Below are 72,089 nucleotides of genomic sequence, written 5' to 3'. Positions count from 1 at the left end.
AGCCCCTAGTAACCTCTATTCTATTTTTTATCTCTATGAATCTGCCTATGCTAGGTATCTCATATAAGTGAAATCACAATATTTGTCCTTTTGTGACTGGCTTATCTCCCTTAGCATAATATCTTCAAAGTTCATTCATGTTGTAGCATATTTGAATTTCATTCCTTTTTTAAGGCTGACTAATATTCATCGTATGTATATGCCACAACCTGTTTATCCATTCATCTGTCTACGGACATTTAGATTGTTTCCACCTTTCGGCTGCTGTGAGTAATGCTGCTGTAAACATTGACGTACAAATATCTGTCTGAGCTTCTGCTTTCAATTGTTTTGGGCAGCTATTTATTGATTTATCAGCTTTTTACATTATCTTGTGATTTCCAGACATGGTAAATCAGACAGATGATGACTTAATTACAACAAACTCTCTACCTTTCTGTATATACACTCCCCAGACCCACCCCCATGTAGTTTTCACTAAATAAAATACCAGTGTTTTCCCTATTGTAACTTACAAATGTTGTCAACTGTCAGACTAGAGCCAGAGTGCTCTAGTCTGTTGTCACTTTTCTGGAATACTTGTCATATTTTTCTGGAGTTAACAATGGCAGCAACTTGACGTTTGCCAGATTTTCTATGTATCATCCTGACGTTTTCCTTAATGCTCTGCTTACTTGTTGAGCAAGCACAGGAATTGTTTGTTGTTTTGTTTTAGTCTTTTCTATTTTTCCTCTTTTCCTGGAAGCCCAGTGCCCTCCTGCTCCAGCCTGGAGTGGGTGTTCCCTTGGACCACCGTATCCTGTAGCTTCCCTTTTCCACCATCCTGAGACTTCTCTTCTTTCTCGTGTTGTTTCCTGCATCCCATCCTTGTTGTTCAAAACACATCCTTCGCCAGCTTCCTGAGAAAAGGTACATGGGAGGTAACAATGTTGAGTTCTTGCACATGATAAAAATATATTTTTCTACCCTCCTTATTTTGGTAGATAGTTTGGCTGGGAATAGAAATCTGAATGGAAAATCACTTTGATGCGGTATCCTTTAAGGCACCTTTATTGGTTTTAACTTTCAGTGTTGCTGCTGAGAAACCTTATGCTACTTGGATTCTTTTTTCCTATTTTATTTTGAAAAATTTCAAACCTCCTATAAAAAAACTAAAGAACAGAACAATGAACACCTGACTACTCCACACCTAGCTTCGTTATTGTTAACATTTTGCCACATTGGCTTCCTCTGATTTCTTCTCTCTCTCCCTCTCCCTGTCTGTCTGTCTATCTATCTATCTATCTATCTATCTATCTATCTATCTATCTATCTATCTATCCATCCATCTACCAAGCTATATTTCTATCCATCTATCTATGCATACATAGATATATCTGTATGGGTGTAATTTCTTTGTTGAATATTTGAAAGGTGCAGATATCATAATGCTTCCATCCTAAATACTTCAGCATGGCTCTTCTAAGAACAAGGACATTAGCCTATATTTGTGCAACACTGTTATCACAGCAAGATATTTAACACTGATAAAATGAAATGCAATATAGAGTATTTGAATTTCTCCAAAGGTCTCAAATCATCCTTTGTAGCTGCCTCTCTTCTTTTTTTTTTAAATAAATTTTATTTTTAGAATAGTTTTATTTATTTTTTATTTATTTATTTTTATGAGGAATATTAGCCCTGGGCTAACATCCATGCCCATCTTCCTCCACCTTATCTGGGACGCCACCACAGCATGGGTTGACAAGCGGTGCATCTGTGCGCGCTCAGGATCCGAACCCTGGCCGCCAGCAGCCGAGTGCGCGGACTCAACTGCTACACCACTGGGCCTGCCCGCCTTCTTTTTTGATCCGGATTGAATTGATGCTCCCAGATTGCATTTGTTCATTGTAATGGACACTGTCAGTGCCCTGCATGTGTCTGGAGACCACTCAGTGTGCACTGGCCAGCTTGCAACTGCCGAGAGCTGCATCGCTGTGCCTGAGGGTTTTTCTCCAGAACTGCAGATTGTTAGACTTTCACTGAACTGCCCGTTTTGAGTCCTGTGCTCCCTCAGCTCCGTGTCCCATTTCCTCACCTGTGGAGATTCTCAGCTTCGTTTTGTCCAGAGGTCAGCCTCTGCCCTCCTCCTGTTGCTGTCAGAGTGGAGATGGGGGAGTAGTTGCTTGGCTACATAGGGTGGGAAAGAGGTGAAGGTTTAACCCCTCTGTCTACAATTTTCAAACAATCCTCCATCTTCAGCCCCTGCCCTACCCCATGCCCGCCTTCCACAGTATTTGTGTCTCCCAGTCTTGGGGTCTGTGTGTCACCTGGCTAACTTCCTATTGGCACCTGAGATGTAGCTGCTGCTCTTTGTTGCAACAGCTGCTGTTTCTCCACCTGCTTTTAACATTCCAAAAATTTGCTGATATCTTTCTTTCGTTATTGTCTCCCCTTTAGTTCTCTTTGTTCTTGTGGGTCTACACCTCTGAGAAATTCCTTTATTGGAGGGTTTCCAGAAAGACAGAAAATAGAAGCATGTGGTAAATTTGCCACGTTGATCCAGAAATTTCTCTGTAGCATATTTTTAATAGAAAAAAACATCGTTCATTCAAGATTATCAAGCACCTGTCATGTACCAGGCCTTGGGATGTGGTGGTGAGAGCAAAACCAGGGAAAAGACCTGTGTTTATGGAGCTAGTCTAGAGGGGGACACGAACACATGATGCGTTACAAAACGTGATAGGTGTTTTGAAGGAAGGTTCAGGTTTCTACACTTAAGTGGGAGGCCTGACTTTGTCTAGAGGAAATCTGGATTCTCACAGGAAGTGGTGTTTAAGATCTGAAGGAGGAATAGGAGTCAGATAGATAAAGGGGCAGGGGGAGGTGTGGGGCAGAGCACTGTACGAAGTAGAGAGTGTGGTTTGTGGAGGGAGTGCAGGGGGGGAGGGGGGAGATGGTTTGAGATGCAGCCAGAGACAAAGGCAGTGGCCAGAGCAGTCAGGAGATTGTGGGCCACATTAAAGACTTTGTGTTTATGCTCAATATAATGGAGGCCACTGAAGGGATTATAAGAGTTGACGTTGTCTGATTCATGTTTTCAAAGACCACGGGGTGCAGAATGGCTTGGGAGGAGAGAGCAGGGTGGATACAGGGATTCTAGAAGGAGTCAGTCATCCAGTTGAGAAATAGTGGTCATTTAAACCAGGGTGTTGGAAATAGAATTGGAGAGAGGTGGATGGATTTAAGAGATATGACAGGACTTGGGGATGGCTTGGATTTGGGGAGTGGAGGAGAAAAAGATACCAGGATGACACCTATTTCTTTGGTGTGTGGACCTGGTGGATGGTGATGCCATTCACAGGGACAGGAAACTCTGGAAAGTAACTAGATTTAAGAACTATCAGAAACAACAGAAGAGCGATCAAATAGCTTGTTATAGAGGCAAAATTAGAGCAGCCATGGCTTCAACCAACAGGAAATCAGAAAGCCAAATAGACTAAGAGTCTATTTGGGTCATGACTCTAGAAAATAGGGTCAGGGTCCAGATCATGGAACCAATGATCAACAAAAGCTTCTTCTAATAAAATTCTAATCCCAGTCTTGAGAGGACAGGATTGAAGAAGGGGGCTCAGGAGAGGGAAAATTCAAGGATGTTGGGTAAGCTGCTCCTTTTAAAACTTAAAATCTTCATTTCCAAGGGAAGCTAACCATCTCTGGAGGACCTCATCATCTCAGAGGACCTCAAGGAGGAGACAGATCAACTTCCAACTCCGGTTGGAGATCCAGGTGGGCTGTATATGACACTAACTGTCTGAAATGGGAGGCAGACCAGGCAGAGCCAAGCGGCCTCTAAACAAAACGGGGTGATGGGCTTCAGTTAGATCTGGTGAGGGGCTGTGCTCTGAGTGGGGCCTCTAGCTGCCTCTCTGGTTAAACTCTGCCAGGTCCTCAGCCCCAACTTCAGCCTCATCCTCTACAATTCTATTCGTCAGGGTTCAGGTGGGAAGTAGAGCTTGCCCTAGATGGTTTAATGAAGACGCTTCAATGAAGGCACCAATCGTAGAGGTATGCGCAGGTTAAGGGTCCATAGGGGATGGCAAGGCTTTGTCACCACCCCGGGACTGAAGGGATGAGGGAGGGAATGATGTTCCTGAAGCCCAGTGAAAACTGGAACCAGGGAGGATGTGGAGTGAAGCAGAGATGACTGGAGGAAGAGTGCCAGAGCAGGAAGGAAGCGGGCAAGAGATATCCCGGGTTTCCTCTCCTTTTTCTGCTCCCATCTCCTATCGCTCAAACCTGCCAGGAAGCCAGAGAGCAAAGGAGGCCAGGTGGTGCTGTTGGCAGGGTCAGCCTGGGTAGGTCTGAGAAGGATGGAGAATGGAGCAGGGAAGGGGGGCAAATGGAGAAGCCCACACACATCCCTTCCAGAACGGCCCACATTGTCGCCTGTGCTCTGCTAGTGACCACAGCCTGTGCCACTGCTGGTGGGAGACGCTTTCCCGAGTGGAGCCTGACCCCGGGATGTGCCCAGACCCCACTGTGCACCCCAGATCTGGCAGGGAGGCTCTCATATACCCACACTCAGAACGAGCATGGAAACTTCTCCCAAGGCCAAATGGAAATGGCTTTTGGATTACCCACCATTTGGCCAGATTATCTGCACCATTGCCTCCGTCCATTACTGAGGAGCGCAAGGAGGGGTCTGCTCTGTCCTCGGTGTTCCAGGATGACCTTGTGGGGAGCTGATTACAGACTGTGTGTGGAAAAAGAAGATGTTTGACTGTCATTCTTTTTCTCTCTCTGGTTCAATGAAGCTTGCACTTTGGCCTGTGGCTGGAACCCATATTGAAGAGCCTGTCATTGCTGGAGATTTTTATGGAAGACCTGAATTCAGACTGAAGCAAGGCTTTCCATTAGCAAAGCTGTACAGAATCCATATTTGCCTTTGAGCCTTCCAGTCTCCCCATTTAGTGCTTGGGGGTCCCCTCCTGCACAGCACTTCTCCTCACCCTCATCCCATCCACTTGCCACCTGGCTGCACCCTCCCTGCCAAGTCATAAGAAGGACAGATGCCAACACAGCTGCAGGGACCTCATGTCTGAGCAGAAAAGAGCATGAGAAGAGCAGAGAATGAGAATGAGAGGCAGGATCCAAGGTCAGGCCTGGGAGAGTCCTGGAGAATCCATCTTGGGAATTAGGACCTCTTCCTGGGGGCTCTCCAGTTGGCATGGAGAGCATCTGCCTCTGCCACAGCCTCCTTTACATCCCAAAGCCCTGACTCTATGGAAAGACTTCCAGAGCCTCAGAGTGGGTCCCTGGCTCTGGTCCTGCCAGTCTCTGATTTCCTAGGTCCCCTCCTCCTTCTGCCCTCAGCCACCACAGAGTTCCCATGGGCATATTGACAAAATGTGTGCAATTTAGGGAACCAATAGTATGTTGTAAAAAGAGCTAATTTTTATTTACACCTAACTATGTATCAGGCACTTTCCTGTGCATTTTGCCTATATCAGTAGCTTCAATCCTTACAACAGCCCAAAGATGTAGGTACTATTGTTATTATCTCCATTTTACAAATGAGAAAACTGATGCACAAAGAGGCTAGCAACTTGCCCAAGACCATACAACTAGTAAGTGGCAGTGCTGGGGTGCGAAGCCAGCTGGTCACCACCCAAACTGTGTTCTGACCCACGGGGCAGTACTGCCTCTGCCACCATCCCTGGCTGGGTTTTCCCAGAATTTTTGCCACTTTTTATACATTTCTAGGTGTTGGTAGTTTTTGCTGCTGTCCAGAGAAATGTTGAGTTATTATCATCCAGGTGGATTTGCTTTCAAGTATGACTTAGAGAACAGACAACAGATAATTCTGGAACTTTTTAAAATTCTGTTTTACTCCACTGAATTGAATTAGAACAGTGGTTGGCAATTTTTTCAGACCAAAGCGTCCAACTACACTAAAATCCAGAAAACATGGTCAGCAAAGATGCAGGATGAAATGCCTATTTTTTTAACAGAAAAATATATAGCTTTATATTAATGATATTGATATTATGATTAACAAGGGAATAAATTAAATATGGAACTTATCATCTTTAGTCAATAAAATTGAATGGTGGCCTTCTGCTATTTGCCCTTTTAAAGTTTTCATGATAACTTCTTTCCCCTGCCTGTCATACCCCAAAGGGAGGGACTGAGCCCTGTGGGTAACAAATGAGCATGTCTTTTAACGAGAAGGAAGCCACACTTAGGGCAAGAGGGGTCGCTTGACCATTGGAGTGTGCATCTGGGGCTGTCTGTGCCAGCTGGAGGGAAAGCTGAAATTATAGGGTGAGCAGTGGAGCTGTCGTGGAGACCCTGGGATTTGCCAAAAGAAGTCGTTTCCAGGGAGGGGCAGATAGTGTTTTGGGGAGAGTTCAAACCCAGAGTGGGCTGGTGGGCTGGGGTTGGAGTCAGCTACATGGAGGGACCATGGGGACCAGCGAGCTAGAATTCCTTTTTCCCTCCCCTGCCCCTGTTGGGGTGCAGACTCCTATGGAGGTATCATTCCTGGGCAGAGTCCATACCAAGAGGCTCCGACTTGCAGAAGATAAGGGTGCTGGAGGACTGAGACATGCTCGGCAGTGGTGGACATCAGGGGATCGGCCAGGAACGTGGATGAGGAGGAGGCCTGTGGAATGGATCCCAGTCTGGGCAGTAGGCTCCTGGGCTTTGAAGGCATTAGCCAGGCCTCAGGTAGAGATCTCTGACCTTAGAGGGAGCAGATTCTGTTCTTTCTTTCCCTTCACTTTCCAGTGGCCCCATTTCTCCCTTTCCCACAGGCCCTCCCCTCGCCCTCAGCCTGCGAGGCCAAGCTTTCTCTCTTTCCCAGTTTCTTGTTTCCTTTCAATGTCAAGAAGGAAACTCATTGGCTCACGCACTAAGTTCAGGGGTATTGCTGGCTTCAGGTGCAGGTTCAGCCTGTGTGACCAGGACCCAAGATCCCTCAGACCCTCCAGGCACGTCTTCCCTATGAGTTGGCCTCAGTCTTGAGGTACCGAGGTGGAAAGGTGGCAGCAGAGATGCCAGCCCACATGCTTTTGGATTCAAATCTGTCAGGAAAGACTGAGATTCTTTCTCAGCTCTAAAACTGAATTTACTTTGCTCTAATTGGCCTGATTGTGTCCTTTGCCCATTCCAGAACAAAACATTATTGCCGGGGGAATGTGATGCTCTGATTGGCTAGTGCTGGAGCAAAGGACAGAATCAACTTCACCTAAATTACATGGAATGACAGTGGGGATGAGACAGAGATAGGGGTTATTGCTGGAAGGAGGGGGATGATGGATGCTAGAGAGGTGAGCCCCAAATATCCTCTACACCCTCAGTTTCTCCAGCACCTCCTTCTCTCCTAGCAGCCCCTTTAAATTAAGATCTGGTCTCTTGGAATGAAGCCTGACCCTGATCACTCGTCCAGTGCCCCTGGGACCTGCTTTAACCCCTTTGAGGTAGGATCTGTCAAGTGGTCTAGTTACTGTAAAAATTAACACTGGACATTAAAGAAGTCGTGCCGAAAGCCTTTCAATAATGCAGAGGATGTATATTCCAAATTGACAAGATCTACCTCTTTTGGGTCTGATTCCTGAGGATGGAAGCTTTGAAACCTTCATGATTGTGTTCAGAGGAACCCATGAAGACTTTTAGGCAGGTCCTAACCTTCCTGCTTAAAGATCTCGGCAGGAATACCACTGGAATTTGGAACTTCGTTATTCCTCGTTGTTTGACATTAGGGTCTCGAGGTCTGGGTTAAGGCCAAGTGTCATGGTTCAGCAGACTTTAAGCTTGATAGGATTTCACTTTCCATAATGCAAGGCTTATTAAAGTGGATTCCAAAGGAGCTGATGGGGGAACTTCTCTGCCTGGCATGAGGGTGGAATGACAATCCTTCCAAGGAGATGTATACACAGTCCTCAGTCAGGCTGTGAGTCCTTCAGAGTAGGGACCACCGATTATGCACCATAGTATCTTCAGCACCTAATGCGGGGTGGAAGATTGCCTGTAAAATCCTTTTTCTGGAACACATGCAAATTCGTGATTGATCATAGCCAGTCTAGCCTTCTCTGCTTTTAGCAGACCATCACTGATTTTGTCTGTTTCATAGCTTAATTTACATGCCCTTCTCCTTGTCTGGGTCTTGAATTGTTATAAGACATTGATCGTACATTACTTGCTTTGCTATTATGCTTCCTTTTAAAAAATCTTCTGTTTCTGACCACAATAGCAATACACGCTCATTACGGAAATTTGAAAAATTCCAATGAAGAAAAAAACTCAAATAATTCTAAAATTTTTGGGTAACTTTCCATTTTTCCATGAATATGTATATATATTTTTACAAAAGAGGATCATTCTGTATATGTATTTACCTTTATTTTTTAGTGAACAATATAATGTACACATTTTTCTCCCATTCTTCTATGTTATTCATGACTGCATTGGGTTCAGTTGCACTTTCAATGATGTTTCATTTTTTTTTTTCTCTAACAAAATGTAATGAGCATACTTAGGGGTAAATCTTTGTGCAAATGCATGAGTATTTTCTTGGGGTAAATTCTCAGAAGTAGAACTGCTGGATAATAAAATATGGATATTTTTAAGGCTGTTTGGGAACTATTGCTATCAAATTACTCTTTGCTGCCAATAGTAATTTCTTAATTCTCAGTCCTGATGCCAGACCTGGCAGCACTGTCTATCAGTGTCTAAAGTGCTCCTGGCTGCCCAGTGGGGCAGATGTTGCCAAGAGCTGACCTTTGTAGATGAGACTTCCTACTATAGTGGCCCTTTGCTCCTGGTCTTTAAGGATTTAGTGTTTCCCATTGCTTCTTGTTCACGTCTCTTTTAAAGTTGATGGTGAATGCAATCTCCAGTCTGAGATCATGGTTATTCAGGAAGGTAGTGCTGTGCTGTCTGTTGCTCGATTACTTAGCTTTCATTCTTGTGAATTTCCCAATGAACCGCCCGAAGGCATTCTTGTAGGTAAGGGCTTCCCTACTGGAGAGCAAGACCTGCTCTCTGGAGGCCAACTGTAGGGAGGGCTCTGCCATATGGAACTATTCTGACCGCAGGGGTGATTTTGCCTAGGTGGTGCCCCAGTTTCCAGGGATGGCCATGGGGATTTTCCTGGGAAGTGAGCTGAGGTGTTTCAGCAACGCAGCTTTTTAAAACTGTGGGCTGGCATTCTTGGTGGCCTTTTCAGAAGCCAGCAACAATTGGCCAGAGTAGGAGATGCTCGCTGGAACGTCCCTGGGCTGTCCATGCACAAGTCACAGCTGCTCTGGCCAATGGGAAATGAGAGCTAATTTGCTCCAAGGGCCCTAATTGGCTGATGGTGCAATTCTGTGCCTACTATTTCAAGGCTGTGCTTCTAGCCCCAGTTTGGCAGGCTTGCTCCAGACATCTGGCAACAATGATCAGAATGCCTGTTTCTTCAAGGAGGCTCACAATCGATTCATCTATGGACTCACAAGGAAGGGCTCATTTAGTAGAGCCAACATGTTTCAAAGAAAAGTATATTTTCATTAACTAGTCTCAAAGCCGTAATTATATGTTCAGAGAACACAGGAAAAATTTATTTCTAAATATTGGCAGTGAAAGGTTGAAGGCGGTGTGTGCATATGTGTGTGTGTGTGCATGTGTGTGTGTGTCCAACGTGTTGCATGTGTTTTAAATAAACCTAGCGTCTTCCCCTCTAAAAGGAAGCAGGAAATACAATTGTAGACTTTGAAATTTAATTTTTAGCAACAGGATGTGTTTCTAAATACTGCTAATATATCAAAAGGAAAATGTGTAGTTAAAGGCTTTAAAATTGCTATCAAAGCAATTGTGAAGCAAATGAGGTGCCTTTTTTTTTTTTTGAAAGGATGGTGGTGTCTGAACACTGAAAACCAAATTTCAACCAAGGATCAAAAGCAACAGTGGTGTCTATGCATGAGATGCAGCTCAACTTCGATGCTCCCTGATCTGATTCACAGTTTATAATCACAGTTATCACAGAACCATTAAAAGCCTATTAACTTGAATTCCCACAATTCCTTGAGGGCGAGGGCAAAGAGAGAGCAAAATAACTTTGAATGTAAATGCAACACAACGTTGGAAAGGAGAGAATCTCTTTTAATTATGCCAGTGAAGGAAGATGTCTTATGGATGCATCTACCCTAGCAGATGGCTGATGAAAGAATACAACAGGAAGTCTTAGGACGCTGGGGACGTTATAAAAATGATTTTCTCTGCAAAGAGACTGGGAAAGTGTCCGCCCGTTTCAGACCTCCTTCTGGGAGGAGGCAGAGTAGATGACTTGTTAAAATGTGTTAACTGCTCGGTAGGTTGGCTGGACAAACCCTGCTCAGTGTCCAATTGAATCCGCCTGAGAAAGATTCTCAGCCCCATTCGGTGGAAGCAAAAACCTGACAAATATTCAAGCCATTGTCATGAGAGAAATTTGATTTCATGTTTTTTCACCCTTCAGTGCCTTTGCTGACATTTCCCCTAACGATGCTGTTATGTGCCGGACAGTAAGACAGTGCAGTCAATACGCTGTCCTGAGACTTCAGATGAAATGGAGAGTTCTTCGCTCACCACAGAACAATTGGGGGCATCATACAGCAGTGGGCTGTGTGCGTACCAATGACGGAGTCTGTTCCCAAATCTCTCAGCCCACCGCGGTGAGGTACACACCTTTGCATTGGGATGCTGCCCCTAAACGGTCCACACTCACATGCCCCAGGCGAGCTGGACTCAGTCCTCCCCTCGCCTTTGTAAAGGGATATTGGAATCACCTGATGAGGGGAAGTGCTTTCTCTCTGTCCTCTCCTGCACTGATTCTGAAAGAACTAATTCCAATCGATCCACCCTCACCTAAAATAAGGTCTTCCTGCACGAGTTACCTGCATTCACTGCCCAGTTTGCTCTCGTTCCCGCGATGGATAAAGTCAATGGCTTGGTCCAGAGGGAGTGGGTTATTGACGAAGTGCTTAACTAGGCTCACAGCCCTGATGTGGTCATTCTCCTACAGTCAAAACGACTGGACCGTGGCACGGAAGAACCGTGAATCTGGTTTATCTCATTTGCCTGAGCCACAGTTGAATCAATGGGGCAGCAATCTAAATTAAACATTAAGACAAGCACACTGCAGCACGTTTATGTAACTGTGCAGAGAAGCAGCATGTGTCTCAGGTCCTCCAGGGAAAACACTATCCACTTCTCCACTTCCACATCAGGCACACTGAAGATTGGTGTGGTACAGTCTAGAAAGATTTTGAGCGCCTGAGGAAAAACCTTTTAGGTAAATACGATGCAAACTCTTTCAGCCTACTACTTTGGCTTCCAAATCTTTGAAAGTCTAGAGGACAGTGATCATTGTCCGAGGATTAGACCGCAGTGCTTATCTGCAGGTGCAAGATCAAATGTGCCCACGGGGACCCTGAATCCACTGTCCTTTCCTAGGAGGACTGAGGAAGTACTGAACACCGACATGGCCAAGGTGGATCTCACATGCCTCCTGATTCTCTACGGCTGCACTTCTCTCACTTTGATGTGCACATGAATCACCCAGGAGTCTTGTTCAAGTGCAGGTTCTGATTCAGTAGGTCTGGGAAGCCCTGAGACTCTGCATTAATAATAAACTGCCAAGTGATGCCCGGGCTGCTGGTCCAAGGACCACATTTGCAACAGTGAGGCCCTGGTGGGAGAGTTCTCTACCTTACTGTCGACTCAAACATTAGAGGGAGGTAGGGAAAAGAAGACAGCTGATGTTTTGGTGACAAGATAAGTTGGAAGCAAGAGGGGGGAGCAGAAGACCACAAGGAATGATCCAGTTGTCCCTTAAGTGAAGGGATATATCTAGACTGGCTTCAATGCCACATCTGTCTGGTTCCTCCATCAGGGCATCATTGACTGAGCTAATGAGTAGGCGACTGGTGCAGAAGGCAACATTGCAAGACTCGATGCTGTGTATATTTTCTACTTGCCTTTTCAAGGCACGCTCTGTGGGCGGAAATGCCCTGGAATGTGAAGAAGGATCAAGAGCGAGAAAGGACAAATTGATGGTCATCCACGCGATTAACTGAGTTGATGAACCTTGGATCCCTGTAGAGCTGGAGAAAGTGGGGCCTAAAGCCAGAACTCAGCCCAAGTCTGTCTTTTATGACTTTGTCTTCTTATTATCTTTGTAACAAGGCTCTTTTATTAGCTCACAATTTCCTGCCAAGTTGATGAAATCTCCATTATGTTTTATGGTACAAAATAAGAGGATAAAGGAGATTTTAAAAGGCCTACACATCTCTTCTTCGTTCAGGGAAACTGCCTCCTCTGCTTCTCTCCCCGTGTGGGGTAGAGATGAACTTTCCGTCAAGTTCCAAGACCTGTTCATTTTCTCTTCAGCTGAAAAATATATATTTATTTTGCTGTTTTGCTTTACGATTCTGAAGCTGGCTTTTCCCATCTGAGTGCTCTCCATTTGGAACCACACTTGCAATTACCGCTGTCTTTTATTCTATGTTTTTGGAGGACTACCCCGTTCAAACTTTGAGAGGACAAAGCAGCTGCCTTTCCAAGGGGCGAAAACAGTGGCATCAAGTCTCCAAGTAAACCTCAACCAACATGGAAACACAGAAGTGGAAACAGGAACAAAATCTCGACAAGCAGAGAGACGGGCATCAAACTAAATATTTCTGCCTGTCTTTTTCAGAATTTGGGGAAAGAATAAACTTGACATGCCTGCTGCATTTTAGGATGCATCTTATTTCTAAGTGGCTTTTCTTAAAAAAACCAAAGCTCTCACCTGGCTTTTTTGTGTTGTTTCCTCCTGCTGACATTGGCCAGCTGGTCAAGGTCACAGAGGGCAAGGTGTCTGTCCACTGCTCTCCGATTGCCTTGAGGCCCTGAGTGGCCAGCCTTCCACTCCTCCCTCCAACCAGTGCCGTCCTCTAGGCATAAAAGTCATCTTGGTCTCCTTCTAGTTTTCTGAGTGAGCCAAGCTCCTCCCAACATCAGCGCCTCCAACAGCATGTCCATCTGCCTGGAATGCTCTCCCCTCTTCTTTGGCTCCTGCTGTCATTCTTCACTTCATGCTTTCATCACCTTCCTGGTCACCTTTCAGATTCCTTCAGGTCCCTCTGTCATATGCTCTGAGGCACGCTCTCACAATTATGACCTGTCTCTCTCACAATTATGACCAATTATTTGTGTGGTACTGTCTGTCTCCCCACAAGAGAGTCAGCTTCATGAGAACAGCACGATATTTACTGCGTCCTTCACTGTGTCCAGTATAATTTGCTAGATTGCAGCCCTCCTTTGAGTGACCAATTCTCCAAATTATCAATTAACCAAAAGCTTCTCTAGAAACGATTTGAAAAGTTCATAGCAACTCATGTGTCAGCAAGGTTATCAAAAATTCAGTCATTTCAATGACAATGTCTCCCATAATTTGAATTTGGGGTGTCGTGCGTGTTGACAGTGTCAAGTGTTTTTATAAATGTTACTGTGAGTTTCTACCTTTCAACTGAATAAACTTGCAAGTTGTCAAGTTATCCTCTTTGTCTTTCAATTAGTCTTGCTTTTCTTGGTCCAGGAATTGTTTTCTTGAGTGGAAGGGAGAGAGAGGCAGTTAATTTTCCAGAGAGTTTGCAACAGAGGGTAAAACAAAAAAATGTGCCTCACTTTACAGATGCCCGAGTACTTTTCAAGATGGCATGCAAAGGTGTTGTGCATCCATTACAATTGCCATTAGTACCAGATGAATCGTTAACGATAAAAAAGTGCAATTCAGTCACCTCGATTCGGTTGCTGTTTGCAGAAAGAATCCAGATAGTTTACCTTGCAGGGTGAAATGAAAATGTGTTTTATAGTTCAGATGCCTGGGAATTTCTCAGCTGCTCCACATTTTACATGCAGATGGATCGGCTTTCCCCACATGCAAGTTAAGTTGTCCAGGATTTGTGGACATGAATGTGGAGGTGAAACTTTCATTTGCTGGAATGACAAACTGAAGCATCCCTGTGTGCGCAGGGTCTGAGTGTTTGTGGGGGCATCACAGATGGGTGTGGGCATGGGCAGACACACGGTGAAAACATTCCTGCATAGTACCCAAAATTCCACCACCTTCCCTCCTGCAAAAGACAGCAAATCACTAATTAAACAAGGAATGGCATATGGCACTGAAAATGCATGGAAGAGATAGACACATCTACCTTTCATGAAATCCTTAACACTTTGAATGTATAAGATCTAAAAGTCAAAGTGCACGACAACTGTCATGTCAAAACGTGTATTGGGTGAAACAATTTACTATAAACATTGTAGATAGTTCACTGAAAGTAATTTTTAGTTAATCAGTAATTTGGGGGACTGGTCATTGGATGTATTGGCAAAGTCATGATTTACTGTTTATAAAGACTGATTTTGGTGATTGCCTTAGCGCTTTTTGAAAACAGTGCTGACAAATGCTGTCATGCGTCGCTTAATGGCTGGGACACATTCTGAGAAATGCATCATTAGGTGATTTCCTCGTTGTGAGAACATCATAGAGTGTACTGACACAAACCTAGATGGTATAGCCTACTACACACCTGGGCTATATGGTACTAATCCTCTGGGACTGCTCTTATATACGTGGTCCACCATTGACCAAAACGTCGTTATGTGGCGATTGACTGTAGTGGATATTCAGTAAATATTTGTTGAACGAGTGAATAAACATTGCCATGTGCTCATTATTGCCTTCACAGACACTCCCTACCAGGCTGTTTGGACACCGCGTTCCGAGCGGCCCAGCACGTTGAAAGGCACAGGCGGGCTGGCACCTGACCCTCGGGTGCTCTCAGCCCAGTGATTTGAGTGCCCCGGGTGCTATAGGACTCGTTTTCAGAATGGTGGGTCGCAAAGTTCAGCCCAGAAATCCAAACCTCTGAAAATAATAACATCAACAGTGAACAGCCCTACCCCAATCTGTGGCTGGGAAATCCTAGCTGAAGAAAAATTGAATTTCATTTTTCCTGGCTGAGTTTTCTTTATTCGGTTTTAATTTTCTTGGACAAATTTGTTAGAATTTTAAACAATCATTCAAATGGGGAAAACTGGAACACATCTTAACCAGTGATCACATACCTCGTTTAACAGAGCACAAGACGAAGTACAGAGGAGATGCAAAATATATTTAAAAATGAGATTTCAGTTCTACAGGATTTTCTGCTCCATTGTTGGATACAAAGTGAGTGCACATGAAATACCGTGTTGAAAATGGCACTGTTTTTAGGGTTTTAAACTCCAAGTCTTTGGCTCCCCCCTCATTGCTTCACTCTCAGTTTCCGGATGTGGGAGAAGCCGCCTTCCGCACTAGTCCATCCCTTCATTTGTGTAGTGCTGCCTGGCTCCGCTTCTCCTGGCGAGGGCCGCCGGGGGAGGACGTGATGTCGATCATCTGACCCCTAGCTACCAGAGGTCACCCTAGAGAGGGATTGTGGCTAAGAGGTAGGCATTTAGACAAGCCCCGTTTTAAGCAAATTAAAGAAAGGGAATTAAAAGCAATCCTCCTAAAGTCACCACCCAATAATCTAGCAGGGTCAGGGAAGTGTAGCAGAAGGAACCCTGTTTGATGCTGGCATTGAACTTGGCCTCAAGATGTCTGGGTTCTAGTTTGGGCTCTGCCACATACTAGCTGTGTGACTGAGGGCAAGTCCCTTCACTTCTCAGAGATTCAGTTTCCTCATCTGTAAATGGAGATAATTACCAAGATCTGCCTCAGTTTCAGTCTGTGTCCCAGCAGGAACCTGATGATCCACTTCAAGACAGAGGAGAGTTTAATGAAGGGTCTCCTCTCAGAGATGTGGGCAGGGTTACGGGACCTGACAAGGGACCAGCAAGAGTGGGAAGCCTTGCCCACCCCTAGGACAAAGGCGCAGGGCAAGGGAGCTGTTAACAGTAAGAGCTGTGGCTGTGGGAAAGGGGCCCTGACCTGAGCGGGGATGTAGGTGGAGGAACACAGCTCCTTCCAAAGTGTAGGCTAGGAGGGAGGGAGCCAGGGGATCAGTCCTTCCACCCAGTGGGCTACAGGGGCCGATGTGTACATTTCTTCCTAACTCCACGTTCACTGATGTTAGTTGCTTAAAAACCATGGTAACAGTATTTACACCATGGAAATGGACAAACACCACTACAAATCAGACTGTTTGTTCCCTAGAGAGCTGGTTGTTACTCATTTACTAGCACACCACTGCCTTGACCTAGCTCCTTTTGTCCTTCCAATTCCCACTGGTTCTTTCTATTAGATGAACCCAACCAGCGCCAAAGGGTGAGGGAACAGGTGATGCAGTCTTGGTATGCCGGGGTCCAAGGCACAGAACAGGGTGGGGATGGTGGAGAAAGAATCAGAGTTGGGGGGGCCGGCCCGGTGGCACAAGCAGTTAAGTGTGTGCGCTCTGCTGCAGCAGCCCTGGGTTCACCGGTTGGGATCCCGGGGGCGCTCTGATGCACCGCTTGTTAAGCCATGCTGTGGCAGCGTCCCATATAAAGTAGAGGAGGATGGGCATGGATGTTAGCCCAGGGCCAGTCTTCCTCGGCAAAGAAGAGGAGGATTGGCATTGGATGTTAGCTCAGGGCTGGTCCTCCTCACACACACAAAAAAGAATCAAAGTGGGGAGTAGACACAAAAGGAAAATAACCAGCACAGCTCTTAGGGTTGTTGTGAAAGTCGTATAAAACGATGAATATAAAATTACTTACTAAACAGTGAAATGATTTCCATATGTGTCCTTCCTGACTTTTACAAAAGTACTTTACGGTTTACAAAGTACTTTTACGGGGTCTACCTCCTTTGCCACCACAATGCTGAGAAGTAGTCAGCACATCTTCTGCTTATCCTTGCCAGAATCAGGAAAATCCAAAGTAAAGATAAGAGAGCATTTTACACCCGTCAGTGTGGCAGAGCCTTTTGGTTTTCCTTGATGTTTGTTCTGTCTCTTTTATGGTGATAGAACCTTCAGCTGGACAATGACCCCACCAGGACAAAGCCTATTTTGCAGCCTCCCTTACATCGAGGGGTGACCATGAGACCAAGTTCTGGCTCACAAGATGAAGTGTTGTTTAGCAGCTGCAAGGACCCTTCCTTAGAAGGAAGCAGCTGAGCCAATGGTGTCCTGAACCAAGGGGCTGGGGTTGGTCCAACATCATGCACCGGGACATGCCCTTTCTCCTCTCCTTCCCTTCCTCCACCCTGCTGCTGCCTGGAACACAGTCGCCCCTGGGCTGGCGGAGTGATGAGAGGTGGGAGGGAGCGTCATCTTGAGGGGTGGTCAGCAGGTAGCAGAAACCCAGGCAGGATTCACTTTTCTCACACAGCTGGGCTGCCTGTTTAGAGCTCCTCAACCCCAAAAGAGGCTGCCCACCATCTTTTCCTCCTCTGCCCTTACCGTGTGACTTTTGGCCTCATGGTTGCAAGAGGACTGCTCCACCTCAGGCATTACGTCTAGGAGCCCACCTCTCTGGGCCATCAATGCTGGTGGGAGGAGAGGTGCCATATCACTAACACGGTGACTCTTGTTACAACACCCAGGTCGATGATTAGGGGATGAAGAGGTTGGGGACACAATTTCCTGGTAAAAGAGAGAGTGGGACAGATTCTTCTGTAGATGTTTACTCTTATTCTCACATGGAATAGACAAGAGAATTGTCAAGACACAGCATTTAAAAGAACGAGAAAGAAAGAAAGAGAAGCAGGAATCACACTACTGAGTAGAAGTTAGGCAAGACTTGAGTGTCCAGGCTGGAGAGAAAGGCCAGCTTTCTCCACAGCCTGGGCGAGACCAGGTGGCCCCTGGGAAGGCTCGAGAGCTCTGGAGCTGTCCCACGACCCGGTGCCCCGTCCATTGGCTACACGACCTTTGTTTCCTCATTTGTAAATGCTGAAGGGTGTCGTGGAGAAGAAATAAAATAAAAACATGTGTAAGGGTTAGTTTAGCACAGCACCTGGCATTCAAAAATTATTCACGAATGTTGCTCCCTTGTGGCCTCGACGGTATGCAGGTAGGTGAGTGCTCCATGAGTGAGTCCCTCTGGTTGGATCTGAGCTGGGAGACAGAGGCAGCCGTGGAAGGAACAGGGAAGGAGGCTTGGGTCCTGGGCGAGGCAATGCCACTGATGAGGACAAGGTCATCCTCAGCCCAGATTTAATTTACTTCTCTGAAAACTAAGAGGTTGGGACAGATGGTTACCATGGGGACATCTAACTCAAATATCATCAGTTCGAGGATTTAGAGGGTACAAAAAGTCTGCCATTATCTCTAGACAGTCTCGTCCTCACCTGTCTGACCTGTTTGTGGGGCTTCCTCAGCTGGGACCTGGTGGCTCTCTGCCTCACGCACTGGGGAGCCACAGCTGCAAGGCAGCAGCGTAGGAGCCCTCAGGGGGCTGAAAGACCCGCACCCCTACCCATTGTGATGGGGGCTCTGATTCCATGACAACCATGGGCACTCCCAGAGCCCCCTCCTGGTTGAGGCTGAGAATTAAAGATCAGGAAGAAGGAGGAGGAGTGGCTTCCTGGATGCGTAGAGCTTAGGAGGCAATGGAGAGGTAAAGGAGCCAGCCTCAGCCACCTTCAGCTTCCTGCAGTAAATGGCCAAAGGGAGACGCTTCAATCCGCCTTTAGACAAGGATGGAAGATGGGTAAGTAAGATGGTGCCCTCTCTTACCTTTCTCAGGCCACAGGGGTGTGGTCGGGGGCACAGAGTGAGTTCAGATCCTGCTGCCACTACATACTGTAGCATGACTTTTGACAAATCACTTGGTCTGTGAAATGGGACTCTCGTGGCATTCTTGGGATGATTAAGTGAAATGACGTGTGTGTGACACTGGCACCTTGTGAGCATCCACCAGGCAGTATTGCTGTGTGCTCTACTTTTTCTTTTTTCTGTAGCATCTGTCTGCTAACATCCTGTATAACTTGGGATATTATGTGTGTGGTTTGTCTCCCCCTACTAGATTACAAACTCCACGGGGGCTGGGATCCTTGTCTTTTTTGTTAACTGCTTGTATCCCGAGTGCATAGGAGAGGATCTGGCACACAGGAGGTGCTCAATAAAAATTTGTTGAAGGAATTCATATTACACTAGAAACCTCTAAACACATTCCTGTTGGCTCACAATCTGATCCCCTTAGTCTCACCACACTGTGAAATAGAAGAGACAGGGAATGCGTCATTTAGCCATCTTGATCATTAGACAACTTTCCCCTTTCGGCTTCACACTCTTCCTCATACCCCTCTCTCATGGTATCGCTTACAAAGCCTTGTGGGATTACCACTACCCTGGCATCTTTAAGAAACATTTGCTTCCCACCTAAGTGTGAGGTCCCAGTCCTGCCACAGCCAGGCACCACTATTGTTTGTTCTCTAACGTGTATATTTCATGTGTTGACAGGTCTTTTCGATTTCTGCTTTCTACAGTTCATTCCAAAAGGAATGTAAGGGGGATCGCAGCAGTAGCCTGTTGCCTGCACCCTCCCTGACACTCACAATGAGAGACAGAGTCAGAGAAAGCCGTAGCGCTAACCTCTTTTAGGGCACTAATACATAGAAAGTTAAAAATTTTTTGTTTGTTTAAAGGAAAAATGGAAAACACCTTGGGTCTGAAGGTTTTAAAAAACTGACTGTACCCACCTGGGCATAACTCTGTCTAAGTAGCTTAGTCTTTCTAAATCTCAGTTTCTTTATCTGTTAAATGGGAGCATAATGTGGCCAGGTTAGAGGGTATTATGGGGACTCATGAAATAATTCATACAAAAGTGCTGAGTATAATGCATGGGAATATAGTAACCACTCAATATTTGCTAACTATCATATATACATAATAGGCTTTTTTCGTACACCCTGCTTTTTTCCACAAAGACTTGAAGTAATGTGTGGAAAATATTCACAATAAAATAGTAAAGTATAAATAAAATAAAAATTCAGAACCAGTTTAAATATACTTTAGAATAAGAGGCTCAGACTGGGAACATATATAACATAGATGTACAGGCCATACGGTCTATATAGTAGCTATTTGGGCATCAAATTTGGCTCTGAGTTCCCTGGCAGCCAAAGTAAAATGGGAAATAGTGTGAACTACATAATGTTGATCGGCCATGAAGAGAAAAACATAAGTTTCTCAGACTAAGTAGCTTCACCTCTTCTATCACCTACAATATCAGTTAGAATTGTGTTTGACTGAATACTATAAAAATCTGACTACAGTGTCTTAACCAGACAGAGGTCTATGTTTCTCAAGGAACAATAAATCCAAAAGTAGGGAGTTCAAGGCTGGCACCAATGCTCTAGGGAGTCATCGGAGGCCCAGGTTCTTTTCAGCCTTGTGTTCTGACATCCTTAACGCAGGGCTGTTCAACGCACGCAGGAAAATGAGGGGAAGGTCGAAGGACAAAAAGACACAAGGCCCCTGTCAGCTAAGTCTCCCCCTTATTATGGAGAAACAATAGCTTTCCCAGGAGCCCCGCCCCACCTACTTCTGCCTTCATCTCATCGGGTCACATGTCAATTTAGTTGCAAGGGAGTTTGGGCAGGTATTTTTTAACCAGCCACATTGTCACCCCAAACAAAGTCAGGGTTCTGTTATGAGGGAGGAAGTGAGAATGAACATTGCATCTCTCATTGCAACCCCAGGGATGTGCCCGGGGCCCGGGTTTGGCTGGAGGGACACCAACTCCGAAAGTCTGATGTGAATCTTTGGTGTGCCAGCACCTAAGAGCACAAAAAGAATAGTGCTGATCATGAAGTTTCACAAAGTAACTTGTTGGCGAGTAGGGAAAATGAAAGAAATGGTTGGCTCCGAGTCAGCAGCGGCCCATTTGGGAGGACAGTAATGGCCACATTAGAGGTGACAGTCATTTCGCAGTTGACCTTGCTGGTTGTAATCTGGCTGTTGCCGGGTAGGAAAGGCTTTTTCCACACACTTTCACCTTGCCGTTTAATATTTCAGTCATTGAGTGATTGAATGCAGCAAAAATATCCCCGCCAACGAGTTAAAAAGCTATATTTCACGATTACAATGTCTAACAGAAGGGTTTATTTCACAGCTATCTTATTTTACCCGTTAAATATATATTTTGAAAGAGTGAAATTAAAATGCTAGAGCCATTTTTTTACAGTGATTTAGTCCATAGACTAGCAGAATACAAATGAAGTCAAGTCAGTTGTCACTTAGCTGGTGAGAGGGATCATCTGTGATGTTAGGACAGCTCCCCACCCCAGCCTGATTTTCCATAGCTTCCTGGGCAGGAGTGTTGATGCCGTCAGATGGGAAGAAGAGAGAAGGGAAAGGTTGTGAGTCTGGAGGCTCTTTGTATTAGCTATATTTACTTTAAAAAATAATTGTTTAAAAAGGGTCTAAAAATATACAGGATGAATTAGAAATATATAGGTTGACTTTGAAAAATGTCTTGGGTATATTGTTAAGTGGGAAAGCAAGGTACAAAACAGTATGTCTCCTCTGGTCCAATTTTGTGAAGCAGTGTAAGTTCCCTCTGCAGGTACAGAGGTTTGTGTGTCTGATCATATGAACACTCAGTTGTTAATGTTGTTACCTGGGGCGGCAGTGGGGGTGACAAGAAGGGGAAGGAGAAAATAACCCAAAGTTACTGTTAAATAAAAAGGTATTTATAATTTTTAGAAATCACATTTATAATATGATCCTATGTATGCAAAATTATCCACCTATATTGGTGTACATTGGCATAGGAGTGTATGAAAAAGATGGTCACCGAACAGTTAAGGGGAAGGGGCGATAGGATTTCAGGGGAATTTTACTTCCTTCCTATGTTTTTCTTTACTGTTTGAATTTTTTAAAACCACAAATATGTATTACAACTCTAGTCAGAAGCAAAATACAATTATTTTTTGCTGTGGTCAAAAAGACAATGTAATAGAAGCACTTAGTTAAGAAACACTTAAAGGGGGCCTGGCCCAGTAGCTCCACTTTGGTGGCCCGGGGTTCACAGGTTCGGATCCTTGGCAGGGACCAAGGCACTGCTTGTCAAGCCATGCTGTGGCAGCATCTCATATAAAGTAGAGGGAGATGGTCATGGCTGTTAGCCCAGGGCCAATCTTCCTCACACACACACACACAAAAAACCACTTAGAGAGTGGACAATGATCATGAAAAGAGTCTTCCTCCTTCTCTGCTCCCCTTCTCCCGGGAAGAACGTTCAGTTCCCACCCATCCTGCTGAGGGCCTATGCACTGGTGAGTGTTGGTTTGTGTGGCTGCTTTACTGCCTTTGATCCCCGTTCCCACTCTCCTCACCCCACAGGCAGCCATTCGAACGTGTTTAATGGGAGTTCTTCTATTTCCATGTGTTCTTGTAAATTATGTATTGTGGCTTTGTGTGCATGGATTATTTATTTACATAAATGGTGTTGGGTTATAGATCTCATTCTGTTTCTTTTTTCCACTCAGCGCCGTGTTTAAAGATCTCTCCACTGCTATGTCATCTAGCCCATTGCTTCTTACTCCTGCCATGAACGCCCCACCAAGTTTACAACATACATGATATAATCTCCCCACTTTTTGACGTAACCAGTAACATACTAAATACACTCTCATGCAGACATTAAACATAAGCCTGGATATACAGTTATGTCGTGACTTGAGACGGAATGAGAGAGAATAGAAGTGTCGGCCAATATCATCATAATCCTAAAGAGGAAGGAGGACTGAGGCGATGGCAATGGGCTTGGGGACAAGGGAGGGGACAGCTGTGAGCAAAAAGAGAACCTGCTAACTTATTGAGCACTCTCTGAGTGCATGCGTTTTCTGTTTAATTACATCTACCCTATCAAGTAGGTATTATTATTCCCATTTTACAGATAAAGAAACTGGGGCTTGGAAAAGTTAAGTCTCTTGCATAAGGCTCACCTTGTAGGAGACAGAGCTGGGATTGGACTCAGGTTCTTTGAATCTACAGTTGGTGACCCAACCTTCGAATTATGCTTGCTCTCTTTGTGGGAATTTTCACCAAGAGTTGGGGTTTTATCTTTTGTTTGTATTTTAGTTTCTATTCACATTTCTCTCCTAGTGATCCTATTTCAAAGCCCACTTCGTTGGGGTGACTTTTAAGCGGTGCTATTTAAATAAAATTGGGGTGAGTTACAGTGGCCATCAAGTGCTACTCTCATCTCCCTTCAGGAATGGACTCCTTTCCCCAGCTGCTGAGAATGTGGCCTTCAGTGGTCCACCCCTATGGATTTCTTGGCCAAAGGAAGCTGCCTCCCCAAGGTTACCCCCTCTTCGTGGGGCAGCCCACACCCAGTGACTGATCAATGATGGTGCACAAAGGCCCAGTCCCCTTGCCCCAACTGAGGACAACTCTGAGAGGCCATCCCAGTCCAGAGCTCCCTGGGGGGTCAATTGAGGCCTTCGTTGGGACCACCTCCTTCTGCCCACTCCTGTTTCCTTCCTTCACTTTCAAAGGGAAATACCAAGCCCCTATCCCTCATCTCCCCTTCCACCCTCTACCATCCTACATTCTCAGTGGAGAGTCAACTGGGACCCTTCTCTCCTCACCTTCCCCGCCCATGTCTTAGGGTTCACTTCAGACCCTCGGGAGGTTGTCTCACCCCTGTGAACGTGGGCTAGATCCTTGGCTCCAAGTATGAGGGGCACCCTGACCAGGAGGAAGATCTCCAATAACACATTTCTGTCTTCTCGGAGTACGTCAACTCACTCTCACAGGGCCACACCCTCCTTACCAGGCTGCAGAAAACTTTCCAGGCCGCAGTGCAGCAGGGGTGGCCCCTGTAACTTGAGACGACCGGCAGTGATGGCTTTGGGCCATTACAATATTTTTTGTCTTGGAAAGAATACTTGAAAATTACAAAAATTATGCCATTTCCATCTCATGCCAGAAGCACCCAAATTGCGTTTTAATCACTTTACAGAGGAAGCCCTGATACTTGGCGTGGAGACTCAGATGTGTCTGGTTTTAATCAAGGCGTGTGCTGTTTTCCAGTTCCCTCACATCGGACTGACGCAAAAGACACCAGAATCCATCACAAGTGCTATGTTAAAAAAGCCCCAAGGTCCACGTTTGTCTTGGCAAGTGGACGGGAAGCTACCGCCAATCTACAAAGTCCGGGAGAAGGTGAGTCCAGAGTGCTGGCCATGGCCACATGCTCCCGTGGCTCTCCAAGGGGGCTGTACCACGGGCGTTTTTGGCCAGACAATTCTTCCTTGGAAGGAACTGCTCATTTACCATCCCTGGATCCTTAAATGCTGGCAGTATCCCCACCTCACACCCTGGTCACTGTGACATCCCAAATACTCTCTAAAAGGAACTACCTCCTGGTCCAGACAATCAAGTTAGATGTCTATGGATGAGCAGCAACACCTTTGGTTACAGCTCACGGTTCATTAACACCCACGTTCTGCCTCCCCAGGCAATTCATGAGCAACTTCAGGGGCGTGAAGTGGCCTGAAAGAGAGGCAGGTGTTGACTTCACTTGGCTGACTCACTCTGCCACCCTGGGCCAGGGCTCTGGTCTTCTAGGATCCTTATTGGTCAGATGAAGAAGTTGGCCTAGATGGCCTCCAAAGTCCTTTGCTGCTGTCAATTCCATGAACTTATAAACTTTTCCTTCTTTCTTTCCAAAGAAGACGTTTTGAAAGGGAATTTTTGTGATTTTCAACAAGTTGGCAATAGGTTGTGTTTGAAAGCCTTGAGTTGATGAGCATACCTGTGGCCTCACTGTCTGTGCTGTTTGCTCCTCTCTGGTGACGAGTTTAATTCTTACTTGGAGGTCACTTTGCCTCTTTCGTCTTCCTTCCATGCCACTGTATGTGGGTTCTGAAAGCATACTGGGTTCTGATGTGTGTCTTTTCATCTTTCCCCTCGATCTTTTCCAGCAAGCAGTAAATAACAACTTCCCCTTCTCTGTACACGACAATCGGCACAGCTTTCAGAACTCTGGGTACTACCTCGACTCCGTGAGTATTTCTCTCCAAATTGCTAACAAAACGGGGAGCAACATCAGGGCTCTTGATTCTCTGAGGCGCGTTAAAGATTGAAGACTTTGCTCAAAATTGGAACAAGGCCAAAATTAAAGCCTCGTAACAGGTTAAAAAAATGTACGCAGCTCTCAAGGTTCCAGGCCGCTTTCCCAGTCTGCTCCAGCCTTCCAACTCTGATTTTGTGCTCTCTGTACTTCTCCCAGCGCATTCCCTGTAAACGGTCTCATTTGTGAGCCTCCTTGTGAAGATCTGCCATAGCAGGGAGGGATTGCCCATGTGTGTCTCTGGATGGCACAGCCGGGGCCCACAAGGAGGAGTCAAGGGAGCGGGAGCTTACATAACATAAAGAAGGACTTCCTGCTACCTGCAGTAGTCTTCCCTCTAGAGGTGGTGAGCTCCCCATCATTGGGGAAAATAAAGTCTGATAGCACTTGTTAGTGGTGGTTAACACAGCACTGTGCAGTGGAAATATATCTTGAGCCATATATGTGATTTTAAATTTTCTAGTAACCACATGAAGTAAAAAGAAACAAGTGAGATTAATTTTAATAATATATTTTATATAACCCAATAATTCCCTAAGTTATCAATTCAACATGTAATCAGTATAAAAATTATTAACGAGATATTTTACATTCCCCAAACTAAGTCTTTAAAATTCAGTTTATATTTTACACTATGGTACCTCTCAATTGGGGAGATCCGCATTTCAAGGCACGTGCGGCTGGGGGCTATCAAACTGGACAGGGCAGGGCTAACATATCTTAGGTAAAAAGTTGTATCAGGTGATCTCTGAGAATCCTTATTGAACGTGAAAGTCCGTGATGGGTGATGGTGATGATGATGATGTTAATAATACCCACCATTTATTGAGCATTTGCCATATGCTAGCATATTAGCTCATTTAATCCTCACAACAATTAATTACAATTGTTGAAATTACAACAATTAAACCTACTGGTTAATTACTCTTATTATCCTCAGTTTAAGAGACAAGGAACCGGAGAACCAGTGAAGTTAAACAGCTTGCCCGAAGTTACTCTTTCCTCTAGGCTATAATATCTCTGCTAAATTGAAGTGGTTTAACCTAAAAAATCTGGTTTGCCCCTGGCAAAGTGTTAAATAAAGAAGCAGAATATCCACTCCGACTGCCTCTCTGACAGAAATGTTTAATATGGTTTTCTAAATTACCTAAATAATATAGGTCCTTTAAAAATTTCAAATAATACAGAATTATATAAAATGAAAAAAAATAAAATTGGCACTCTTATTTTCCCTTCTTACAATCTCACTTTGATGATTCACTAATAATGGTTTGGTAGGTAAAATTTGAGAATTTTTGCAATTCACATGCAAACATACACACATAATTGTACATCCTGTCAATGATATAAACAGGATTGTACCACATATATTTTACCAGAGCTATGCCGGTCTCATAGAAAGTTTCTCTATGGAAGCTTTCCAACTTTCTCTATATTCTGGAATAGTTTACATAACATGTGGATTTTCAGTTTAATGAAGTTAGATAGAATTTGCCCATAAGATTATTTGGGTTTGATATCTTTTTTAGAGTCTTTTTTTACTACCTTTTCAATTTCCCCCTTGATTATTAATCTATCCAAACTTTCTATCTCTTCTTGAGTAGATTTTGCTGATAATGTGTTTGCCTAAAATTTATCTAGTTCATTTCAAATTTATTGGTATAGTATCTCTTAAAATACTCTTATTTGCTGTTCTTTTTAATCTTTTTCAGTTGCATGTTTAGTTCAAATACTTGCAACTGTTTTTGTTAATAAATTCATTCAAACTACAAATATGCCTCAGATTATTGCTTTTGGCTATGTCCCAACGGTTTTTCTAACTAGGGTCTCATTATTTGCTTCCAAATAGTTTATGATTTAATTTTTAATTTTTCTTTTAACTAAAAATAATTTAGAACAATGTTTTGAATTTTCTATATAGTTAGAATTTTTTAAGATCATCCTTTTGTTGCTAATATCTAGTTTTATGGGTTATAGTAAATTTTATAGAATATGTTCTGTGATTTCTACTTTTTGTATTATAAGGATTATCTTTGTTACCTTGTACATGATTAATTTTAACAAGTGTTTCATGGGTGTTTAAAAAGAATATATATTCCCCATCCGTTGGTTTCCAAGTTCTTTATACTTATTAATTCAGGACTGTTAATTATGTTATTCAAATTCTTCATACCTTTTTCTTAATTTTTGTCTTGATTTGTCATTTTTTCCTTCTAAGATTATTCTTGAGTTTCTAAATTTTTTTGCCTTACATAGTTTAATACCATATCTTTCTGCATAAAAATTCATGAATATTTTATTTCTTGGTGGCTTTTGTTATTTATCAATATTAAGTATCCCTCCTTATATGCTTTGATGCTCCTAGCCATGAATTCTACATTGTGATATTAGTTTTGCCACTATTGCTTTCTTTTTGCTAACATTTGTTCCTTATGTCATGGTCCATTCCTTTTTGTTTATACTTTTTAGTCATTTTCTTTTGGGTTTATTTTTTTTTTTACTGTAAATAGAATAGAACATGGTGTTTAAAAAAATCCAAGGGTCATTGTTTCTTTTCTTTTTTTTTGTGAGGAAGACCAGCCCTGAGATAACATCCAATGCCAATCCTCCTCTTTTTGCTGAGGAAGATTGGCCCTGGGCTAACATCAGTGCCCATCTTCCTCTACTTTATATATGGGACACTGCCACAGCATGCCTTGACAAGCAGTACGTCGGTGTGCGCCTGGGATCCGAACCTTCGATCCCCGGGCCACCGAAGTAGAGCAAGTGAACTTAATCTCTGTGCCACCGGGCCGGCCCCAAGTCATTGTTTCTTTATATGAGAATTTAACCCATTCATGTTATTATGATAAATTATGTTTTGGGTTTATTTCTGCTATCTTATTTTATCTTTCCTATTTATTATGTTTCCCTGTTGTTTGTTTTTTTTCTCCCTCTATTATCTTTGCCAGATTGAATTTATTTGCTCATTCTGACTTCTATTGATCTCCTGCTAGTGGTTACCCTTAAGTATGAACGTTTAAGAACTATGTTAACATGATATTACTCCATGTGTGTAAAAATTAATATCTATAGCTTTTCCCCAAGAATAAGGCTGGTCCTTCAGGGTGCTCCAGCTCCCCCACTTCCTTTTCCAGGGGGTCTGGTGGCAGTGGTCAGGCTGTGCTCTCCCAGCTCATGGAGGCACCGTTCTCACTGGATAAGGTTCAGTGGTGCCTCCTGAAGTTCAAAGCAGTGGCCCTGACTTCCCTAGTCAGGTTGAAATCTTGGAATTGCAGTTCCAGATTGGTTCTTTCTCTCTCTCTCAACCTTCTTTCCTCTCCCCCTCAACCTTCTTTCCTCTCCCCTTCCTTCCTTTCTTTCTTTTTGTGGATTCTTAAAGTTTCAATATATTTCATAGTCACGTGATCAGCAAGCATTGAGACTGAGTTACAAGCTTTACTTGTTACTTCCCTTGTAGCTCTTTCCCCTATTTGTTTTGTCCATTCATTATATTTGTTTTTTGGTTTTTTCCTGACGTATCTGAAAGTAATGTGGGCAGAGTGAGCAGCATCTTCCATTTGTCCCTCCAGAGCTGCTCTCCTCTTTTTCTCTCTGCTCTGGCCCTGGGGGCTGATCTGTGTGGACTGTATTCCTCTCTGAGCCCCTGGCACCTGGACTCACTGCACCATCCTTGGGGTTTTCCCACATGTGTGTAAGTAGCCCCTTTATTAAACTTTCCTCAGATTATCCTAATTTGAGTGTGCCATCTGCTGCCACTCAGATTGATACTGACCCTTATGAAAAGACTACTCACTTTACTATACATACATTACTACATAATCCTAATGTCTATTTCCTTCTAGTCTTTTGTCTAAGCATAGTGTTTTCTTTTGTAGTTTTTGCCTAGTTATGATCAAATCAAAAGCACAATTTCGAATACATAGTAATTCTCGGGTCCACATGTAAGGTGCTGAGAATAAACGAGGAAGCCTGTGGGCAGAGACCCAAAGCTGCTGCTTCCTTCATGGGAAGCTCTGAGATGAGAAAGAGTCCAGCCTCTTCAGACTTCTCGGAGTAAGAACCGTCTATCCCACTGAGTGCCGGGGACGCAGTCCAGGATGGATATGCTGAGGAGCCACCTGGGTGCAGAGAACCTGCCCAGGGTCCCTGGGAGTCTAGGCTGGTTAATAGGCTGTTTCAGCTCTGTTCTCTCTGGTTCTGCCCTCGGTGTCTCTAGAAGTCCAGTCGCCTTGGTGAGAGTGGAAGGCTTCAAGAACAATAACAAACACTACCATGATGATGTTTTGAGTGTTGATTTACATCCTTGAACAGGTTAGAAAAGACACCTCTTGTAACAATTGTCATGCTGTGCATTTAAACATACGATGTCATGTAGCTGGTTTTGCTAAAGACTTCAGGACTGTGTAAACTTGAATATATTTCTCTAATCTTGTAATTCTTCTGCAGGGCCTGGGACGTAGGAAGATCTCCCCAGAAAAAAGGCAACACGTTTCAAGAAATTTCAATCTTTGGGCATGTGACTATGTTCCGTCTTGTCTTGATGGCTTTTCAAATAACCAAATATCATATGTCTACCAGGAAGCTGCGGTGGTCCCAATTTTCAGACGCTTTCCAAGACATTATAATGAGATATGGAGCACTTTTAAATTTATTCCTGAGCGAAGCTATACAGAGTTTTTGAAAAAGAATCCAAAAGTAAGGTTCGCTATTGACAAAAAGACCGGTTCTCCACTGGAGCCCTAATCCTTCCAGAAGATTCTTGATGAGTTTTGTAATATTGGTATTTCTTTGGACATTCTAAAAGTATGTGTTTCTGACTCAGCACTACCATTTACCATAAGATTTGTTTAGCGTTAGAGATTAGAAGACTGTATACGCTTTAATGCTGAAGTGAAGTTTTCTTGCAATACTAACAGAGATTAAAATCTTTATATTGAGAAACCAGAAAGGAAACAGATTATGTTACCACTCTCCACTTTAAAAATATTTTTATGATTTTTAATAAGATTGAAAAACATTCAAGTCCTTATGAAACAAAGATATGTGGAGATATACACATTTTAAATTAATGTATTTTAAATGAAAACGTGTTTAAATGAATTTTAAAATTGCCACATTAGCTTCTGGGGAGAGGTAAAATTACATAATTAATATATGGTTACATTTTCATTTTGAAATTTCAAACAATACAGAGGAAGTAGGAGTCCCTCCTGATTTCACCACATCTCCAATCCTTGCCCTGTCCTCAGAAGTAAGTCCACCGTTTGTTTTTATTCTGTGCATTTACAATCATATAAATGCGCATAACTTAATAAACATTTTAAACATAAACTGTGGGGGCCGGCCCTGTGGCTTGGTGGTCAAGTGCGCGCGCTGCGATGCTGGTGGCCCGGGTTCGGATCCCGGGTGCGCATCGAGGCACCACTTCTCCGTTCATCCTGAGGCCGAGTCCCGCATACAGCAACTAGAAGGATGTGCAGCTACGGCATACAACTATCCACTGGGGCTTTGGGGGGAAAAAATAAAATAAATAAAATCTTTAAAAACAAAAAAGAAAAAAAAACCATAAACTGTGTTACACAGTACAGGATGTTCTATAACTTTCTTTTGATATTTCACAATGTATCTTGGAGTTCTTGCAGTGTCAGTATGAATAGACTGATTTGCTTTTTGAACTGGTACACTGTATTCCCTAATATGGATGTACTATGTTTTTAAAAATTATCTTTTTTTAATGAGCATTAGAATTATTTCTAATTTTTGGCTGTTAGACCTGGTGCTACTTGTACATGCTAGATCAACCTCTTAGGGTCCATGTTTACATGCGCTCTGGAGTAATCTCTGAAAAATTACCTTGCTAGTGTTAGATTGGATGTTATGCACAAAGTTTGAATAAATACTGCCAAATCACCTTTGAAAAAGATCGGACCAATTAAACTCGTACCAACAGTATCCATGAGTTTCTGTCCCCCAACCCCCAAATTATCTTTTAGATATTTAATGATATTTAGAGACAAAAAAATGGTATCCTGCTATTTTCTTATTGAGCATTTCTCTGATTACTAGTGAAGCTGAGCATCTTTTCCCACTCAGTGGCCATTTACATTTCCTGTCTATATAAATTGAGCAGTGTCACCATCATTCTATACCAAAATTTTCATGTTTATATTTGGGTATTTTTCCTATACATGAATTTTAGAATAAACTTGTCAAGTAAATCTATTGGCAATTTGATAGGAATTTCACTGAATTTAGATATTAATTTATGGGAGAATTGACATCTTTATACCATGGTGTATCTCCCCATTTATTCAAATCTTATTTTATGTTTTTCAGTAAAGTTTTATGTTTTCTTCACATAGATTTGAAATGTTTCTATGTTTATTCTTGCATATTTTGAAATTTTGTGGCTATTTTCAACTTTTTTTTTTTAACTTATACTCTTAGGTTGGTTTTGCCTGATGCATATAAAAGCTATTGATTTCTTTGTGTGAATCTTGTATGTGACCACCTGGCTAAACTTCTAATAAATAAATGAATAAGTATTTTAATAAAATAAAAATAAACTTCTAATAATTTTTCAGTGGATTCTCTTGGATTTTCTATGTAGGTGATTATATCATTTGGGAAAGTGATGATTTTATATCATTTCTAACATTTATACCTTCCCCTCATCTTATTGCATCCATTTGAATATTAGTACAGATAGTGCATATCCTTATTTATTTATTTATTTTTTTTGCGGGGAAAGATTCACTCTGAGCTAACATCTGTTGCCAATCTTTCTCTTTTTCTTTTTCCTCCCCAAAGCTCCAGTATATAGTTGTATATTCTAGTTGTAAGTCCTTCTAGTTCTTCTGCGTGAGTGCCACTACAGCGTGGCTACTAACAGTAAACCCGGGCTGCCTATGTGCAGCAAGCCAAACTTTAACCACTAGGCCATCAGGGCTGGCTCTGATTTCTGAATTTAATAGGGCTGCTTTCAATGTGTCACTCTGAAGTCTGACTTTCATTGTAGATTTCAGATAAATAAATTTTATCTAGTTAAGAATGTTCTCTTATATTCTTAGTTTCCTATTTTTCCTGTAAAATATATTTTTAAGTATATGCACGTGGGAAAAATTTCAAAGAAAATAAAAATAAGCAGTGAAAAATGATTTTCCTCACCTCCCTGACTTCCAGTCCCCATTTGCTCTCCCAGAGCCAGCCTTACTGATGATCTTTCATGTGCATCGTTTTCCAGGTAGTCCGTGCACAGACTCCTTCTCTCTCTCGCCGTCACTCACGCACCCTTAACAAACGTGTGGTAGACACCACTCCACTGTTGCTTTCTGCCACTCCACTACCAGCTACACTTATGAATATGTCTTCGAAGTTTCAAAGTTAATCCGCATCACTACTTATAAATCCACTTACTAAAAACAAAAAACCATGGCTGGCTGGTATTTCATTACATGGATGTGTCATAGTCCCTGTAATCTTTTGATGGCCATTTAGGCAGTTTTCGGTCTTTACCTACTATAAACAATCTGGAATAAACATCTTGATAGAGAAAATATTTGCATTCACCTACGAGTATTTCTATGTAATAAACTCATAAAAATAAACTTGTTCAACAAAAGAGTATGTGGATTTCAAATTTTAATTCATACTGTCAAATTTTCTAAAAAAAGCTTCGCTCCAGCTTACAATTTCACTAAGAAGATATGAGACGTGAGAGCTCCTATTTTCCCACACCCTTGCATTATCAAACTTTATTACATTGGCCAATTTGTTAGCTAAAAAATGGTATTGCATTTTAATTTGCCTCTCTCTCATCGTGCGTGTGTGTCGCTATTGAAACGCCATTTGTGTTGCTTTTGCTATGAACTGTTTATCTGTGTCTTGCACTAAGTTTTCTATTGGTTTGTTTGTCTTATTCTTTAATCATTTTTATAATTTCTTGATATACTAAGATATTAAACCTTTTGTATCAAATGTGTTGTGTTTTATCTAGTTTGTTGGTTTTTGTTCCTCTTTGTGACCATATATATATATTTTAATTAATAGACTATTTCTTAGAGCAGTTTTAGATTTTCAGAAAAATTGAGTGGAAAGCACTCAATTCCCTTATCCTCACTCTCTCTCATCCCCACCCCCCACAGTTTCCCCTGTTATTAACATCTTGCATTATATTTTAATGTGGTAAAATGTATGAATCTCTTATTTAATGACTTCTGGATTTCATGCCTTGCTTAGGACCTCTTTTGTTTGAAATTATTAAATAATTCTAAGAGTTTTTTGCTGTAGTTCTTGTTAATGTATGGGGTGACATTATAGCAAATAATATTTTGGCATTTATTGAGATGATCATATAAATTTTCTATACTAATCTGCTAATGTAATATAGTATACGAATGGATTTTCTAATGTTGAGCCATTCTAGCATTCTGAGGACAAAGTCTAGTTGGTTATGATGTATTATTCTTTTGATAAATTCAGGATTCAATATGCAAGTATTTTATTTAGGATTTTACAATCTATGTTTACTATGCCCTGACACTGCTTCTGTAAATTGCAAATATCTATAGAATTTGCCCTGAAATCTCCCGGACCTGGTGCTGTTTTCAGGTGCAGGTCTTTGAACATCTTTTCAATGTATTTTATGAAGGTTGGTCTGTATGGAGCTTTTCTTTCTTTCTTCCCTTTTTCCTCTAATTTTGGTCGTTTTTATTTTTAGAGGAAGTTATCTGTTTTATGTGGATTTTTGTTGCTGCTGTTTGCTTTTTTTTTTTTTTTTTTAAAGATTTATTTATTTATTTTCCCCCCAAAGCCCCAGTAGATAGTTGTATGTCCTAGTTGCACAGCCTTCTAGTTGCCGTATGTGGGACGCAGCCTCAGCGTGGCCGGAGAAGTGGTGCGTCGGTGTGCGCCCGGGATCCGAACCCGGGCCGCCAGCATCAGAGAGCACGCACTTAACCGCTAAGCCACAGGGCCGGCCCTGCTGTTTGCTTTTGATCTCACTAATTTATACTTTCATGTTTACTAATTCTATTCTTGGGCTTATTTTGATTTTCTTTTTCTAGTTTTTCAAGGTGAAAGCGTAACTCAATTGTTGGCAGCCTTTCCTGTTTTCTTGTGAGGCTATTTCTTTCAAATGCCACTTGGTAGATACATCATGCTTCTCTTCTTCTTGTTCGTTTTGAAGTAGCTTGTAATTGTTTTCTTTTTCAATCTAAGAATGGTTAAGAAGGGTATTTTCTAATTTATTCTTTTGTTGTTATTTTTCACTCTCCATATTATATTAATTGATTAAATAATTTCTGCGTTTTGGTCGGTGATTAAAGACCTGTATGATTTCTGCTTATTGAACATTTAAAAATTTTTTTTGGCTTAACACACGGTCAGTTTTTGTGACTGTTCTACATGTATTTGAAAGGGACATGCAAACTCCCTTTTTAAAAACTTTTTTATTTTGAAATAATTATAAATTCATAGAAAGTTGTTAAAAAAAAATTAGTACAGAAGAGGTTCTTCATCCCCTTCCCCCACTTTTCCCTGGTGGTGACATCTGCCATAACTAGAGTACCACAGTCTATTAGTTTTCCATTGCTGTGCAGCAAATTACCATAAACTTAGTGACTTGAAACAACACCCATTTATTAGCTCACGGCTCTGTAGGTCAGAAGCCTGGGCACACATGGCTGGGTTCTCTGCTCAGGGTCTCAGGCTAAAATCAGGAGTCCACCATACTGCACCCTCCTCTGAGGCTTGGGTTCTCTTTCAAGTCCACGTGGTTGTGGCAGAATTCAGTTTCTTGAGCTTGTAGGACCGAGATACCTGCTCCCTGGTTGGCTATCAGCTGGGGCCGTTCTTGGCTCCTAGAAGTTGCTGCTTTCCTTGCTACATGGCCCCCTCCAGCTCCAAAGCCGGCAATGGAGTTTGAATCCCTCTCACATTTTGTGATTTCTCTCGCAAGGAGAGTCTAGTGCCTTTTTAAGGGATCACATGATTCGATCTGACCCACCCAGGATAATCTCCAATTCTTTTTGTTTGTTTGCTAATTGACAACATGCATTTGTTTCTCACTGTTCTGGAGCCTGGGAAGTCCTGAAATATGGTGGGGCAGATTTGGTGTTTGATGAGGGCTTGTGCTCTCTGGAACCTCACCTGGCAGAAGGGTGATCTCCATATCTTAAGGCCAATTGATTTGTGACTTTAATTACATCTGGAAAATCCCTTTTTCCATATAACATGACATAATAATGGGAGTGATACTGCATCATATTCACAGGATCTACCCACACTCAAGGGCAGGGGATTACACAAGAGGGAGGGTTGATGGGTCGGCTTAGAATTCTACCCACCGCAAATATCACAACAGGAAATTGACACTGGTACAATCCACAGACCTTATTCAGATTTTGCCAGTTTTACATGCACTTGTGTGTGTGTGTGTGTGTGTGTGTGTGTATTTCTAGGTGTGTAGCCTCTTTTGCTGGCTACAAAATTATATATACATTATATCTAGCTTGTTAATTGGCTAATCAAGTCTAACATTTACATGATATATACACTTGGGAATTGGGTGGGGATTCACTTTCAGAATCCTTGTTTTTAATTTTTAATTTTATGATTTTGGGTTTTTTCTTAACAATAGAATATTTTCTTCAATTATTTCTTTGATTATTTTCTTTCCACCATTTTCTCCTTTTCTTCTAGAATGCTAAGAAGATGGATATTTAAATATCTGGATCTATCTTCCTTGACTCTCAAGTATTCCTTTCTATTTTCTACCTGCTGGTCCATTTTCACTGGTTTCTGGGAGAATCCCTAAACTTCCTTTTCCAGTCTACTAATTGGCTCCTCAATGATCCATTCTGCTATTTCGCCAATTTACTGAAGTTTTCCTATAACCAAACAACATTTTAATTTCCAAGGTTTCTATTTGGCTCTCATTTACAGTCACAATATTTAATTCTGTCTGATGATAATTTCACTTCTTATATCTTGTTATTTTTCTCCATTCACTTTGTTTCCTCAGGAATTGCTGTATCTGCTTGCCTTTCTAGCATGGTGCAAACAATTGGTTTCATGTTCATGTTGGATTTTGAGCATCCATGTTTGCTCATCTGTGAGCAACGTGCATGTTCTTCTCACACTGTCGGCCTGAGGGTGAATGAGAGGCAGGATGTCCTGCCCCAGGGCGTGGCCACTAGCTCTGCTTCTGGGAGAGGGTTCCAGTTTATCTATTGCCACCTTCCAGGGGCGCTGCTCTGAACCCATCCCAGGTAACTACTCTCAATTCCCCTGCTTTGGCACAGACACAGATCCAGTTCACTGCTTGGCCCAGAGAATGTGATGGGGACACTAGCAGAAAGCCTCTATAGACAACAAGTGCCTGGGCCCTGCCTCTTCCCAAATCCACCGCCTCTACACTAGCACCCCTGGAGCAGTTACCACATTTGCAGCAGCCCCAACGTGTACACTTTGATCCTGATTCCATATCTTAGAAAATCAGGATCACTGGCAATAATGAAAAGCAACCTAAAAGTGAATACAGTGGGGAAAAAAAACAATCCAATGTGATTAAATTCCAGCCAAACATGGTTGCCTCCTCCAGACTTCTTGTCTGATGCCCTCGGATTGTTGAAAAGGGAGATTAGTAAGCATGAGAGGTGTTAGGCATACCATCACCAAACCCAAGCCTTCCTCCTCAACCTAAACAGAAGGTTTAAGATAGAAATGTAGAAGAAAAAGAAGCAACTTTCTGAATCTGTAAGCCATTGTTATCTAATGCTGCATCTGTCAGCCACCTAAAAATGTCTCCCACACCTCAGGAAACCCAGACTAAGGGTTGGGAACAGACATCCTCAAAGTTCTCTTCCGACGCTGAAAGACTAGGTCTCTGCACATGCCAGTCTGTCCCTCCTCCTTGCAGGGTGCTCCCTGCCCTCAGTGACGTTTCGGAGTGCACGTGTCCATGGGGCACACAGGTGACACATGTAGAAGGCAGCCTCAGCATGTATTGATTGCAATTGCGAGGAGTAATTTTTAAACCCTTAAACATTGGCTTTCATTCTGTAATATATAATTTCACATCTGGGCAATCGCGTGAATAACAACTTCTTACCCTGAAAACCATGTAATGTTTGGTAAAACAAATATTCCAGCCCCTTTGTGTTGGTTTTGAAATTACAGTTATTACTCCCCATCTCGGAGGGCTGGATTCACCTTCAGCCCACCTCAGGTAGAATTCACTGCTGGAGACCTTCAGATCTTAGGAGAAAGATAGGAATGTGACAGCGGAGTCATATTAAATCTTATCACAGCCTTTACAAATTGTTTTAATATTTAGTAAAATAAGGTTTTAGAAAATGAAGCACTAAAATAAAGAGACTATCCAATGACACTTTATAAATTAGTAATCGTGGAGGTTTCCATTCACTGTTCCTTTTGTGGGGGAAACTCTGTAGTTGCTCTCTCCTGTCCCCAGTCTCAAAGAGATGCTTTACTTTTGTTTGGATTTAATAGAATGCCTTATAACAGGCAGATGTTATGACATCTGAGCTGCTTCTGATGTCTAGTCCTGCGTCTTGGGTCCCTGATCCAGGCATTCAAAGTAATTGACTGCTTGAAAATCTCTTTGGGATTGCACTGTATGCGACTCTCAGGGCCATATCCCCATGCACAGGGCTATGTGACAAGTCTCGGATTCCCCAGCATGAAGGTGACAAGTCTCAGATTCTCTGGCATGCGGGAATCCCTTCTCCCCCAGGTGCATTTCCTTCCCTTCCCTCCGCCTATCCCAGGGCGTCCTTGTCCTCGCAAACCCTCACTGGCTGAGCCTCTGCCTCACCTCAGCTTTCTCTGCCCAAACACCAACAATCTCCAGCAAGCGTGACCCCAAATTCAACTTACTGGAGATGAAATTCAAAGAATTACCAAAAAGGTATACAGAACCAAATCTACAATTATGTGAAGGAGGGACGTGGGGACGGGGAGCATCAGCCTCACTCTTTGGGATTAAAAAGTGGGGGGGTATATTTACCATCTACAGAAGCACAAATTAGATAACTTGCCCTGAAAACCAGTCTTTTTTCACTTAATTGTTTTCTACATAAAAAAATAAACAAGACCGTCCAACGACCTCACAGTTCTCAGTTCAGTGAACCAAGAACAAAAGAATATAGCACTTTAATGGAAGGGCAGGTCTTGGGGACTCTAGGGTTGACGCCCCAAATACAATAACCCATTTTACAAAAATAGATGTCTTTAATAACTTGGCACAATGTCAATGACTTGCCATTGTTGGTTCTTTGTTTTAGTGTGTTGTTTTGAACAGAGGAATAAACAGCCAGTTAAAGAAACCCCAATCTACTAATCAATTACATGCAGGTGTTTATAGATTTCTTCTGTGTAAATGAATTAGAATTGGACTTGTGCCATCCTGGAAATGACTTAGACACTAAAAGAATGGCTGATGGCTTAGTAATAACGTTTCAGAGTGATGTTGCCTAGTATCCATGCTAGAACAACGCCGGGAAGCTTCAACTTTCTGTGCGTGTAGCAGGCATGCGCATAACCATTGAGTTTCTAATTTATACTTCCAAAAGTCAGATCTAAAGGCCCTTAAACAGGATAGTTAAAAGAGCAAAGTGATGATTTCCTATATGAAACCAACTCTTAAACACTGCCTATTTTTAGGCAAGGAAGCACATTCTCCTCTGGTCTGTTTTGACATTTATGACTAATTTTAAAGATTGCCTTGTGTCTTCTCTTTGTTTTGTACATTTTGTAGCTGTATTTGGCCACAACCATCTCTGTTCTGGTGGCCACGTACTGGATTCAGATGTGGTGACTGTGTTTCTCCTTCTATGGCTGATAGGACAGCCATGCCGGGAACAATTCCACTTTGTGGTTTAGTGGTCAATCGCAACTCCAATCCCAGTTCAGGACACATCACTGCTGGCCCGTGGGTCAGGAGGAACAGACACGTCACTCAATTCAACTTTTTTTTTTTTTTTTTTTACCTACAGGATTGGTACCATATTGAGGACTCCTGAGGGGAGAGATGGATATCGGGGAGGAAGGGCTTGAAATGATAAGCTAAGTATAGATTTCCCATATGTTCCGCTGAGTTCAGGAAACAATCCATGCTGTTATGGTAACACCCTAAGAACCATAAAACAAGCAAGAAGAATCAATTTCCTCCTCTAGGCTCTTTGCTGCCGCCTACAATCTCTGGTCCTGGTGCCTTGTCTCAAGCCAGAGATTGGGGAAGACCCCCTTCAGCTCAGCACTGGGCTCTCGGTCTTGGCAGTACTGCTTTCTCTGGATGAAACGGGGCTGGCACTTCCCAAGCACTCAGGGCAGTCATTGCACGAGTCCTGTGCCGCGCTGAGGACTCAGAAAGTGCTGTGTAAGTGTGAAATGCTGTACGTTGCCTTTATGAGTACCTATCAAAACAAATGAAAACATCTCATTTAACACACAGTATTTAAGTAAACACGTTACAGATAGACCAAAATAATCCCCCCAAATATTAAACAACAAATCAACCCCCTGTCAGAGATTGACTCACTGAATAAACGGAATGAATAAAATTGTAACTCACGCGTATGACTATGGCTCTATGAAATTGTTGAATTTGTTAGGTGTAGCATGTGATTTCTGCACGGAGTAACTAAATAACCTCAAATGCTTTATTCTCTTCCCAATCAAAATCAAACAGATCTGCAAATTTCCATATTGGGTAATGCAGGCAGAAGAACACAAATCACATTTTCCTCCCTTCTTCCCCTCCCACAAAGAGCAGCTAGCATCGGAAGGTTCAGATCCAAGGGCCATTGTTTCTGCTCCACCTGGGCACTGGTCTGGCTGCATCATTTGCAGTGGACAGCCCTCATTTCCAGCAGAAAGAACAACTCTGCCCACTACTCATGATCCATATGGCTGCTCACAGGATCATAAGTGACCACAGCAGAATACGGCCTTCTCTGCCCAAGAACACATTGCATTTCCTTAGGCCTGAAGGAGAAACACTGAAACTTCTTAAATATTCTGCTGTTTATAACCTCCGTCTAAGCTTCCATGACTCTTACCAGCCACGAGTGGCATATGCAATCCTTCTCCAGCAAACGCCATTGTGGTTCCAAGAGAGGATCGAGAAGTCTCAACATAATTCCACGGGAGAGATCTTATTGTTCCTCCAAAGAATATTTTGTATCAAAATCAATGCCTAACAACTGTGACATTCTAGATCTTTAAAGGAAGGGTTTGGCTCTGCTGGTACACAGCCATCTGAGAGATCAGTGTCTTCAGTCATTCAGGATAGTTCTGGTTAAAGCAGATATGTTTGCCAACTGAATCTGGGCTGATTTCCAGCTCATCCCTAATATGGCCCTTTGCCCACACCTGCCCCACACACCCCCTCCCAATTGCCTCATTGCCTTTGGGCCTGGTTGTGTAGCCACGTTCTCATGTGTACCCATGTGAATACATGTAAGGCTGCCCAAACACCTCGTGTGTTTACTCATCATTCGATGGCTATTTTTCAAGCCCCTGCTTTGGGCATCGGGGTTCAAGGGTGAGTAGTAACAGACCCTTCCTTGCTCTTAGTGCGTGCAACCCAGACTATCTGTCAGACAATGAAATGTAGCAGCCTCCTTGCAATAGCCGGGATGTCAAGCTAAGAATGCAGATTAAGTGTGGATCAGGCGATAATACTTTGAAAGGTCATAATTATAATTTTATTAAGCTGTGATCAGGGAGAGAAGATAAATGTCATAAAAATGTGTTTAATATTGGATACATATTATATTACAGAACAATTATGAATTTGTGTTTCCTGTGTACAGTAAAATTTGGATATGTGTAAGGGCAAAAGCTGAGGATAATTTTTTATCTGCTGGATGAGGAATTGATTTTAATTCTTTCTCTGCTAATTACAGGAAAATTAGAAAAACAAACTATTTACCAAAGCACTAAATACATTTTGATTACTTATGGATATAAGCAGTTATTTTGGTTTCATTTATTTACTTACTGAAAGTGTAATGATGGCAAAATTAAGAATTAATTGTGTCATAGTGAGGGATTACGGGTTTATTCGGCAGATGGAAGGAGGTCTGCCGTTTTCCCACCTTATAGTTGGCAACGTGAAGTTGCAGTGTTTGCCCTTGGGTGAAGTTAGGCAGCACTTAGCCCTTGCTCAAACAGAGGGAGCTTTGCAGGGATGGAGCGGAGGAACCAGGCTCGGGGAGAAGGTGATGAGTGTGTTTGCAGTGGGGTTCAGTTCAAGGTGCCTGGGGGAGGCAGAGGGAACTCTCCAGCAGACAGCTGGGCATGGAGGTTCAGCTCAGGAATAGCTCAGGATGAGTTAGGACCAGATATGCAGAGAGGAGATGGGATGAGAGCTTGATGGAGGAACAGGGTCAGCAGAAGGACTTTTGTTTGGCTTAAAACAACACAAATTTATTATCTTATAGTTCTGGAGGTCAGAGTCCAAAACGGGTCTCACTGGACAAAAATCAAGGTGTGGGCAGGACTGCATTCTTTTCTGGAGGCTATAGGGGAGACTTCTTGCCCTTTCCAGCTTCTGGAGGCGACCTTGGTTTGTGGTCCCTTCCTCCATCCTCAAAGCCAGAAATGTTGATCCGAGGCCTTCCCACACCACCATCTGTCTGGTTCTGTCTTCAGGTTCCCTCTCCAGCTCTCTTTTTTGGGGGGGAGGTGGATTTTTTTTAACATAGTAAAGAGCAATGCTTACAGACCAAAGCAAAGAAGGGAATGGACGTGGATGTTCTGAGGCTGCCTAAGGATGGGGGCGGAGGTAGGTGAGGCTGGTGCCCTGTGGGGTAGGGTATGCGCCTAGAAGGGGGACCTGCCTCTAGGTGGCGGGGTGTCACATGGCACAAGTGGATGGTAAGAGAGGAGAGAAACCTTTGAGGGCGAGGGAGGACTGGAGTCTCTCTGGAGTGACTGCTGGTCTTAGGGAGGTGGAGGGCAGGTCTCCAGCTTAGAATGAGGTGCCTGAGGTGAGACCTGGGGGAAGGTGGATATGGAGTCCCCATTTCAGGTGAAGCCTGGGCAAGGCGGTCCAGCTGCAGGAGGCCCAGCCACAGGGAGGTGGTCTGGATTTAGAGAGGGTCCTGGGACCCGCTTTAGGATTTCCCAAGAGGGCTCAGCAGATCAGGAGTGAGACAGGAGAAAACGATGAAAGGGGAGTGAGATTTGGTCCTGTGGGAAAGCGAGGAGATGGAGGCTGTGAGGAGGCCTGCGCAAGCCCCCTGAGGCTGGCGGCACAGTGTGTCTCCCGGGGAGCCTGAAACAGCACCAAGGCCTGGGTCCCACCCAGTTGGTTAAGGCAGGTCCCTGGGGTGGGGCCCAGCTTTGGTATTTTTTTAAAAGTTCCCCAGGTGATTCCAGGGCCAGCCAGGGCTGAGAACTGTGGTGGGACACAAGGAAAAGCCCTGTCAATACGCCAGGGCTTTTGGAGAAGCTGGAAAGGGACTGAGGATGAGAAGAACCGACCTGAGCAGAAGGCCGTGGGGCACGCACAGGAGAGAGTGGGGTGAGGGAGTGCAGTGGGGTGGGAGGCTGCAATGGTACGAAGGTGGGTCACAAGGCATGGAGCAGATTTATGCAAATGGAGCACAGGATTGAGAAAAGTGATATTTGTGAACTTATTTGGGACTTTTACAAAGGTCTCAAAACTGAATCTCATCTGGTTATTCATTTAATGAATCGCCTTTATAAAACAATTGAACAAACACAACGTGCAAACATTTGAAGTGTCCTAGAAATTCAGGCTGCCAGTCACCAAAGAGAGAGGCTGAAAGAGCCCTGGGGGGCTGGGGTCCACTCTGGGCTGCGATTAAAGCCCCCAGCCCCGAAGCTCGTTCATGTTGTGAAAGAGTGCTGGCTGGTGTGCACGGACAACAGGAGGAAATGTGAGAAGGCAGGCAGGGCCCCGAGGGCATGAGATGACACCAGGACGTTGCCAGGTCCACAGGCTTGGATGATGGCAGCACTTAGGGATAGCAGAAGACTCTGTACATGCCCCTGTCTGCTGAACCTCCATACACGAAACACCTGCCCAGCATCCAGAGCATATGGAAGGGGACTGCCAAAAGAGCATTCCGGAATATCTTTGCAGTGGACATCATGAAGACCGGCCTTAGCTTCCTGGCTGCAAGCACAGCTTTGGTACCCAGCTCGGTTACTACTTATCTTGGTGGCCTGGGGCAAGTGACTTCTAAAGATTTTTTATTTATTTATTTTTTCCCCCAAAGCCCCAGTAGATAGTCGTATGTCATAGCTGCACATCCTTCTAGTTGCTGTATGTGGGACTCAGCCTCAGGATGGACGGAGAAGTGGTGCCTCGGTGCGCGCCCGGGATCCGAACCCGGGCTGCCAGCATCAGAGCGCGCGCACTTAACCACCAAGCCACGGGGCCAGCCCGCAAGTGACTTCTAAATCTTGACTTTCACATCCTTCTCCTGGGGCTAATTATAGGACCTACCTCCTAGGATTAAGGATTACGTGAGAAGATGCATGCACGTGTTTTTCAAAGTGCGAGGTGTAGGCTAAGAGTTCTGCGTGTAGAAGCCCTAGTCACCTGGAAGATTCTAATGGCCAGTCAGTAAGGTCTGCAAAGTGACCACTTTGGGTCCCTTCTCCTGGATGCACGGAGCAGTGCGGTGGCACTGTCTTCTTGTCAAGACTCTTTGCCATCAAATATTTACAAAATCAGGTCCCAAGTTACAATTCTCCTGCACCAACAGTGGATTCTACTAGTGCCTGGAGAACTGAGGAACATTGGGTAGGTGATGGGTCTGATGTGGCCTTGACTTCTTATCCTGTCCTGCTAAGGGAAGACCTGGCCAGTCCATCCCAGCCCCCAGCTGGAAGTGTTTCTTCCCTCTCCTCTGAACTCCCTCACAGCCTTGAGCCCACTGCTGTGTTGGCTATCCGCTTCATCTTTCTCCTTTAACTTGTCGCAGTGCTTAGCTCTCTATCTGACCCTCACCAACAATTTATTGCACTAATGAATGAGTGAGTGTTTCAAAACGGCCAACCACTAAAACCAGTGTTTGCAGATATGGGCATTTTCTTAACCTTCTGATTTTTAACAAAATGGGTGTTCTCCATTCTAGAAGCGGCAACAATGCTTTATAAAGCTGCAGCCAGGTAAGTAAAGATGGGTCTACAAAGATGACAACGTTTTACCGAGGTCACATTTGTGGAAAAGAACTCTCCGATTCTTCTCTTCTGAAGACGGATTCCCTTTAGTTATTTATTTAATAGCTGTGATCACAGGTAGAGAAGATAATGATTTTTGCTCTGGACTAAGCATACGAAGGGCCACATTTCATGAGGAAAAGTGCCCAAAGCAAAAGCCGCTTTCCCTCCAGAACTCCAGTCAAGACTCACAACCCCAGTGGGCTCGCAGAGGAACGTGTCATAACAACACAGCCTCTCGGGGCTGTCACAAATGTGCGGAGGTCAGACTACCTCCTCTGCTCAGCGTGAGAGTCACCAGAAAGCTGGGAACGGGCTTCCACCGCTCTGCAGAATGACTGGCACCATCTATATTTTAGGTCCCCAAGCACTCAGGCGTACACGAGATTAATCAGATTCAGAAAATGTTTTTTTAGGGGCCGGCCCCGTGGCTTAGCGGTTAAGTGCACGCGCTCTGCTGCTGGCGGGCCAGGTTCGGATCCCGGGCGTGCACCGGCGCACCGCTTCTCCGGCCGTGCTGAGGCCGCGTCCCACATACAGCAACTGGAAGGATGTGCAGCTATGACATACAACTATCTACTGGGGCTTTGGGGGGAAAATAAATAAATAAAATCTTTAAAAAAAAAAAAGAAAATGTTTTTTTAAAAATCACATATGTAACAAACACCCTTTAACCTTTCCCTTAAATGACTGTACAGATATCAGTTCATTGTTTTTAAACATTTGGACATGCCCTCCGCACCAAAAAAATCACATAAGGTAATTTTTTTGAACCAAAGAAACTAAAGGTATCTAAAGCCCGAGGAGCAGACTCGAACCTTCAAGGCAGCTGGGCGAGTCCTAGGCCCGCTCGAGCACTGCTCTGCCTGCGCCTGATGGCTGATTCCCCCGGGCCATGTCTTTGCTCAGCCAGGGTCTGCTTGCACGACGCAGTCAAACAAGTAGAACTGTGTCCATTTATGGGAAAGTCAAAGACCAATAAATAAAAAGTTTAATTTCCTGATTCCCTGAAGTCGATGGGGCTTAGAAAATACTCACCAATCCTTCCAACAATGGTCTTTCAAAAAATCGTGTGAGCAGCACCTTGTATCAAATTTCATTGCTCATAAAAAGGAATCAGATAATGTGAAGTGAAAAAAAGCAAGACACAAAGTACACCGTGTTTACAACTAAAACACTATCTGCCTTGGGCAAAGGCCTGGAAACATACAATCCTTATCAGATCTTTGTGAGGGGCAGGATTTGGGGCGATCCTTTTCTCTGTTTTCTAAATTATCTGCTGCTATATTGGTTTTACAACAACAAAAAATTTTAAATTGATGGGTAAAACAATTAGTCAAATGTTTAACAGATGCTATTCCTCAGAACAAAGAGCGTCACTTGAGGCTTCCAACGTTAAGCAAATCAGCTAAAAACTGAGAAACTCAATTAAGTATCATAGGACTGAATTGCTTAGCTTTCGTCTGGAGGGCTGTTGACTCTTACGGATGTCCAGAGTTACTGACATTACTAAAAAGTAATCCCTCATCAGGTCTCTCCACTAACTGAATTCTTCCAGGTAATTAATAATATTTAGGAAATTTTCCCTCCGTAAATGTGATACGGAAAGATGAGGCAATGAACTGGGAGTATAATTCCCATCTCTAGTAAGAAAACAACTTGGGAGATACTAGCTGGATTACTCACGTGGACTGTCTACAGGGAACAGACTGCACGGAAGTGGATGAGCCAGTCCTGACCCATTTCAGCCCACACGGTCAGGCTGAGCCGGTCAGCGTGAGCTCTTCATCCAGGGACCATATCTGAGGGGCTCATTGCCGGGCCGTTGCCATGTCTGTTGACATGGAACAGCCGGGGACAAACACATGAGCTGGACCGGTTCTCTTGGCCTGTCTCTTCTGTTCTGTCCCATCACCTTCCCTGGCTCCCCTTTTTCCAACCATTTCTCAAGTGGTGGTCCTCAGAGTTCCATTCCTGACCCTCTCCCTTCTCTCCCTCCTTTCCCCGCTCCTCTTTCTTGCATGCATTTTGTCGGCCAATCACTTATGTAGACAACAATTCATTCAGTAAAATTTGCTGCACCCTCCCAAGGTGCCAGGCCCTGTACTAGGCACAGGAGACACAAGACAAAGGAGAGTCACTTCCCTCTAGGAGCGCACATTCCAGTGAGGAGGAGACATGCAGAGAAGCAAAAAAGATTTAACGAGATAGGTACCCCAGGCCAGGGCTGCTTCCTCCTGGACTCTATCTCTGGACGTCCCATAAGCACGTCAATTCAGCAAGTTCAAATGCGAGCGAGCTCAAGCTGTCTCTCAGAGGGACTCTTCCCCCGCCTGGTATTCCGCATTTTGGTTAAAGACACCACCTTCTATCTAGTCACCAGAGCCCAAAGCCCGGGAGTCCCCTTACTCCCTCTCAGCCCCTCTATCCTGCCATTCTGCCTTAGAAATAGCTCTTTAAAAATTTCCTTCTTTCCATTCCCGCCGCCACTGCCCCAGGTATCCCTCGCAGCCTCCTGCTGTCATCTTTTGGCATATCCTCTTGCTCCCCCACGGCCACCATGCTCCGAGTGATGCTTCTAGTATACACCCAACTGCACGGTGCCCATGCTTAAAAACCATTGAAGGCTCCCCATCAGTGGATCAAGTTCAACCTCCCTGCTGTGGTCCTTAACCACTTGCTGCCAACTTCCAAGTGCAGTCTCCAACCACCGACTTCCTAGGTCACCATCCAGGGCGTTGAGCGCCTGTCATTTTCCAAGCATATGGCGTCGTCGACACCACTGGGCCTTGGCTCATGCTGTTCTCTCTACCTACAATGCTTTTCCCCACACCCTAGCAGAAGTGGTCATCCTGGAAAAAATCCTATTCATCTGTTGTTCAAGACCCAGGTCCAGTGCCATCTTCTCAGGATCCTCACATTCCCCAACTCTGCCCCTGGGCCATCTCCTTTCTGATGACAACACAGAAAGTTTGAGGTCAGGAGTGAGATCTCCATCCTATCGTTGTGGCCACACCAAGAGAACTTCTGGCTACACAGTCACCCCCTGAAATAGCTTGTGGGTAGTGATCACAATACCAGGGTTTGGTATTCCTGAATACTGGGCTATTTTTTAAAAACCCAAACTACTCATAACTTAAAAAATAAAAAATGTGAATTACGACTTGGGGTGTACTCAGATAATGATAGGCAGCAGAACATTTTCAGATTAAAGGAGGTTGTACTCATTGAGAAAGCATTCTGACCACACTTTTCCTGTCTAAAAAAATCCTTTCAGGTTATCTGATTGTTGCTTTGATGTCTGTTTTCAGGGTTACTAGTGAAATTGAGGGGTTTTTTGTTTGTTTTTTTTGTGAGGGAGATCAGCCCTGAGATAACATCTGATGCCAATCCTCCTCTTTTTTTTGCTGAGGAAGATTGGCCCCGGGCTAACATCCGCGCCCATCCTCCTCTAGTTTATATGGGACGCCGCCACAGCATGGCGTGACAAGCGGTGCATCCGTGCGCGCCAGGGATCTGAACCTGCAAACCCCAGGCCACCGAAGCAGAGCGCGGGCACTTAATCACTTGCCCCACTGGGCGGCCCTGAGGGTTTTTCTTTTTTTTTTAATGTTTATTAGTCATTCGTATTTCTCCCAGAAGTCCTTGATGGAATCCTCTTAAAATGCAGGCCGGGGGCCCGCCCTGTGGCTTAGCGGTTGGTTGCCGGAGCTCTGCTGCTGGCGGCCCGGGTTCGGATCCCAGGCGCACACCTACGCACCGCTTGTCGGGCCATGCTGTGGTGGCAACCCACATATAGCAACTAGAAGGATGTGCAACTATGACATACAACTACCTACTGGGGCTTTGGGGAGAAAAGGAAAAAAAAGGAGGAGGATTGGCAATAGATGTTAGCTCAGGGCCAGTCTTCCTCAGCAAAAAGAGGAGGATTGGCATGGATGTTAGCTCAGGGCTGATCTTCCTCACCAAAAAAAAAAAAAAATGCAGGCGGAGGTGGGGATAGGGATGGGGGTCTGAGAGGGAGGCTTCTTGGAGAGGAAAGTAGACAGAAGTCCCCTTCCCGCCCTTCCTGGAGCCTGACCCCTCCTACCCACCTGTGCTGCAATCCCTGCTCTGCCCTCCCTTTTTTCTTCTGGAGCTAAATCCTGGAAGATTTCGCCTCTTCTCTGGGATATTTACTCTAACGGGACTTCTCCCTTGATTCTCCTAGAGACACACAAGCAGAAAGGATGGAGGCTTCAACCCTAAACGCTGACCCACAGTCGGATCGAGAGCATGTTAGGACCAGGGGCAGAAGATGATGGCAGTCACACCTCGCTTAAAAATAAAACACAATATAGGTTCCTTATGGAAATGTGTGCAGTCAGTCTTCAAGACCTTTCCCTGTGATCCACGCCTCCCTGTATTCATGCCCTTGTGTACTCCCCTCCCATATTGATCAGGGCTGCCCCTTGTGACCAATAGAATATGGGGAGGTGACCATACCTGACTTCTGAGGCCAGGTCATAAAAATGGAAGAGCTTCTGCCTGGCACTCTCTGTTTCTCAGGACACTCACCCTTGGAACACAGCCACCGTGCTCCGAAGAAGCCCAGACTCGCCCTCGTAAGAGTCACGTGCAGGAGAAACTGAGGCCCCCAGCCTACAGCCAGCCTCAACCACCAGACCTGGGTGAACAAGCTTCAGAGATTTCTAGCCCCCGGCCTTTAAGTCTTCCACATGAAGCCCCAGACAAACCATCCCCTGTCTGAACTCCTGACTCACAGAGTGGTTGTTTTGCACCATTACGTTTTGGGGTAATTTATTATGCAGCCCTAGTCGGTGGACCAAGGTGAGTAGTGAAACCCCAGTAACAGAACTTTGCCCCAACATTGCTATCACCAAGTGTGAGCAGACCCCGAGGGCTTTAAGGCCCAGCAAAGGAGATGTCTAGTAAATGCCTGTTGAAAAGACTCAGAAGTATTTGGAGACAAGGCTCTGTGGACGGATGTGTAGACGGCCAGCCTCTTGGGATGTTGGTTGGGATGCCTCATTTCTAATCGTCTTAAAAATGCACAGTAGGCGACCATACAGAAGAATACCACAAGAGGGCAGGTGTACATACTGAAATATGGCTTCCTGGACTTAACCCCAGTCTCTCATGCTGACTTTTTTTTTGCATTTCACTGATGATTTTGTTTGCTATTGATCACTGCCCACATATCGGCTTCATTTTGAAGAAGTGAATCTACATTTCAAACCCCAGCCATGTAGGAAAGCCTTCAGTAGGAGAGTCTCCCTAACAGTTAATTTAACATGCCATATCTGTAGTTCTTATAAATATATTTTTGTAACGAAAACACCTACAATTTCATTACTAAGAAAAATTGAGCTGCTATTTTTAAATGTCAGTGGGATAAACATTGCCTGACTTTCTATCACGGCGCGAAGGCAGATGTGCTGTTTACTCGATCTCATCTATTTCATAATGGGATTAAATAATGCTTCATTATTTCATAATGAACAAAGTAATATGTGATTTTGAAAAAAGACGCAATTACACTTATTTTTCTTTCACCTCAGAATCCTCCCCTCCCCCAATGCATTCTGAGGTTAAAATGAACTAATTTGTTGGGTAATTTCAAGTCGCCTCAATTTCTCCAAGAAAAGATGAGGAAAGAAGCTTCTCAGACCCTGGGGTTTTTTTGGTTACAAATTGTTTTCTCAAAATGTTTCTTGTAAACTCCAGCTGGCCTAGCTCACGAGTGCTTCTTACGCACGGCACACTCAGTACTTTCCTGTGGCTGGTGGCTGCTCTCTCTGCAGCATGGTTCCATTGCACTTCCGGTACCCACAGTGCTGAACCGTCTCAGACTCTGACAGATCGCTCACTTGAATTTGCCCTGCACCAACCCAGGGCCACCGTGGGGAGGCCGCGGAGCTCGGCAGTCGAGAGTTTGGATGTGTCAGTTGTGTGACCTTGGGCAACTCAGCAGCCACTCTGAACCTCAGCTTTCTCATCTGTAAGATGGAGTCCACACTTCCGTTTTCTCAAGAGAATGTTGTGAGGACTGAGTGAGATAATGGATGGGAAGCACTTACCCCTGTGCCTGGCATACAGTAAGTGCTCCATAACTGTTCTACTCCTACCACCACAGCTACGACTCTCTCGTGACCACACACCACTTGTGGAGTGTCTACTACAGTGCCTGGGACACAGCAGACACTCGGCAGACAGTTAGCTATTATGACTTTTGACTGCCCTGCTTTCTGTTCTATAAAAACCTTAAAAAATGATTTTGAAAACCAAGCTGCTAGATAAGTGCTGCATCTCCCTTACTAGCTGTGTACAAATGCATGACCTCTCTCAGGTCTTCTAGAAGATTCCTCCAGAACAGATGCTCCTTTCCAGGCTTCCATGCTGCCTCTAAAGAACCAACTATTATCACTGGAAAAAAATTCCAGATGACTGAAGGCTTCCATGCCATTTTCCTGGTCAGCGTTGGTAGAGATGGACGTGCTGATCTATCACAAAAGGCGGCAGTTTCTGAAGCAGCATGTCTTCTGGTTTCTGTTCTGAAGGTTTGCTGCAGTAGGATTCTAGGAAGATTCTTGCACAACTGCCACAAACCTAAATCGGAGGCCACCATAACGAATTAGCTGTAGGGGGACATCAGTTGTGTTTCCGTGTCCGAGGTGCTGAGGTGGGGATCACGGAGGACAGAACATGCGCCGTCTGCATTGAGCAGGCCCGGCTCACGCAGGGACTCCGAAGGGAGTTCTTAGAAACCATGCTCCCTCCCAGCCAAGCACACGCAGTCAGGTGTTTTGGTAGGGGAGAATTCCACAACAGCACACTTGCTGCATTTTTTTTCCCTTCAACATGCCAAATGTTTCTTATCATTACATAGTCTCAGATATATTTTATTATGAGGTGTTTTTTTTTTTTAAAGGCACCAATAACTTGCATAACCTTTAACCTGTGAGTGTAAACATGCTAAGTGTGGACAAGCAGTAAACTGTGACTCTAGTCTTAAAGCCACTTGGGGTAGCCTGGACAAATCCCTTAACCTCCCAATGGGAGAATCTTTGATGAGGCTCTTGTGGCTTTAACATTCCAGGAGTCACACCTGGCACTTCCCAGATCCCTCGGCGGGCAAGGCTGGTGCCTATCTCTGGGCTCCGGAGGGCCCTGGGCCCACCTCTGTGGAGCCTGCTCCTCTGCACGGTGACACACTCACTGGTTGGTCTCACACTCAAATGTGGGTTCCTTGAGGACAGGACTGTGTCTCATCACTGTGGCATCTGTCTTAGTCAGTTCTGGCTGCTATAACAAAAATACCATAGGCTGGTATGTCTTAAACAACAAGCATTTACTTCTCACAGTTCTGGAGGCTGGAGATCAGGGTGCCAGCATGGTCAGGTTCTAGTGAAATCTTTCTTCCTGGTTTGCAGACAGCTGTCTTCTCGTTGTGTCCTCACATGGCAGAGAGAGAAAGCTCTGGTCTCTTCCTCTTCTCACAAGGGCACTAACTCCATCATGGAGGCTCCACCCTCATGACCTCCCAAAGGCCCCACCTCCAAATACTATTACAAGGGGTTAAGATTTCAACAGATGAATTTGAGAGGGGACACAGACATGCAGTCCATAACAGTATCCCAAGAGCCTCACACAGACTTGGGCCATTTCCCGAGATCGTAACATGAATGGTGCCCCCTAGAGTTGTGCACTGTGATGGCGTATAGTATTGGCACTCAAATATTTGTTGAATAAAAGACGTAATAAACAATAACATATTTCTGATTCAAATTTTTAAATACTTTTATTAAATTAAGAGCAGTGTCAGTTTATAATAATGTAAAATACAATGCTTAAATAGAAATGACATTTAAATTAAAGACATGCTTTCAAGGAACTTAATAGATTTTTTTTTCTGAATGACTCTAAGCATGCTTAAATATTCTAACAGGCCAATGGTTTATTGATCAGAAAAACTTAGGTATTAAATTACTGCCTGAATACTGCCCTAGGAATCCCATTTGTCTTTAAATTATAGGGTGATTAATTTGATAAATAGCCAAGATCTATTTTCATTTTTGTAACATCTAAAAGCATAATCTGGTGATCTTTCTTCTTCTATACAGAGATATTCTAAAGGAGTGTGTCTAACCCCACAAGTAGGCATTTAAATTTTTTTCAAGTGTCAATATGCTCCAAATTCAGATTAGTGAGAACATCTCACTTCTGTGTGTTTTTTTAAATCTTGTTCTCTCAAGGTTCTTCCCCTGCTGGAGACACAAAATTCAACAAATCCTGTTGACTCTGGAAAGTAGCAAAGAAGGATTTAAGTTAATTCAGTGCTTGAAGGAGGAGCTGGAGCAGCTTGCCAAGATGGTGTTATTCCTCTGTGGAAGCCTACCACCCACCACCCACTGCCCGGGACCCCCGTCCTTCCCTCCTCACTCTCCTCTCTTCCCAGCTCAACTGCTGGGGGAGATCCCTGGGAGGTTGCCCTGGGGGAAGTGAGAGCCCGTTGGGCATCTCCAACTCTGCCATCCTGGGTTAAGCCCATGGAAACCTCAGAACGGCTCAGTCTGTATGCAGCTTATATCACTGTTGGGGCCCGACTGTGATTCTCAACATTGGATTTAGCGCTCTCATTGATCCTGCTCTGCAGCTGCTCGTTCCCAGTTCAGTCGGGCAGCCTCATCTCCCAGGGAAGTCTCACCTCCCTGGTCGCCATCCTCCTTCCCACTTCATGGCTTGTCCTATCTGGCCTTCAGTGTCCGGGAGAATTCTCTGTTTTGGCATCAGCCTTCTGTTCTAGACTATGAAAACTCAGGAGGGAGAGAAAGGTCAAATTCTTCTTTGTATCTTCACTCCTGGAGGGGAGCAGGCACTTCACTGATTAGCCAGCTGAATGAGTGAATGAATGAATGAATGAGCAGAAACCAAATGAGAGAGTGTGCACGGAAGTGCTTTGTAAACAGCAAAGCACCATGTGAAGCACATGGATATTGACTATTCATGACCATTCTCTGTTCACCCAGGACAGAGCAGGCACTCAGCGTCGCCTGTGGAAAGCGAAGGCTGGAAGGCTGAGGGGAGCCTACAGCTGCAGCTGGGCTCCAGGAAGCAGAGACCCGGGTGGAGTTCAGCATGCAGGATGTTCATGAGGGAGAGCCTGGACTGCACCTGTGGAGGTGGGGGGAGGAAGAAGGACTAGGCAGAGGGAGAAGTTGGGCTGTGATGCTGGTGGCCCGATGACAGCCTTGGCTATTCCCACGGGGAGCCCTGAGCCAGGACGGCCCTTCAGAGTTGTCCTGAGTTGGGCCAAGATGACCTGGCTGTTATTCTCTGCACTGGTCAGATGTTAGATATGGGTCACCCGAGGAAGGGGTGTGACCTGGGGCAAGGCAGCCCCCTTCAGTCCCTGAAGGTGTGTGCTGGCTGGGGAGGTCTGAGCAGTGTCCACTGCACCTGCTCTGACAGACTCCATGAGCCGAGGGAGCCTGCTCAGGGCTGAGGCGGCCGGGCTTGGCGAATCCTTTGCCCAGCGGAGGTGCGTCAGTTGGAAAAACACAGACTAGTGTATACGTGGTGGGGGAGGTTCTTTGTCACCAAAGTGTATTAGGCCAGGTGCTGGGACTCCCAAAAGTCCAGGACCAGGCCTCTGGGGTACTGGCAACCTTCTGTCTCGTGCTCTGGGGCAGGCATGACATCCAGTAGTGCACTTATGACATATCGACTTTTCTATATACACATTATGTAAATTACACCTCAGTAATGCCTTTCAAATTATTTTAAAAGTTTGTAACAAATGGGTTGGGTTTAACCTTCCAGTCTGCCTCCTATTTCTACTTTTTAAAAGAGAAAACATCATTAGGATTTTCCTACATACAAGTCTGCCGACCCCCAGATGGAAACGAAAATTTTAAAACTAAACTATGAACTAAGCCAGAACATCAAAATTATCTTTGGGTCAAACTCAAATTTCACTTTAAATTTGGACACCTCTCCATTCTCTACACGAACCCATTGATAGCTTCCCATCTCATTCAAAAGAAAATTTAAAAACTTTGGGGGGGGTGTGTGTGATCTAAATTGTTTTTCATTTCCTTTCACCAGATGTTCATTGAGCATCACTCTGTGGCAGGCACTGCCTCTGGCTTTGGGCTTAGAAACAGGGATGAGGGAGGCACAGTCCCTGCCCACGAGGGCGCACGGTCTGCTGGGAGATGCCATGCACACATGCAGGCTAAGGCAGTGGCTGAGCTGGGAGCATAGGGGAGAGACAAGGGTCAGCAAGGACTTTCTGGAAGAGGTGCTGCCTTGCCAGATTTGGAGAGATCGCTATCAAAATGGTCTGGCACGTTTCCTGGAAACCTCATTTTGCTAGTGTTTGTTCTCCTCCAAAGGCCAGGTCACCCTGGCCTCCTCGCGGTCATGGCCCCTGCATCCGGGGTCCCGCCTTTGTGCATTTGTCCTCCTCCTGCCTTCGTGCTCCCTTCCTTATCTTGCTGTGCAAAAAAGTGGCTTGCTCTTAGGTTCCCAGGTGGCTTTCTGTTGGAGTGACATGGAGGGACGGTGTCGGCCACTGCTTTCTTGCCCCCCCTTTTTTTTAACTGCAGAACTGTACATCTTGTGAGTATTTGGTCAACTGTACATACCCCACCTCTCTCTCTTAAACTTCCAATTAAGACTAGCCCATGATACAAGTTGGGTGGGGGAACGTGGGGGAACCTCACGGGCTTGAATGGCACCCGCTGACTGGCTGTGAACGAGCCTGACAGTAATGACCCACCCCATCTCTTTCCTTGGCCTCATTGATCCCTTTTCTCAGGACAGTGTGGAGAACCAGACCTTGGGTTCGGTTCAGACTGCAAACAGCCTCAGGTCCGCAGGACACGTGGTGACCTGCTTTTAGGTTTCTCATTTTGTTCTCTGGTCCACGCCCACTCCCAGCACTCACCAGCACTGCCCCCGCTCCAGGGAAGGCGAGTCCTGCCAATATTCACTCCACATCCTTTTGCCATCGTCTGGGGAGTTCTTAGGGTGATACCGGGCAGCAGGGAGATCTGGGGAGGAGGAGATTCAACAGCCAGAATACGTTTCGCTTCCACAAACATTAGAACAATTTGCCTTTCTTGAGCCTGCAACAGTTCACAGCTGGGAGGAGGGATCCAGGACTACAAAGTTCATCCAGCTTAGAACAAAAGAGTCGCTGCAGGTGGTCCCGAAAGCAGAGACTTAAGAGTGTATGATACCAAGACGGGGAAATCGATGCCGTAGAAAACCCTCCAGCCTGTCCGCACGCCTGTGTTAATCCAGCCGATTCTCATACGCGTGTCCACTCTGAGGCAAGGATAAGATGATCGCCGTTAATACATCCCCATACTGGGTCTCCAGGGCCAAAGCAAAGAGGAGACTGATTATTTGTAAATTCAAACTGCATAGACAGCCATTCAAAATAATTGACCTTCAATCTTTTCTTTAATGTGTTATTAAATCCCTGGGTACATATTTGCTGATATAACATTCACGGTGAGGCTGTGAAGAGCTGGAATGAACTTAAAATGCTTTTCTCACACTTACAGAGTCACTTCAGACCACCTGTCAGATCCCCACAGAGCCTCAGGCCTTATCATTTCAGGGGCTGTGGTTGATCAGGGACTGACACAAGCTTTTTCTCTCATTTTGAAATCAGCCAATGATTTCAAGTCAGCTTCATATTAAAGATATTACTAAGAAGGAATGAGCTAATGCAGAAAGACAAATCTCTCCCAGTGTTGCTCTGCTACATGCAATGGTGGCAAATGCAATGTCGAAAATTACCTGTTGTGAAGATATACAAATGGCCAACAAGCACATGAAAAGATGCTCAACATCATTAATCATCAGGGAAATGTAAATCAAAACTACAATGAGATACCATTCCACACCCATCAGGATGACCACTATCAAAAAACAGAAAATAACAAGTGTTGGCAAGGATGTGGAGAAATTGGAACCCTTGTGCACTGTGGGTGGGAATGCAAAATGGTGGAGCTGCTATGGAAAACAGTATGCAGGTTCCTCAAAAAATTAAAAATAGAATTACTTTATGATCCAGCTATCCCACTTCTGGGTATATATCCAAAGAATTGAAAACAGAGTATACCCCAGTTCATAGCAGCATTATTCACAATAGTCACAAAGTAGAAGCAACCCAAGTGTCCATCAATGGATTAATGGATAAATAAAATGTGGTCTAGCCATACAATGGAATATTATTCAGTCTTAAAAAAGAAAGAAATCCTATAACATGCTACAACATGGATGAACCATGGGAACATTATGCCAAGTGAAATAAGCCAGTCACAAAGGACACATACTGCATGATTCCACTTATATGAGGTCCCTATAGCAGTCAAAATCATAGAGACAGAAAGTAGAATGGTGGTTGCCAGGGGTCAGGGGAGGGGGAGTGGGGAGTTGTTGTTTGATAGGCACAGAGTTTCAGTTTTGCAAGATGAAAAGTTCTGGAGATTGACTGCACAGCAATGTGAATGTACTTAACAATATTCAACTGTACACTTAAAAATGGTTAAGATGGTGACTTTTATGTTATGTGTATTTTACCACAATTAAAAAAAAATTACGTGTGGTCGCCTCCTCACAGCAGTTGTCATTGGCTGTCCAGTGGTGTTCTGCCAGAATGTGTGTCACCCCAGGTATGTTGAGTCCTTGACTGTATCTTCCTGATCCATGTCCACCATGGTTCCTGGATGGGGTCTGGCAAATAGATGCTCAGCACAGTTTTACTGAATGTCTGAGGAAGAGAGGGACGGAGGAAGGGAGGGAGGGAAGAAGGAAGGAATAGAAAATCCACAAAAGATAAATTACAAATGGACAGTAACCAAATGAGAAAATTTTCAGCTTCACTAGTAATCAAAGAAAAGCTCATTAAAGCAACAATGAGTTTCCATTTCTCACTATGAAATGAGCAAAGATTTTATTATTATAATTTAAATACCTAATGCCGGCAAGGACTTGTTGAGATGGATAACTTCAGACAGAATTCATACATTTCTGTAAGGAAATGTAATAGTATGTATGAACAGCCCTATAAAAATTCATACCTTTTGACCTAATAATCCTCCATCTAAGAACATATCCTAAGGAGTCAACTAGATACTTAGACAAAGATTTAGGGACAAAGATGCTTATTATAGAGTTATTTATAATAGCTCAAGGACTGGGGCTAAACATCTGGCAAACAGAGAATGATGAGATATAAGATGAAAAATTATGTAGCCACTAAAAATTATATTTTAGAAAAATATTTAATGATGTAAGAAATTTTTACAATGATATCTGCACATGGGTTATGCATATAGTAAGATTGGTTTTGTAAAAAAACAAATTGAAATAGAGAGGAAACATAACACATCAAAATGTAATCTATGATTTCTGGATGAGGTGATTATGACCGATTTTCCTTTATCTTCTAAGTATTCTAAAACGAGCATTTGATATTTTTGTAATATGAAAAAATGTGATTTGAAAAAGTAAAAATTATGTCACCATTTGAGTATCTAAAAGTGCTCGGGGAAGGCAAAAATGATGAGGCGTGGTCCCTCTCCTCAAGGAGGGGATGCATGGTGGTGGAGACTTCCACCATGAATCTAGGAGACTGCTGGTGTTGGCCCTGGGTGGTGGCATGGTGGGGAGGGAAGGCTCCCTGGAAGCATGGAGCTTGCATGGCCATGAAGGATTTGAGCCCTTCTCTCTGCTGCCACTGGACTTGTTGGTAGTACTTCCTGCTGACTTTGTTCTTCCCTGGCATTGCTTGTCTTGGGCACTCAGCTCCTGTGATAGGTTGACAGTGCTTTAGGGTTTATTCTCTCCATGACCTATGTAGGCTCAACTCAGCCAAGACAGGCTATTCTCCAAGGTTCATCTCCTTAATCCCCTTGCTGCAGCAGGCTTTCAAGTCAGTGCTTATTTAAGTCATCGCTTGGCTTGTGTCTGCTCTGGCAAGGATCCTCTTGCTCAGAGATCAAGGTTTGGGAGATGGCAGAACCCACACTGCCTGAAAGGTCATTCAGGCAGAAGCCTGGAGTCCTAGGCTGCAGAGCAGGGAGGCAGTTACCTCAGCTGGAAAGTGGGGAAATGAGACCCATAGAGGGACAGTGGCTTGTCCAAGAAGGATACGAGCCCAGGGCCGGAGCTGAGACTGGGTCCTAGCTTTCCCGATACCCAGGCACTGCACAGGTGAACCAGTACCCTGCACTCTGCTGCTGGAGGGGGCATGACCCTTGCTTCCCACAGGAACCCTGGACTTACTGCAGTGGTGCAAAAGAAGACCAGGGCAGGCCGTTGCGGGTATGGGGTGGATGGTGGCTGCTTTTAGTACTGATATGAGAATGATTAAAATTATCTTCGTGGGCACATCAGGAGACCATCTGGACATCTTTTGAAATCTATAATGGAAAAAAATTACGACCTACAATGTAGCCATCTTTCTATTTTGGTTTTATACAGTTTTTTCTTTTTCTCTGATTATAAAAGGACTACATGTTCTGGAAGTTTTAGCCAATACAATAAACAAATCAAAGACATGAGTTATGACTGGTAGACATAAGACAAACTAAATTATTTTTAGATATTATGTTTGCCTGCTTGTAAAGCCCAGGGGGATTACCTAGAGAACTACTGCTGGGAAGAAGAGAATGACACAGTCAAATGAGCCAAGGCAGCCCTTCCTCTGGCTGCAAACTCATAAAAAGGCTGGACAGGATACAACTGTATAACTATAAAACTATATACATATATATGTGTGTGTATGTATATATGTGCATATTAGCTAAGCCAAATAGATATAGGTAAGGGCTGATAGAAATAAATGGAAATTCTCAGGTGTCCTAAACAAAGCCAGAGGGGTAACACATGGGTAGGTGTAGGTGCCTGGCATTTTGATGGGTCCTGGAGACACGCAGGTAGAAGAGAGACGGAGCGCCTACCTTCACGGGGTTGCATGCTTTAGTAGGGCACTGACATTAGTCAAAGAACCACACACCCATAAAGTATTATCATTGTGAAAAGTGCTAAGAGGGAAGGCACCTGGTGCTCTGTGAGTATGTAATGGGGGAGTTTACTGGGCGGGAAGGGTAAGGAAAGACACAGCTACCACTGAGAGTTGAGTGTGACTAACAAGTGAATTAAACAGTAAAACATGAAAAACAAAATCTAAAAGAACCGAAAGAAAACACTGAGGAATAATTTTGGGATAGGACTTATTTCTTTTTTATTATAATACTAAAGGAAAACATTGCTAGATTTGACCATGTCAACATTTAAAGCTTTTGCACGTTGAAAAAACACCATCAGCAAATGTAAAAGGTAAAGTGCAAATTGTAAAAAAATATGTGCAACATACATAAGCAAGAGTTGTCATTTTTCATATATAAAGAGTTTTATTCATCAATAAGAAAAAGACAGATGCACCTACACATAAATGGGCTTAGAATGAGACAGTCTCTCACACATGTGAAAATACATAAATTTAAAAGGCCAATAAACATATAAAAAATGCTTGCCTTTAGTTGTAATCAAAGGCACATGAATTACAACAATAGTATGTCTTTATATATTTATTTATTTTGGCATATGACATTGGCAGGGATTTAAATGCTGAGGTATTAAAATGTTGAGGAAGGTGGCAGGAAACAGGTGGAAATATAAATTGGCACAATTTTTCTGGAGGGCAATTTGGCAGTATCTATCAAATGCTTTAAAAAATGCCTACTTGGTGATTTCACTCAGAGGATTTATCTTTTTTTTTCCAGAGAATTTATCTTAAATCAATATGCATATGTGCGAAGATCATGTGAAGAATATTCACCCCAGTGTAATTTACAACAGAGTAAAACTGAAAACAACTTAACTGTCTAACAGAATGAAATAGGGCAGAATATTAGGCAGCCATTAAATTTACACTGTAAAATAACCTCATTTTGTGGACAAAGTGTTCGAAATATTCGGGTAAGTGAAAAAAAAAGCAGGTTACACAACAGAAAAATTTGAACAGGGAGACCAGAGACATGAACCACATGTGGGTGGAAACTTGATACACGATCTATGACCCCTGGCATTACTGATCAGCAGGGAATGGATAGATAATTCAACAAATGGCATTGGAATCATTGTTATCCATATGAAAAAATAAAGTGAGAGTATTATGGTACCCCACAGACAAACATAAATTCCAAGTGGAAGAACATGTGTGAAAAGAAAAACTTTAAAACATTTAGAAGAGAAGAGAGTTCTTCAGGGATTGGTGTCAAGATGGTGGCACAGATGGACTCTGAACTCACCTCCTCCCATGGACACAACAGACTTACAACTACTCTTGGAACAATTACCCCTGAGAAAGAACTGAAAACTGGATAAGAGGAACCCCTGCAACACGTGACAGTCCTGACTGAGGTTAGTAGCCAGCAAAGCCAGATATTATGACACTTATCTCAGTTGTTAGGAGAGACAGAAATTCCCTTCTGGAGAGAAAAAAAGCCACCTTCACAAGCTGCGGCGCTTCATGGCTGCCTGGGAGCAAGCCAAAGGTATGCAGCCTTCCCTGGAGGAGTGGGGGACCTGAGCAGAGACTGTTGCCACTATAAGCATTTTTTGGACCCAGCACAACTGAGATGAGTGTCATAATATCTGGCTTTGCTGGCTACTAACAACAACGGGAAATACCCCCAGAAGAGCTACCGGACATAAGAAAAAAAACAAGCCAGCTCTTAAAGGGCCCATGCACGAATTGACCCATTTTGGAAAGCAACCTAAAATTACCAGAAAGAAAGGTGCACAGTCCTTTGGTGAAAAGAGACTCATCTGATAGGCCTTGGGTGTATCTTGGTGAGAAGAGATACCTCTCCAGGGACTGAGACATTGGCAGCAGCCATGGTTGTGGCCTGGTGCAGGTGTGCTGAGACAGTCACTGGCAGACGCCATTGGAGTTCTCCTCCTGGCCTCTCTGCCTAGGGTCTGCCCCACCCACTAGAGCACCAATTTAATCCAGCTTAACCAGGGTAAGCAGCCCGTCCTAGGGACTGGCCCCCCCGGCCAACAACAAGCCCTTGGGCAGCATGTGGGCCCACATAGGTGGGGTGCCTGGATCCTCTGCAGGTGAGTGAGTGGGTCCACCTTTGTGGGGCAGGGCATGTGTGAGGAGCAGGTGGAGATTGCAGGGCATTGGTGGAGTGTGTGGGGCCTCTGCAGTGGGGCGACTGGGTCCGCTTCCTGTCAGGGCACATGCATGGGGCGGGACTGTGTTGACAGTGTGTGTGGCCCTGTGGAGGCTGGGGCTTGTCAGCTGCAGAAAACTTGTGCTTCTCAAACAGTCACGTAGGGGATTTGCCCCACCTTCCAAGGCCTGAAAGAATTGTGTGCTCCCCTGCCTGGGACCAGCCCCACCTAGCTGCAATCCTGAGAGAGCTGACAAGAGCCTTATAGGCCGAAGGACTACAGCAATTGTAAGCTCCTGAGCCTAACATCCAGCCACCCTGGGAGCCTACTCACTTAACAGAAAAACTGCAACAGGAATGTGCTATGAGACCTTGCAGCCAACTGTGCTGGGGCTCCCCACACCCAATAAAGAGACTGAAGGGTCCATAACAGCCACACACAGCTGAGCATTACAACCAGCTGGCCAGGGGGACGGTCCAGCCTCCCTGGGCATCTACAGCAAGAGCAACCCTGCCACAACAGAAGGACATATGTAGCCCACATGGGGGTCACTACTGGAACATTTGGAACTGGTGACAATAGGGAAGCACACTGCTGGGCCTAATAAGGCATCTCTTACATAAAGTCACCTCTCCAAGATCACGAGATGTAGCTGACCTACCTAATACACAGATACAAGCACAGAGAAAGAGGCAAAATGAGGAGGGAAAGGAATACGTTCCAAGTAAGGGAACAGGACAAAACCCAGAAAAAGAACTAAATGAAACAGAAATGAGCAATCTACCTGACAAAGAGTTCAAACAAAGAGTCATAAGGATGCTTACTGATCTTGGGAGAAGAATGGATGAACTCAGTGAGAACGTCAACAAAGAAATGGAAAATATAAAAAAGAACCAATCAGAAATGAAGAATACAATCCTGGAAATGAAAACTTCACTAGAAGGACTCAAAAGCAGAGTAGAGGATACAGAAGAACGGATCAGCGAGCTGAATGAAAGACTAGAGGAAATCACCCAAGCTGAACAGATAAAAGGAAAAAGAATTAAAAAGAGTGAGAAAAGTCTAAGGGATCTCTGGGACAACATCAAGCCAACTAACATCAGTGTTATACGTGTCCCAGTGAGAGAGACAAAGGAGCAGAGAATCTATTTGAAGAAATAATAGCTGAAAACTTTCTTAACCTGAGGAAGAAAACAGACTTCCAGGTATAGGAAGCACAGAGAACACCAAAAAAGGTAAATCCAAAGAGGCCCACACCAAGACGTATCATAATTAAAATGTCCAGAATTAAAGAAAAAGAGAGAATCCTAAAAGCCAGAAGAGAAAGGCAACAAGTCACATACAAAGGAAACCCCATAAGGCTATCAGTTAACTTCTCAGCAGAAACTTTACAGGCTAGAAGAGAGTGGCACGACATATTTAAAGTGCTAAAAGGAAAAAACCTACCACCAAGAATACTCTACTTGGCAAGGTTATCATTCAGAATGGAAGGAGAGATAAAGGGTTTCCCAGACAAGCAAAAATTAAAGGAGTTTATCACCAAGAAACCAGTCCTACAAGAAAGGCTAAGAGGACTTATTTAAGGGGGAAAGAGAAGACCACAAATAGGAAAAATAGTCTATTTCCATGATAAGAGGATAACGGATACAAATGCACAAAAAAGAAGTTAGATATGATATCAAAAACATAAAATGTGGGAGGAGGGAAGTAAAAGAGTAGAGCTTTTAGAAAGAGGTCAAACTAAAGAGACCATCAACTTAATATAGATTGCTACATACATAGGTTACTATATATGAACCTCATGGTAATCACAAACCAGAAACCTATAATAAATACACAAAAAACCAAGAGAAAGGAACCCAAACACAGTACTAAAGAAAACCATCAAACCACAAGGGAAGAGAGCAAGAGAAGAAGAAAGGAACAGAGAAGAACTACTAAAACACCCAGAAAAAAATGTTTAAAAATGGCAATAAGTACATACTTATCGATAGCTACTTTAAATGTCAATGGACTAAATGCTCCAATCAAAAGGCATAGGGTGGCTGACTGGATGAAAAAACAAGACCCATCTATATGCTGCATACAAGAGATACACTTCAGAACTAAATACACTCACAAACAGAAAGTGAAGGGATGGAAAAAGATACTCCATGCAAATGTCAATGAAAAGAAAGCTGGGGTAGCAATACTTATATCAGACAAAATAGACTTTAAAAGAAAAACTGTAACAAGAGACAAAGAAGGGCACTACATAAAGATCAAGGGAACAATCCACCAAGAGGATATAACACTTGTAAATATCTATGCACTCAACATAGGAGCACCTAAATATATAAAGCAGTTATTAGCAGACATAAAAGGAGAAATAAACAGTAACATAATAATAGTAGGGGACTTCAAAACTCCACTTACACCAACAGCTAGATCATCCAAACAGAAGAGCAATAAGGAAACATTGGTCTTAAATGACACACTAGACCAGACGGACTTAGTAGATATATATAGAACATTCCACCCAAAAATCAAAGAACACACATTCTTTTCAAATGCACATGGAACATTCTCTGGGATTGATCACATTTTAGGCCACAAAACAAGTCTCAATAAATTTAAGAAGACTGAAATAATACCAAGCATCTTTTCTGACCACAACGGTATGAAACTAGAAATCAACTATAGGAAGAAAGTCAGAAAAGTCACAAATACGTGGAGATTAAACAAAATGCTACTAAACAACGATTGGGTCAATGAAGAAATCAAAGGAGAAATAAAAAAATACCTGGAGACAAATGAAAATGAAAATACGACATGCCAGAATTTATGGGATACAGCAAAAGTGGTTCTAAGAGGGAAGTTTATAGCTATCCAGGCCTACCTCAACAAACAAGAAAAATCTCAAATAAACAATCTAATAGTGCAGCTAAAGCAACTGGAAAAAGAAGAACAAACAAAGCCCAAAATCAATAGAAGAAGGAAAATAATAAAAATCAGAGCTGAAATAAATGAAATGGAGACTAAAAAAAAAATAGAAAAAAATCAATGAAACCAAGAGCTGGTTCTTTGAAAAGATAAACAAAATTGACAAACCATTGGCTAGACTCACCAAGAAAAAAAGAGAGACAGCTCAAATAAATAAAATCAGAAATGAAAGTGGAGAAATTACAGCAGACACCTCAGAAATACAAAAGATTATAAGAGAATACTATGAAAAGCTATATGCCAACAAATTGGATAATTTAGAAGAAATGGATAAATTCTTAGAATCATACAACCTTCCAAAACTGAATCAAGAAGAAATAGAGAATTTGACTAGACCAATCACCAGTAAGGAGATCGAAACAGTAATCAAAAACCTCCCCAAAAAATAAAAACTCTGGACCAGACGGCTTCCCTGGTGAACTCTACCAAACTTTCAAAGAAGACTTAATACCTATCCTTCTCAAACTCTTCCAAAAACTTGAAGAGGAGGGGAAGCTTCCTAACTCATTCTATGAAGCCAACATTACCCTGATACCAAAACCAGACAAGGACAATACAAAAAAAAGAAAATTACAGGCCAATATCACTGATGAACATTGATGCAAAAATCCTCAACAAAATACTAGCAAATTGACTACAACAATACATTAAAAAGATCATACACTATGATCAAGTGGGATTTATTCCAGAGATGCAGGGATGGTTCAACATCTGCAAAACAATCAACATGATATACCACAGTAACAAAATGAAGAATAAAAATCACATCATCATCTCAATAGATGCAGAGAAAGCGTCTGACAAGATATAGCATCCATTTATGATAAAAACTGAATAAAATGGGTATAGAAGAAAGTACCTCAACACAATAAAGGCCATATATGACAAACTCACAGCTAGTATCATTCCCAATGGTGAAAAACTGAAAGCTATCCCTCTAAGAACAGGAACCAGACAAGGATGCCCACTTTCACCACTCCTATTTAACATAGTATTGGAAGTCCTAGCCAGAGCAATCAGGCAAGAAAAAGAAATAAAAGGGATCCAAACAGGAAAGGAAAAGTGAAACTGTTACTATTTGCAGATGACATGATTTTATATATAGAAAACCCTAAAGAATCCACCAAAAAACTTTTAGAAATAATAAATGAATACAGTAAAGTAGCAGGATACAAAATCAACATACAAAAATCAGTTGCATTTCTATACACTAAAAACAATGCAGTAGAAAGAGAAATTAAGAATACAATCCCATGTACAATTGCAACAAAAAGAATAAAATACCTAGGAATAAACTTACGAAAGAGGTGAAAGACCTGTACACTGAAAACTATAAAACATTGCTGAAAGAAATTAAAGAAGATGCAAAGAAATGGAAAGCTATTCCATGCTCTTGGACTGGAAGAATTAACATAGTTAAAATGTCCATACTTCCTAAAGCAATCTTTAGATGTAACGCAATCCCTATCAAAGTTCCAACAACATTTTTCACAGAAATAGAACAAAGAATCCTAAAATATATATGGAATAACAAAAGACCCGGAATAGCCAAAGGAATCCTGAGAAAAAAGAACAAAGTTGGAAGTATCACACTCCCTGATTTCAAAATATACTAGAAAGCTATAGTAACCAAAACGGCTTGGTACTGGCACAAAAACAGACACACAGATCAATGGAACAGAATTGAGAGCCCAGAAATAAACCCACACATGAATGGACAGCTAATTTTCAACAAGGGAGCCAAGAACATGCAATGGAGAAAGGAAAGTCTCTTCAATAAATGGTGTTGAGAAAACTGGTCAGCCACATGCAAAAAAATGAAAGTAGACCATTATTTGACACCACACACAAAAATTGACTCAAAATGGATTAAAGACTTGAATGTGAGACCTGAAACCATGAAATTTCTAGAAGAAAACATAGGCAGTGAGCTCTTCAACATCAGTCTTAGCAACATATTTTCAAGTACCATGTCTGACCAGGCAAGGGGAACAATAGAAAAAATAAACAAATGGGACTACATCAAACTAAAAAGCTTCTGCACAGCAAAGGAAACCATCTACAAAACGAAAAGACAACCTAACAATTGGGAGATGATATTTGCAAACCATACATCTGATAAGGGGTTAATCTCCAAAATATACAAAGAACTCATACATCTTAACAACAAAAAAGCTAACAACCCAATTAAAAAATGGGCAACAGACCTGAACAGACATTTCTCCAAAGAAGATATACAGATGGCCTACAGGCACATGAAAGGATGTTCAACATCATTAACTATCAGGGAAATGCAAATCAAAACTACAATGAGACATCACCTCACTCCCGTCAGAATGGCTATAATTAACAAGACAGGAAACAACATGTGTTGGAGAGGATGTGGAGAGAAGGGAACTCTCATACACTGCTGGTGGGAGTGCAAACTGGTGCAGCCGCTATGGAAAACAGTAGGGAGATTTCTCAAAAAATTAAGAATAGAACTACCATATGATCCAGCTATTCCACTACTGGGTATTCATCCAAAGAACATGTAAACAACAATGTGTAAAGATGCATTCACCCCTATGTTCATTGCGGCATTATTCACAATAGCCAAGACTTGGAAGCAACCTAGGTGCCCATCAAGGGATGAACGGATAAAGATGTGGTATATATACACAATGGAATACTATTCAGCCATAAGAAACGATGAAATCCAGCCATTTGTGACAACAGGGATGGACATTGAGGGTATTATGCTAAGTGAAATAAGTCAGAGGGAGAAAGTCAAATACCGTATGATCTCACTCATAAGTAGAAGATAACACAACACAAATAATCACATAGAGACTGAGTCTAGATTGGTGGTTACCAGGGGGGAACGGGGGAGGGAGGAGAGAGAAAGGGACGATTAGGCACATGTGTGTGGTGATGGATTGCAATCAGTCTTTGGGTAGTGAACATGATGTAATCTATACAGAAATCGAAATATAATGATGCACACCTGAAATTTATATAATGTTATAAACCAATGTTAGCACAATAAAACAAATTAAAAAAAATTTAAATATATTTCAGCAAGGGACCCTTTATACTCACCGGAATATGTTTATAGATTCTATTATGTATACTTCAGTGTTTTTCTTTTTGAACCCGAAAAACGCCGAACAAAAATTTTCCCTTATGGCACCGAAGATATGAATAAAGTGTAAAAGTGAATAATAAACAAAAGAATAAAACATATTTACAAAGGGAAAAAAATTTAGAAGAAAATACAGCATAACATCTGTATGATCTTAGGAAGAGACGAATTTCTTAAGAGACTAAGAGGACAGACAAACCATATAATAAAATATTGGTAAATACTACAATGCTAATTTTTTTGTTTTAATCTGTACATGGGAAGATAGAGGCCCAAAATGCAAAGATAGCTACAAACTGGAAAAAATTAATTCAATGCACATAAAAGATGAAGCGTTATTGCAGAATGTATGAAGCAATAGCGCAGAGGAATCACCAGATCTTTTGAAGATGCAGATTCTGAATGAGCAGGTCTGAGGGGGACCTGAGATTCTAAATTTTTAACAAGGTCCCAGGTGATGTTTATGCTGCTGATCTACAGACTGACTACACTTTGAATAGCAAGGACGTAAAGGACTCCTACAGATACATAAAAAAGAGTAAATAACGCCATTCTGAGTTTGGCAAAGGGTCTGAGCAGGCAGTCTTCGGAAGAGAGAAACCAATTGACCGATAAACATACACTAGTTGGGATGGGCTTGCTGCTCTAACATAGAGACCCCACAATAGAAGCTTATTTCTTGCTCATATAAACAGGGCAAATGCCCTAGGGTCCCGGGCTAGGGTTTTACAGGGTCCCAAGCTGCTGGAGGCTCTGCCATCTTCAATATGGGGCTTCCAATGTGCCCTGGGAACTGGGCAGCTGGAAGAAGAAAAGAGGTTTTTATGGGACAGACCTGGAAATGGTGAAGACACCACAGCTCACATTCTATTGGTTGGAACTCTGTTCGGGCCATAGCTACCTGTGGGAGGCTGGAAAATACAGTCTAAGTGCACCCAGGAAAAAGAGTGTTTGGTGTTTAGTCCACCTTTTGTCCACTTCATGACTTTTTTTATGAGGTAAATTTTAACGGCTGCCTAATATTCTGCCCTATTTCATTCTGTTAGACAGTTATGTTGTTTTCAGTTTTACTCTGTTGTAAATAACTCTGGGTTGAATGTCCTTTACATAATCTTTGCACACATGCATACTGATTTAAGATAAATTCCCTGAAAAAAAAGAGTGTTTGGTGACCAGCTAGCAGTCTGCCACACATCTGAAGAGATGCTCAGCTCACCAGTAACCAGGAAAATGCAATTAAAACCAGGACAAGACACCATTTCATACCATTGCATTGGCAAAACAAAGTGTCGGGACCATTAATCGTACAACTCCAGGAGGTGCCATTCATATGAATATTATCCTCCACCTCCCCACCCCCCTTACCTTGCTTAAAGGTTTTATTACTCTAACATACTGCATTACTTCTAACATACCGTTAATTTACTTATCTATAGTGTTTATTGTTTACTGCCTTTCCTTCATCTCTGGACTGTCAACTCCAGCAGGGCAAGGATATTCGTCTATTATGTTGACTGCTGTATCCTAGTGCCCACAACAATGTCTGCATACAGTAGGCACTCAACAAGGCTGTGCTGGATGGAGAGGCTGAAATGGAGGTGCTCCAGACATCTAGGCTTCCAGTCACCCCAGCCCAGAGCACAGGCACCAGACACGTGAGGGAGAGGCCTCCTAGTGACTCCAGCCCTCAGCCATTTAGTCACCTCCAGCCCATGGGTCTTCCCAGCTGAGGTTCCAGCTTCCCCGCCGTGTCTGGCCCAGATTCCCAAACCACAGTATCTGTGAGTATGATCAATGGTGCTGTTTTCAGCCTCTAAGTTGTTTTGTTTTTTTTAGTTTTTAAAGTCAGTTTATTAAGGTATAACTCATAGTAATTAAAATTCACCCTTTTTAGGTGTAGAGTTTGCTGAGTTTTGACAAATGAATAGTCATGAAACCATCATCACACCTGAGATATAGAATGTTGCCATCACCCCACCAAGTCCCCTCCTAAATCACCAAGCTTTGGGGCAGTATGTTAACCAGAACCACCTTCTCACTCGATCGTGTATTCATTTAACATCTATTTCCCTGCTCTGGGAATCTCCTTCCTTGGGCGCTCTTGCTAAACGTCTGTTTTCCCATCAGACTAGAAGCCCGGTGAGGGGCGGATCCGCATGGTTTGTTCACCACGGCCGCTCCTGTGCCCGCACAGCTCTTGGCACAGAGTAGGTGCTCATTAAATTACTGCTTAATGAAGGCACGATGTGACAGAGCCTGACAGAGCCTCACGTATGGCTTCAACCATACGTGAGAAAGTCACGTGACTTCTCAGCCACAGATCGTTCTAATAGGAGATAATTATAGCACCCCATCTGAAAGCCAAAGGCATGGAGCTGGTCCAGACAATTCCCTGTCACAGTTCAAGAACTAATAAATATTTATCAAGCACCTACTGTGTGCTGGGCACTAAGCTGGGTGCTGAGGATGCATGTTCATGAAGGTGAACAGGAGCAGACACAGTCCATGAGCTCACGGAGTCCCTCTTCTAGTGGGGGGTCACATGTAAATGCAGTGAGCACACAAAGTTACACGCTCCCATAAACCGCGGTACGAGCCATGGAAGCCCCCACCCCAGTCCTGAGCTCAGTGGCTCTACAACGTCTCTGGCACATGAATCACTACGTTCTCTTGGAATCGTTGCTCAGGAGGGAGAATCGTTCCCCCATCACGGTTATTTGCTATCAACGTTAGAGATGTTCCGAGAATCACCTTGTTTATAATAATAGTGGACCCTTCTGAAATAAACGTGAGGAAGGCAGATACGGGCAAAACCACCCAGCGGTCTTTTCCTTCTAATAATCTGACTTTAAAAGGACAAAATAGACCTTTCAGATAAAACAACCAGCCTCCTGAATGTTGTCCAAGAATTCAACCGGGGGCCACCGGCTTGAGAACACTGGGAATTTCAAATGTCTGCTTGTGCTTATCCTTCAGTGACTTTTCGATTGGGAAGGAAGCATTCTGCCTTATAAATATCTCCCATTATGGAACTTTTTTGTAAGCTCCTAAAGTAGTTTTAGATCTCAGCTAGGTTTGTTCTCCCTGCTGCCCAATACAATATCTTCCAGGGCTGCCCTACTGAAGCGATCTAGAGAAAAAAGAAATTAAGACAATTTCCCAGCATTCCGTAAGTATTTGCATGTGAATGCAGGCTGTCCCGCTGTTTGATAAATCTGATATGTAAGAAAACCAGGAAAATCAAAGTTCACACCCAGTTGGGCGCTTTATACGTACGTTGCGAAGGTTGTTACAAAGATGTGATAATATCCTTCCAAGTAGATGACTAGAGAGAATACGGATAGCACATCTGAGACAGCTCAAATGTGTAATTATTGTGAGGATTTCACAGACACATAAATATAATGATCTTCAGCTAAGTAAATTGCTAGCTACCAATGAAATAAATAGGGTCCCTTCAGAATTTGAAATAATTTGGAATGGTAGGTGGTGGGAAATGATTCACCTTGGCTGTTATCTCTGGAACAGTAATAGAGAAATATATCTGCCATCTCTGGTGCATTTACATCGTTCTTCATATCCTGTGGAGTTCGTCAGAAGAGCTCTGGGCCCAACGGCTCCCAGCACCTTACTCTGAGAGCCCCCTGCGCAGCACGGCTCAGCGCTGGGTGAGAGCAGCTAATATTGTTTACCTCGGTAGGCATCCCAGCCATAATATTTTTCCAAGAAACACTGATGTGTTTAAAGGTCAGGTTGATACTGATTTGACGGAATAACATAAATTCATCTTTCTAGGAGTAAAATGGTGTACATGACTTGGTTTAAAGGTTAAACTGTTTTCTGTGCACTGGATAGGTCAAAGATATAAGACTTTAATACACAAAGTATAATTACCTGTTTCGACAGACAGGGAGATGTGGCCCAGGATTTGGATTTTCGAAGAGATGTTTGAAAACTTAGGAATCTACTGACATCTCGTCATTCTTGAATACATTTCATTAGAGGGGAAAAATAATCCTACAAGGGTGCTGAGTTAGATGGACTCTCTCTTTCCTACTCCTAGTTATGTGACTGCTGGGATTCTAGGAATTGAGTTTTAGATAGTGGATAGAGTCTAAGAATGTTCTCAGACAGGAAATTTGTGCAGGACCAGTAAACTCCCAAATACAAAGCTTACACAGTAGGTGCTAAATAAAAGGTTGATAGATGAATGAATTGAATACATCCCATTTTTTTTAACCCACAAAGTTGGTTCTGATAAATAAGGAGGAAGGTGGATAGATTCTCTGTAACTAGAATCTAAAAAGAGACCAATCCTGGACCCAGAGAGTTTCCTTCATTCATTCTTCAGTGTTTTTTTTTTTTCCATTCAATACAAAAATGTATTAAGCACTTACACATCGCTGCACTGTGCTCCATACTGATGAAGTGGGAAGACACCGTCTGGACCTCAGAATTTACAGTCTGTCTGGGAAGAAAAATAAAGTGAAAGGGCGGG

At 43.4% G+C, this 72,089-nt stretch overlaps 1 protein-coding gene across 1 annotated transcript; it reads left to right on the top strand.

Annotated features, from left to right (window-relative positions):
• Positions 1-18,576: 18,576 nt before the first annotated feature.
• TEX36 (testis expressed 36) lies at positions 18,577-30,741 on the top strand. The gene is made up of 4 exons (XM_004438925.3): positions 18,577-18,669; positions 24,006-24,137; positions 24,899-24,979; positions 29,497-30,741. The coding sequence occupies exons 1-4, from the start codon at positions 18,619-18,621 to the stop codon at positions 29,791-29,793; spliced, it is 561 nt and encodes a 186-aa protein (XP_004438982.2). The 5' UTR covers positions 18,577-18,618; the 3' UTR covers positions 29,794-30,741.
• Positions 30,742-72,089: the final 41,348 nt, after the last annotated feature.

This window comes from Ceratotherium simum, chromosome 6 (assembly GCF_057802395.1).
Source record: "Ceratotherium simum simum isolate JZ-2026a chromosome 6, ASM5780239v1, whole genome shotgun sequence".
Classification (NCBI taxonomy): Eukaryota; Metazoa; Chordata; class Mammalia; order Perissodactyla; family Rhinocerotidae; genus Ceratotherium; species Ceratotherium simum.
This window is presented reverse-complemented; position numbering and strand designations above follow the sequence as displayed.

Excerpts from the sequence above, each read along its gene's own strand:
- TEX36 (XM_004438925.3), top strand. The coding sequence starts at position 18,619 with ATGGCCAAAGGGAGACGCTTCAATCCGCCTTTAGACAAGGATGGAAGA. Across the intron at positions 24,138-24,898 it reads TCTACAAAGTCCGGGAGAAG|CAAGCAGTAAATAACAACTT; the intron begins GTGAGTCCAGAG and ends GATCTTTTCCAG. Across the intron at positions 24,980-29,496 it reads CTGGGTACTACCTCGACTCC|GGCCTGGGACGTAGGAAGAT; the intron begins GTGAGTATTTCT and ends ATTCTTCTGCAG.